This window comes from Pristiophorus japonicus, chromosome 7 (genome assembly GCF_044704955.1).
Source record: "Pristiophorus japonicus isolate sPriJap1 chromosome 7, sPriJap1.hap1, whole genome shotgun sequence".
Classification (NCBI taxonomy): domain Eukaryota; kingdom Metazoa; phylum Chordata; class Chondrichthyes; family Pristiophoridae; genus Pristiophorus; species Pristiophorus japonicus.
Genome location: NC_091983.1, coordinates 144,530,166 through 144,602,254, shown reverse-complemented (window position 1 = coordinate 144,602,254; position 72,089 = coordinate 144,530,166).

Genomic DNA, 72,089 nt, shown 5'->3' with positions numbered 1-72,089 from the left:
CTTGCTCGAATATGAACTCACGTAAATAGTTGCACTTGGATGAGCCAATAAAGAATTGTATGATAGTGGCCAGAGATGCTGTCCTTGTTCCAATATGAACTAATGTGAATAGTTGCACGTGGATGATAATGTTCCAAAGGGTCTGGTTTGAATTATTGTTTGCTGTGGATGATGGCATCCTTTAGTGCTTCTTTACAGCACACTATGGTTTTGTTGTAAATAAAAATGTATTTAATTTGTCACAATCTTGTCTTCCCATTTATATGCATGGAGCCTTGGAGTGGAGTGGCAAGGGGCGCGATGTCTTCAGCAGATGGCCAGGAGAATAGACTGGCCAGGTCTGGTGGGGCCCACAATGCCACATGCGTACAATCAATAGCCCCCTGAACCATGGGGAAGCCCGCTATCCTGCCGAAGCCGTGGAAACACTCACCTGGCTCTGCCTGGACATGTTGAATGTTGATCCAGCCAGTTATGGTAACACCGCATATTCTGATCTTTGAGAAGGCCAGTACAAAAAAAATACATTTGGACCGGGTTTTAATACTACATTCAGACTTAAAGCAATACATGTGGTGTTTATTTTAACTACTTGATTTCAAATATCATAAATTCATTGTGTGTTTAAAGTGTTATGTTGTATTATGAGGCAGTACAAAAGTACAATTAATTTTCTCCAAGTTATTGCTACTTTAATGCGTACAGCAAACCCATTTACATCACATTATATAAAAGCATTCTTCTGAATATATATGTGGAAGATTACAGACATCTTCAATCTGCAGAGACTTGTTCTGATGCCACCATTCCAAGCCTTAATTTTCTCTTTAATGTAGGCTTTTAAGCCTGATAAGGCCTACAGCAACACACAAATTGCTTCCCACTATTGAGCCTGTGCTGAATTCCAGGCAGTAATTCTGCCTGGCACATGCCCTCAACATGCAAACGAACCTCACCTAGAAATTCAATTGTCAGCAGTGATTTTCAAGCTGGATGGATTTCAAACACAAAGCTCCTGTCTTGCGCTGGGGAGAAGGAAATTTGGCCTCAGCACGTGTCTGTAGGTAGATGGAAGGGCCAACAAATGTGAACAGTGGCTGATAGAAACATAGAAAATAAGAGTAGTAGTCGGCCACTCGGCCCTTTGAGCCTGCACCACCATTCAATATCATGGCTGATTATCTCAACATCATATTCCCACATTCTCCCCATACCCCTTGATGCCTTGTGTCCAGAAATCTATCCATCTGCTTTTTAAATATAAATATATTCAGTGACTTGGCCTCCACAGTCTTCTGTGGTACAGAATTCCACAGGTTTACCACCCTCTGAGTGAAGAAATTTCTCCTCATTTCAGTCCTAAATTTCCTACCCTGTATCCTGAGACTGTGATCTCTTATCTAGACTTCCCAGCCAGGGGAAACATCCTCCCCACATCCAGTCTGTCCAGCCCCGTCAGAATTTTATACGTTTCAATGAGATCCCCTCTCATTCTATTAAACTCTAGTGAATATAGATCTAGTCGACCATACGACAGTCCTGCCATCCCAGGAATCAATCTGGTGAACCTTCGTTGCACTCCCTCAATGGCAAATATATCCTTTCTTGGGGAAGGAGACCAAAACTGCACACAATACTCCAGATATGGAGTCACCAAGGCCCTGTATAACTGTAGTAAGACATTCTTGCTCCTGTACTCAAACCCTCTTGCAATGAAGGCCAACATACCATTTGCCTTCCTAACTGCTTGCTGTACCTGCATGTTTGCTTTCAATGACTGGTGTACAAGGACACCCAGATCCCTCTGTACATCGACACTTCCCAAGCCATCACCATTTAAATAATACTTTGTCCTTATGTTTTTTCTAAAAAGTGGATAACTTCACATTTATCCACCTTATACTGCATCTGCCATGTGTTTGCCCACTCATGCAATCTAAATTGCCTTGCAGCATCTTTGCATCTTCCTCACAACAGTTTTGTGTCGTCAGGTATAGATATAGATATAGATATAGTGAATAGCTGGGGCCAAAGCACTAATCCCTGTAGTACTCTACTAGTCACTGCCCGCCACCCCGAAAAAGACCCGTTTATTCCTACTCTGTTTCCTGTCAGTTAACCTATTTTCAATCCATGTCAGTATATTACCCCCAATCCTATGTGCTTTAATTTTGCACACTAACCTCTTATGTGGGACTTTATCAAAAGCCTTCTGAAAATCCAAATACATTACATCCACTGGTTCTCCCTTATCTATTATCAGTTACATTCTCAAAAAACTCCAGTAGGTTTGTCAAACACTATTTTCCTTTCATACATCCATGTTGACTTGGTTTAATCCCATTGATATTTTCACATCCTTTATAATAGACTCTAACATTATCAGGCCCTGGGAATTTATCAGCTTTTAGTTCCATTAGTTCCTCCAGCACTATTTTCTTATTAATAATCATTTCCTTTAATTCCTCTTGCTCACTAGACCCTTGGTTCCCTAGCATTTCTGGGAGCTTATTTGTGTCCTCTTCTATGAAGACAAATAAATACTTCGGTTCTAATTGTTCTGCCATTTCCTTGTTCCCTATTATAAATTCTCCCGTTTCTGACTGTAAAGGATCTACATTTGTCTTCAATAATCTTTCTTTTTACATACTTGTAGAAACTTTTGCAGTCTGTTTTTATGTTCCTTGCAAGTTTACTCTCCTACTCTATTTTTCCCCCTCTTAAATCAATCAATCTCATGGTCCTTTTTTGCTGAATTCTAAACTGCGCCCAATCCCCAGGCTTGCTACTTTTTCTGGCAACTTTGTACAACTCCTCTTTGGATCTAATACTATCCTTAATTTATTTTGTTAGCCATGGTTGGTCCACTTTTCCTTTGGTGTTTTTGCATCAGAAAGGAATGTATAACTGTTGCAATTCATGCATTCGTTCCTTAAATATTAACCATTGCCTATCCACCGTCATGGCTTTTAATGAATCTTCCCAATTCATTCCTTATACCTTCATAGTTTCCTTTGTTTCGATTTTAGGACCTTAATTTCGGATTGGACTACTTCACTTTCCATCTTAATAAAGAATTCAAATCATATGGTCACTCTTCCCTAAAGGCCCCCGCACAACAAAACTATTAATTAACCCCTTCTCATTGCACAATATCCAATCTAGGGTAGCCTGTTCCCTAGTAGGCTCCTCAATGTACTGGTCTAAAAAACCATCTCATACACACTCCAGGAATTCATCCTCCACAGTATTATTATTAATTTGGTTTGGCCAGTCTATATGTAGATTAAAGTCACCTACAATTACTGTAGTACACTTGTTACATGCATCTCTAATTTCCTGTTTGATGCTGTCCCCTAAATTACCACTACTGTTTGGAGACCTATAGACAACTCCCACAATGTTTTTTGCCCCTTGATGCTCCTTAGCTCCACACAGACTGATTCTACATCTTTATTTTGTGAGCCAATATCCTTTCTCACTATTGCTCTGATTTCACCCCTTTACTAACAATGCCACACCACCCTCTCTTCCTTTTTGCCCGTCCTTCCTAAAATATTGAATATCCTTGGATATTCAGTTCCCAGCCCTGGTCACCCTGCAACCATGTCTCCGTAATTGCAACTATATCATATCCGTTTACATCTATTTGTGCTGTTAATTTGTCTACCTTATTACAAATGCTTCATGCTTTCAGATACAGTACTTTTAGATTTGTCTTTTTAACATTTTGACATCTTAATACTTTTTTTGCACTATAGCCCTATTTGTCTTAGCTATTTTTTCTTACTTGCACCCTATTTGTTAGTGCACACTTGTTTGTATGCTCCATCCCTTCCTGACATAATCTGGTTATCCTTACCACAATCACTTTCCTGCATGGCTTCCTATTCTTGTCTCTTTAGCATTCGAGAGTGCTCTCCACTGGGACCCTTCCCCTCCACCCCCCTTATTTAGTTTAAACCCTCTCTACCTCCTTAATTATTCAATTCGCTAGAACTTTGGTCCCAGCATAGCCCATCCCCAGTTTTGGTGCCAGTGCCCCATGAATCGAAACCCACTTCTCCCACACCAACCTCTGAGCCACGCATTCTTCTCCGATTCTATTGACCCAATGCAAATTTGCTCGTGGCTCAGGTAATAATCCAGAGATTATTACCTTTGTGGTTCTGCTTTTCAATTTAGTCGCTAGCTGCTCAAGCTCTCAGCAGAACATCTTTCTTAGTCCTACCTTGTCTGCTCTACTAGTTACATCCTCAAAAAATTCTAGAAGATTTGTTAAGCATGATTTCCCATTCTTAAATCCATGCTGACTTGAACTGATCCTGTCACTACTTTCCTAATGTGCTGCTATTTCATCTTTAATAATTGATTCCAACATTTTCCCCACTACCGATGTCAGGCTAACATCTTCACTGCATCCATCTTGTCAAGCCCCCTCATAATCTTACACATTTCGATAAGCTCACCTCTTATTCTTCTGAATTCCAATGAGTTACCCAACCTACTCAACCTTTCCTCATGAGTATACCCCCTCATTGGATTGGAAAACTGCAAGTGTAACGCCCCTATTTAAAAAAGGAGGTAAACAGAAAGCAGGAAACTATAGACCAGTTAACCTAACACCTGTCGTTGGGAAAATGTTGAAGTCCATTATTAAGGAAGCAGTAGCAGGACATTTGGAAAATCATAATGCAGTCAAGCAGAGTCAGCATGCATGGTTTTATGAAAGGGAAAAGGCTTTTGACAAGGTCCCACACAAGAGATTGGTGTGCAAAATTAAAGCACATGGTATTGGGGGTAATGTACTGATGTGGATAGAGAACTGGTTGGCAGACAGGAAGCAGAGAATCGAGATAAATGGGTCCTTTTCAGAATGGCAGTCAGTGACTAGTGGGGTGCTGCAGGGCTCAGTGCTGGGACCCCAGCTATTTACAATATACATCAATGATTTAAATGAAGAAATTGAGTGTACTATCTCAAGTTTGCAGATGACACTGAGCTGGGTGGTGGTGTGAGCTGTGAGGAGGATGCTAAGAGGCTGCAGAGTGCTTGGACAGGCTAGGTGAGTGGGCAAATGCATGGTAGTATAATGTGGATAAATGTGAGGTTATCCACTTGGGTGGCAAAAACATGAAGACAGAATATTATTTGAATGGCGGCAGATTAGGAAAAGGGGAGGTGCAATGAGACCTGGCTCTCATGGTACATCAGTCATTGAAAGTTGACATGTAGGTACAGCAGGTGGTGAAGAAGGCAAATGGCATGTTGGCCTTCATAGCTAGGGGATTTGAGTATAGGAGCAGGGAGGTCTTACTGCAGTTATACAGGGCCCTGGTGAGGCCTCACCTGAAATATTGTGTTCGGTTTTGGTCTCCAATCTGAGGAAGGACGTTCTTGCTACTGAGGGTGTGCAGCGAAGGTTCACCAGACTGATTCGCGGGATGGCAGGACTGACATATGAAGAAAGCCTGGATCGACTGGGTCTTTATTCACTGGAGTTTAGAAGAATAGAAACATATAAAATTCTGATGGGACTGGACAGGTTAGATGCAGGAAGAATGTTCCGATGTTGGGGAAGTCCAGAACCAGGGGTGACAATCTAAGCATCATGGTTAAGCTATTTCAGACCGAGGTGAGGAGAAACTCCTTCACTCAGAGAATTGTGAACTTGTGGAATTCTCTACCACAGAGAGTTGTTGATGCCAGTTCGTTACATATATTCAAGAAGGAGTTAGATATGGCCCTTATGGCTAAAGGGATCAAGGGGTATGGAGAGAAAGCAGGAAAGGGGTACTGAGGTGAATGATCAGCCATGATCTTATTGAATGGTGGTGCAAGCTCGAAGGGCCGAATGGCCTACTCCTGCACCTATTTTCTATGTTTTCTATGTTTCTATGTTTCCACTGATAGGGGAGGCAAGAACTAGGGGGCATAATCTTAGATTAAGGGTCCGCCCATTTAAAACTGAGATGAGGAGGAATTTCTTCTCTCAGAGGGTTGTAAATCTTTGAAATTCGTTGCCTCAGAGAGCTGTGGAAGTTGGGACATTGAATAAATTTAAGACAGTGATAGACAGTTTCTTAACTGATAAGGGAATAAGGGGCTATGGGGTGCGGGCGGGGAAGTGGACCTGAGTCCATGATCAGATCAGCCATGCTCTTATTGAATGGCGGAACAGGCTCGAGGAGCCGTATGGCCTACTCCTGCTCCTATTTTTATGTTCTTATGTTCTTACTATCTGTTTTTAAGTTTCTTGCTAGTTTATTCTCATAATCCTTCTCCTCTCTCTTTATTCTTTTTTTAGTCGTCCTTTGCTGGTTTCTAAAAATTTCCCAATCCTCTGTCCTCCCACTAATCTTGGCTACATTGTATGCCATTGTTTTCAATTTGATATCAATATTTATTTCCTTAGTTAGCCATGGATGGTTCTCCCTTCTCTTAAAGTCTTTCCTTCTCACTGGAATATATTTTTGTTGAGAGTTATGAAATATCCTCTTAAATGTCTGTCATTGATCATCAACCGTCTTACACTTTTATCTATTTTCCCAGTCTACTTTAGCCAACTCTGCTTTCATACCTTTGTAATCATCTTTATTTAAGATCAGAACACTGGTTTGAGACCCAACTTTCTCACCCTCCAACTGAATTTGAAATTTAACCTTGCTATTATCACTCTTTCCTAGAGGATCCTTTACTGTGAGATCATTTATTAATCCTGTCTCATTACACAGTACCTGATCTGAGATAGCCTGCTCCCTGGTTAGTTCCACAATGTACTGGTCAAGGAAACCATCCCGGATACACTCTATGAACTCTTCCTCAAGGCGAACTTGGCCAATTTGATTTGTCCAATCATTATGAAGATTAAAATTGCCCATGATTATTGCTGTGCTCTTCTTATAAGCCTCCATTATTTCTTGATTAATACTCTGTCCAACAGTGTAGCTACTATTAGGGGGCCTATAGACTATGCCCACAGTGACTTTTTCCCCTTATTATTTCTTATCGTTGTTCATTGTCACAACCATTAGATTACTCTTGGGTAAGGGAATTCCCAGGTTTTCATGGATGAGTGAGAACTAGAGATAACTAATTGCAGTGTGTGCAGCTCAACTATATGCCTGGAATATCAACCAATGTGAATTGACCTTTCTACCTAAAAGGCTGGAATCTTATGGAACAAAATACAGGTACACCAATCAGGGAGGAGTGAACTCACAGAGGAGAAGACTAAACCTGCAGAAAATCACAAAGATAAGAGACTTTCAATCAGCCGCCACCAATTCTAGTTCATGCTGGAACAATAAATTGGACAGCTCTTTCAAAGAGCTGGTACAGGCACGATGGTAGCAAAAAGTGTGAATGGATTGAACGTCAAGGTCCAGGTCGCTGATTGGAGCATGGGCAGTGTTAAGTTCAGAATAACTCCTCAAGACTGTGTTGTAAGCTCAAACCATTGTGACCTTAGTATCTTTAATGTAACTCCAAAGTGAGGAAGTAGCATGGTGGACTGCCTTTTATACCTGCTCGCCCAGGGTGCACAGGTGACCCTTAGGACTCCCACAGGTGTGCCCCCTGGTGGCAAGTTTTACACATTGGTGAGGTTTGCATACATAATATCACTCCCCCCCCAAAGTCTTATGTACAAGTTATTTACAGGTCGATCGCCTGAGTTGAAGTCCTGGCATGGATAAGTTGGTTGGATCATTGCTGCACAGCAGCACAGCTGGTCTGATTGGACTGTCGGGCATGTTGGTTTCTTCCTCGTGGTTGACAGCGAGGTCAGTTGCTGATTGGGTGTGTGTTGGTGGATCAATGATGGTAAAGTCTTCTTCAAACTGTTTTTGGTTGTCAGTGAATCACAGTTTGGTCTAATCCAAGTGCTTTCTGCACATTTGCCCATTCAATAGTTTAATAACAAACACTTTATTCCCCTCATTGGCTAAAACAGTGCCATCAATCCATTTGGGACCATGACCATAATTGAGAACAAACACGGGATCATTAACCTCAATGTCACGCAATACAGCCGTGCATCCATGGTACACATTATGCCGGTGCCGCCGGGTTTCTACGTGATCATTTAGATCCAGGTGAACTAAGGAGAGCCTGGTTTTGAGTGCTCTTTTCATTAACAATTCTGCAGGGGGGACCCCGGTGAGCGAGTGGGGGTGCATCCGATAGTTGAGAAGGAACCGAGATAACTGAGTCTGCAAGGAGCCATCCATTACGCGTTTCAAGCTCTGCTTGATGGTTTCGACTGCCCGTTCTGCTTGACCATTGGATGCGGGCTTAAATGGGGCAGACCTGACATGCTTAATGCCATTGCGGGTCATGAACTCGTTGAATTCTGAGCTGGTGAAACACGGTCCATTGCCACTAACATGGCAAATATGGCCCTGAGGCTTTCAATGGTGGCAGTGGATGTACATGATGACATTATTATACATTCAATCCATTTAGAGTAAGCATCCACTGCTACTAGAAACATCTTTCCTCGAAAAGGGCCAGCAAAATCTACGTGGACCCTGGACCACGGTTTGGAGGGCCATGACCACAGGCTTAGTGGGGCCTTCCTGGGTGCGTTGCTTAACTGTGAGCAAGTGTTGCATTGGTGTACGCATGACTCCAATTCGGAGTCAATGCCGGGCCACCAAACGTGCGACCTGGCGATAGCCTTCATCATGACTATGCCTGGATGGGTACTGTATACGTCGCATGTAAATGTTTCCCTGCCTTTTTTTGGCAAAACCACACAAATACCCCATAGGAGACAGTCCAATTGGATGGACAATTCATCCTTACCACGGTGGAATGGCTTAATATCATCTTGCATTTCCCCGGGAACCGCCAAACAACTCCCATTAAGGATGCAGCTTTTTACTAGTGATAGCACAGGGTGTTGGCTAGTCCAGATCCTGATCTGGCGAGCCATGACGGGTGACCCCCTCGCTCTTAAAAGCATCCATTACCAGAAGCAAGTCTGCGGGTTGCGCCATTTCCACCCTGGTGGTGGGCAATGGTAGCTGACTAGGGCGTCAGCGCAGTTCTCAGTGTCTGGTCTGTGGTGGATTAAATAGTCATACGCAGACAATGTGAGTGCTCATCTTTGGATGCGGGATGAAGCATTGGTGTTGATACCTTTGCTTTCTGAGAGCAGTGAAGTAAGCGGCTTGTGGTCGGTTTCGAGTTTGAACCGGAGACCAAATAGGTATTGGTGCATTTTCTTAACCCCGCATAAACATGCTAATGCTTCTTTCTCAACCATACTATAGGCTCTTTCAGCCTTGGATACATTTCTGGATGCATATGCAACCGGTTGCAGTTTGCAGGACACATTTATTTGCTGTAACACACAACCGACCCGGCATGACGACACATCACAAGCTAGTACTAAACGTTTACATGGGTCAGACAATACAAGTAACTTGTTAGAGCATAGCAGGCTACTGGCCTTATTAAAGGCTGTCTCTTGAGATTTACCCCAAACCCAGTCATCACCCTTGCGTAGCAATAAATGCAAGGGTTCCAGCAAAGTCTTCAATCCCGGTGGAAAGTTGCCAAAATAGTTGAGGAGTCCCAGGAACGAACGCAGCTCCATCACATTCTATGGTCTGGGTGAAATCTTGATGGCCACCCCACGTTAAAAAAATCCACGCACAGGCATCTTCCACCCTTCAGGATGTATTTCGGGACCTGGAATATTAGGTCCTTCATTGAAACACCTTCATCAGTCTGCCTCGATATCTGTTCCAAGTTTTGATCACTCTTTGTGTGAAGTCGAACCTTCTGAACAATTAATTTCTCCTGGTGTCCTGGCCAACATTTCTTTCTCAACCAACACCACTAAAACAATAGCTGGCAAATTGGACCCATTTGCACTGGCCATTGAGGCAGGTTTGGAAGAAAAAATGTGACCATCTCGCTTCCGCTGCTTCTGGCGCAGAAGGTGGCGGCCGCCATTTTAGGAAGGTCGACAGCGCTGCCGTTGCCTGGGCTCGCTTCTCATATTCAGATAAGCCAGATCGTGATGTTAATTGGCATGCAACGCTGAATTGATGCACCATCTGGTATTTTGGATGGCGATGCTCTTATGAATGCCCTCTCCAAAGTACACACGCCAGAATGTGCGTCCACTGTACGACGGACCTGCTGCCAGCACTTCTTTTTCTTTTTGTACTGGTTTCTTTACATTTTATTGGAGTCATCACCGTAGGCGGTCCCTCAAACAAGTATGACTTAGTTCCACATGACTTCACAGATGTTTCAATGAAGGACCCGATGTTCCAGTCCTGAACTCCAATTGAGGGAGTGGAAGATGCCTATGCGTGAATTTTCTTAACGTGTGGTGACCGTTGCACACTAGCCACCACACGGGCTTGACAAAGCTCGGCCTTTATCCAGTTGCAAGGGTTAACCAGGATGACTGGAGACCTGCTCTGCTGCACGGACCTTGTGCACATACATATTGCAGTGTGGGCAGGCCCGTGCTGCCCCTGGGACCTCGGCTCTTCTGGTCCCCATACCCTCATTCACCAAATGTCCAACACGAACTCTCGCCGCTCCTCCGCCACATTCACCGCACCTTCGCCATGATCCCTCACTGCTCCTCCACCCCAAAAACACTCGCCGCTCCTCCGCCATGATCTCATAAGAACATAAGAAATAGGAGCAGGAGTAGGCCATACGGCCCCTCGAGCCTGCTCCACCATTTAATACGATCTTGGCTGATCCATTCATGGACTCAGGTCCACTTTCCTGCTCGCTGCCCATAACCCCTTATTCCCTTATCAGTTTAGAAACTGTCTCTTTCTGTCTTAAATTTATCCAATGTCCCAGCTTCAACAGCTCTCTGAAGCAGCGAAGTCCACAGATCCATAGCCCTCTGAGAAAATAAATTTCTCCTCATCTCAGTTTTAAATGGGCGGCCCCCTTATTCTAAGATTATGCCCCCTAGTTCTAGTCTCCCCCATGAATGGAAACATCCTCTCTGCATCCACCTTGTCAAGCCCCCTCGTAATTATACGTTTTGATAAGATCACCTCTCAATCTTCTGAACTCCAATGAGTAGAGGCCCAACTTACTCAACCTTTCCTCATAAGTCAACCCCCTCATCTCCGGAATCAACCGAATGAACCTTCTCTGAACTGCCTCCAAAGCAAACTCTGTATAACTGTCGCAAGACTTCCCTGCTTTTATACTCCATCCCTGTTATATATGTAACCTTGTATATACCCTGTATATCCATCAGAGGGCTCATCCCCTGGAGTCCCAAGGGATCCCATAATCCCTTGGGAGCACAGGTACTTAAGGAGGCCTCACAGGTTGGAGAGACACTCTGGAGTCCTGCAATAAAAGACTAAGGTCACACTTTACTTTGAGCTCACAATATCCAGCCAGACACTTTCTTCATACATAACAACTTGCGACCACATACAGATAACGAACCCAACGATGCAGAGAACAGTGGGCATCCTGGAGAAATTCTCAGAGGGAGATGATTGGGAAACCTTCATGGAGCGACATGACCAACGAGCTGGAAGAAGAAGCGAACACTGCCAAACGAAGAGCGATTCTCCTCATTGACTGTGGGGCACCAACGTATGTCCTCATGAAAAATCTGCTTGCTCCAGCGAAACCCACAGAGAGATCGTACAATGATTTGTGCACACTGGTCCGGGAGCATCTGAACCCGAAGGAAAGCGTTCTGATGGCGAGATACCAGTTCTACATCTACAAAATGTCTGAAGGCCAGGAAATAGCAAGTTATGTCGCCGAGCTAAGACGCCTTGCAGGACATTGCGAATTTGAAGGATATTTGGAGAACATGCTCAGAGACTTTTTCGTAATTGGCATTGGCCATGAAACGATACTTCACAAACTTTTGACTGTAGAGACCCCAGCCTCGAGTAAGGCCATAGTGATAGCCTCGGCGTTCATTGCCACCAGTGTCAATACTAAGCAAATCTCTCAGCACACGAGTGCTGCTACTAGTACTGTGAACAAAGTGTTGTTTTCAAATCACAACTTACAGGGCAGGCCCCACTTGGCTGCAGCTGCACGTCCACAGATATCTCAGAGTCCATCATCAAGGGTGCTGAATGTAAGGCCGTTAACACCTTGTTGGCGCTGCGGGGGTGATCATCATTTCTGTTCATGGCGATTCAAAGGGTACGTTTGCAAGGGCTGTGGAACAATGGGATACCTCCAACATATGTGCAGGTGAGCTGCTAATCCTGTTAAACCTGCAAACCACCATGTTGCAGAGGAAGTCAGATCCACGGCGGATCACGACAAACCAGAGCCTCAGACCGAGGAGGCAGAGGTATATGGGGTGCATACATTTACCACTAAGTGTCCCCCGATAATGCTGAAAGTTGAACTAAATGGACTGCCGGTGTCAATGGAGTTGGACACAGGCGCGAGTCAGTCCATCATGGGCAAAAAGACTTTCGAAAAATTGTGATGCAGCAAGGCCTCAAGGCTAGACTTGACTCCAATTCACACAAAACTGAGAACTAACTCAAAGGAACTGATTCCCATAATCGGCAGTGCTACTGTAAAGATCTTCTACGATGGAGCTGTGCACAAGCTACCACTCTGGGTGGTACCGGGCGATGGTCCCACGCTGCTCGGCAGGAGCTGGCTGGGAAAGATACGCTGGAACTGGGACGATGTCTGAGCGCTATCGCCCGCTGACGACACTTTGTGTGGCCAGATCTTAAACAAGTTCCCTTCGCTGGTCGAACCAGGCATTGGGAAGTTCCAAGGAGCAAAAGTGCAGATCCACCTAATTCCGGGGGTGCAACCCATTCATCACAAGGCGAGAGCAGTGCCGTACATGATGAGAGAAAGGGTAGAGATCGAGCTAGACCGGCTGCAACGAGAAGGCATCATTTCGCTGATCGAATTCAACGAGTGGGCCAATCCGATCATTCCTGTCCTCAAGGGAGACGGCACCGTCAGAATCTGTGGTGATTACAAAGTAACTATCAATCGTTTCTCCCTGCAGAACCAATACCATCTACCAAAGGCTGACGACATTTTTGCTATGCTGGCGGGAGGAAAGACGTTCATGAAGCTGGACTTGACCTTGGCCTACATGACGCAGGAGCTGGAGGAATCATCGAAGGCGCTCACCTGCATCAACACGCACAAGGTCTCTTCATTTATAACAGATGCCCATTTGGAATTCAATCAGCGGCAGCGATATTCCAGAGAAACATGGAAAGCTTACTGAAGTCGATCCCGCACACGGTGGTCTTCCAGGACGACATCTTGGTTACAGGTTGGGACAAAAGCGAGCATCTACAGAACCTGGAGGAGGTTCTTAGTCAACTCAATCAAGCTCAAAGTGCGATTTCCTGGTGCCTGAAGTGGAGTTCCTGGGGCATTAGGCCCACCGATTCGAAGACGGAGGCAATCGAGAATGCACCGAGGCCACAGAACGTAACGGAGCTACGTTCATTTCGAGGAGTCCTGAACTATTTTGGTAACTTCTTACCGAGTCTCAGCACACTGTTAGAACCATTGCACGCCTTATTGCGTAAAGGAGATGAATGGGTATGGGGCAAAAGCCAAGGTAATACCTTTGTAAAAGCGAGAAAATTGTTATGCTCAAACAAATTGCTTGTGTTGTATGATCCATGTAAGTGTTTGGTACGAGCATATGATGCATCGTCATATGGCATCGGGTGTGCATTGTAACAAGCTAATGAATCTGGGAAATTGCAACTGGTTGTTTATGCATCCAGGAGTCTGTCTCAGGCTGAGAGAGTCTACAGCATGATTGAAAAAGAAGCGTTAGCGTGTGTCGATGGGGTAAAGAAAATGCATCAATACCTGTTTGGGATAAAATTTGAATTGGAAACTGCCCATAAGCCGCTGATATCCCTGTTTTCCGAGAGTAAGGGGATAAATACTAATGCATCGGCCCGCATCCAGAGTTGGGCGCTCACGTTATTCGCATACAACTACGCCATCCGCCACAGGCCAGGCACAGAAAACTGTGCTGATGCTCTCAGCAGGTTGCCATTGCCCACCACGGGGGTGGAAATGGCGCAGCCTGCAGATTTAGCCATGGTTATGGAAGCATTTGGGAGTGAGCAATCACCCATTACAGCCCAACAGATTAGAACCTGGATGAGCCAGGACCTCTTACTGTCCCTAGTTAAAACCTGTGTGCTTCATGGGAGCTGGTCCAGTGTTCCAGTGAAAATGCAGGAAGCGATAAAGCCGTTCCAGTGGTGCAAAGATGAAATGTCTATACAGGCAGACTGCCTTCTTTGGGAAAATTGGGTAGTGGTTCCCAAGAAGGGCAGAGACACCTTCATCAGTGACCACCACAGCACCCACCCAGGCATCGTAATGATGAAAGAGATAGCCAGATCCCACGTGTGGTGGCCCGGTATCGATGCGGACTGCGTGCACAGATGTAACACATGCTCGCAGTTAAGTAATGCACCCAGGGAGGCGGCACGAAATTTATGGTCTTGGCCCTCCAAACTGTGGTCTAGGGTCCATGTCGACTATACAGGCCCATTCTTGGGTAAAATGTTCCTTGTGGTTGTAGATGCGTACTCCAAATGGATTGAATGTGAGATAATGTTGGCAAGCACGTTCGCTGCCACCACTGAAAGCCTGCGGACCATGTTTGCCATGCACGGACTACCCGATGTCCTGGTGAGAGACATCGGGCCATATTTTACCAGTGCCGAGTTCAAAGAACTCATGACCAGCAACAGGATCAAATATGTCACATCTGCCCCATTAAAACAGCATCCAATGGTCAGGTAGACAGAGCAGTGCAAACCATCAAGCAGGGTTTGAAGAGGGTAACGGAAGGCTCACTGCAGACTCGGCTATCCCAAGTCCTGCTTAGCTACCGCACGAGACCCCACTCGCTCACTGGGATCCCACCTGCTGAACTGCTCATGAAAAGGGCACTTAAGACAAGGTTCTCGTTAGTTCACCCTGATCTACATGAACAGGTAGAGAGCAGGCGGCTTCAACAAAGTACATATCATGATGGCGCAAATGTGTCACGTGAGATTGAAATCAATGATCCTGTATTTGTATTGAGTTATGTACAAGGTCCCATGTGGCTTCCCGGCACTGTCGTGGCCAAAGAGGGAAGCGGGGTGTTTCGGGTCAAGCTTTCAAATGGACTCATTCACCGGAAACACTTGGACCAAATCAAACTCAGATTCACGGACAATCCTGAGCAATTCACTTTGAACCCTACCTTCTTTGACCCCCCAACATACACACCAGTGGCAACCGACACCGCAGTTGGCCACGAAGCAGAACCCATCATCCACAGCAGCCCAGCAGGACTCACCACACCAGGCAGCCCAGCAAGGCCAGCTGCACAGCACCCATCGAGGACCCAACAGACGACTCACCAACACCAGCATTTGCCCCGAGACGATCAACCAGGGCAAGAAGGGCCCCAGATCGACACACCTTGTAAATAGTTACACTGTTCACTTTGGGGGGTAGTGTTGTTATATATGTAAACTTGTATATACCCTGTACAGCCACCAGAGTGCTCATCCCCTGGAGTCCCAAGGGATCCCATAATCGCTTGGGAGCACAGGTACTTAAGGAGGCCTCACAGGTTGGCGAGACACTCTGGATACCAGCAATAAAAGACAAAGGTCACACTGTACTTTGAGCTCACAGTATCCAGTCAGACTCTTAATTCATACATAACAATCCCCTTTGCAATAAAGGCTAAGATTCCATTGGCCTTTCTGATCACTTGCTGTACCTGCACACTAATCTTTTGTGTTTCATGCACAAGTACCCCCAGGTCCTGCTGTACTGCAGCATTTTGCAATCTTTCTCCATTTAAATAATAACTTGCTCTTTGATTTTTTTTCTGTCAAAGTGCATGGCCTCATACTTTCCAACATTATACTCCATCTGCCAAATTTTTGCTCACTCACTTAGCCTATGTCCTTTTGCAGATTTTGTGTGTCCTCCTCACACCTTTGTATCGTCAGCAAACTTGGCTACATTACAATCGGTCCCTTCTTCCAAGTCGTTAATATAGATTGTAAATAGTTGGGGTCCCAGTACTGATCCCTGCGGCACCCCACTTATTACTGATTGCCAACCAAGAATGAGCCATTTATCCCGACTCTGTTTTCTGTTCGTTAGCCAATCCTCTATCCATGCTAATATATTACCCCCAACCCCGTGAACATAAGAACATAAGAACATAAGAACATAAGAATTAGGAACAGGAGTAGGCCATCTAGCCCCTCGAGCCTGCTCCGCCATTCAACAAGATCATGGCTGATCTGGCCGTGGACTCAGCTCCACTTACCCGCCCGCTCCCTGTAACCCTTAATTCCCTTATTGGTTAAAAATCTATCTATCTGTGATTTGAATACATTCAATGAGCTAGCCTCAACTGCTTCCTTGGGCAGAGAATTCCACAGATTCACAACCCTCTGGGAGAAGAAATTCCTTCTCAACTCGGTTTTAAATTGGCTCCCCCGTATTTTGAGGCTGTGCCCCCTAGTTCTAGTCTCCCCGACCAGTGGAAACAACCTCTCTGCCTCTATCTTGGCTATCCCTTTCATTATTTTAAATGTTTCTATAAGATCACCCCTCATCCTTCTGAACTCCAACGATTAAAGACCCAGTCTACTCAATCTATCATCTTTTATCTTGTGCAGTAACCTTTTATGTGGCACCTTGTCAAATGCCTTCTGGAAGTCCAAATACACCACATACACTGGTTCCCCTTTATCCACCCTCTTCGTTGCATCCTCAAAGAATTCCAGCAAATTTGTCAAACATGACTTCCCCTTCCCCTGACCGAATTATGCTTTTCCAAATGTGCTGCTACTGCTTGTTTAATAATGGACTCCAACATTTTCCCAACCGCAGATGTTAGGCTAACTGGTCTATAGTTTCCTGCTTTTTGTCTGCCTTCTTTTTTAAATAGGGGCATTACATTTGCAGTTTTCCAATCTGCTGGGACCTCTCCAGAATCCAGGGAATTTTGGTAAATTACAACCAATTCATCCACTATCCCTGCTGTTACTTCTCTTAAGACCCTAGGATGCAAGCCATCAAGTCCAGAGGATTTTTATGCCTTTAGTCCCATTATCTTACTGAGTACCAGCTCCTTAGTGATTGTGATTGTATTAAGTTCCTCCCCCCGCATAGCCCCTTGACTGTTGGGATATTGTTAGTGTCCTCTACTGTAAAGACTGATACAAAATATTTGTTCAGAGTTTCTGCCTTCTCCATGTTCCCCATCTCCTGCCACACCTCCGCACCAAACATTCGCCGAACCTCCTTCACGATCACCCACCAAATCTCAGCCACGATCCCTCATCACTCCTCCGCCCCCGATCACTCGTCACAAGTCCGCCACATCTTCCTGCTCCTCTGCTGTACCAGGGCCCAGCTGATGTTCCTGCCCACGCTCCAAACGGCGACCTGGGTCCTGATAACGTTACCCAATCGGCCACCTCGAAGCCATTGCACATTTGTGTCAGCTCGCGCTGGAAGCTGCAGTTGCATGCTCCTGCTCTTTTTATAGCCCTGGCCTGCGGAGATGTTCTCTCGCAGGTCGGGATGGCCCACGAAGTCCCAGGGCCTGGTGCATTTATTGGAGTAGTATCTTGGTGTGATACATTTAAAAAGGTGTTAAAGTGTGCAGGGAGTGCTGCTGGACATATGCAAGGCTTTGGCTTTTAAAGGAAGGCCTGTGAGAATACCACTTGCTCCCAGTCCTTGGGGCTATAGTTGCAGTCCCCTTGGAAATAGAGCAGTGGTCGCAAAGGGGACAAGTTTCTCGCAGAAGAAGGAGGAAGAGGAAGAAGCAGAAGATAAGGAAACAGAAGAGGAGGAAGGGGCAGGAAGAATGCAACCCACCCAGCCCCTTTCTGGCCAGGATATCCAGGACTGAATCATCCGTCTGTGGTACCAGTGATCACAACCCCAATTCCCCTATCAACATTTGTCCCACACCTTGTATTATTGACTATCACAGCAATACTGCTATCACAGTCTTGGCCACGATGCTTAAATAAAAGCCACCGCAAACCCAACTTTTCAATCCAACTTTATCCATATATGCATCTAATAGTGCATCAAAAAATCAATTAATCAGCCTTTGCATTGTCTTTGTGACCATCTTGCGTGTGCCTTTGCCTATCCTAGTGCTCTTACACAGTGCTACCCCAGTGGCGGCAGCATGGCTGATGGAAGGCTGCTGACTTTCAATGGGAGACACTGCAGGTGGCCTTGCAGGGAGGCCTCAGGGAGCTAGTATCTGGGAGTGTGAAACTGAATGACGGTGTTTCTTATTCTTCATCTTCACTCTCCTCTCCCTCTTCTTGTTGACCCAATGGCTGGGCAGGCTGTCTGAAATAAGTAAGGCACAAGTGTAGGGTTGTGCTGAGTGGAGGGGGGTGGATAAAGGAAGAGTTGCATGCTTACACCATGTGCAGCTTATACATCAGAAGATATTTTGAGATGAGGGAGAAGTGGGATGTGAGAAGGAGGATAACGTATGAGGATAATGGCATCTTGTATTCTTTCAGCCCCACCATTGGCCAAGGGCTCAGCCATGCCCCTGACAAGAGTAGCCAGCATCATCTCCTAAAAGTGGGTGAGGTGAAGCTATGAATGGGAAGTGTGCCTCGTGTATGGTAGAGCTTGGTGATGGGTGAGTGTTGGGGGTGGTTGGGGGCACATTGAGCAGTGTGTGAGGCTAGTGGTGCAGTTGGTAGGAGATGGCTTTCGAAGATGCATTCAATGACCTTGACTACTGGTCTAAGGTCATGAAACTTCTTTGGGCACTGGAGCCAGGTCCTGGGGGCAATACTGCTGGCAGTGACTACCTCAGTGATCTTGTCCCACATTTTACTTTCTGGTGAGCCTCCTGGCCCCCTGCACAAAGCTCAAGTGCTACATCCAAAACCCTGGGTGCCCTTTCCCTGGCCCGTTGAGCCATTTGTGTTAATGCTGACGCACTTTTAACATTTTTAAGGTGCAGACTGCTTTTAAGAGAAGCAAGCTAGCTTTAAGTAAAGCTAGTCTCGGTCGAGCAACACAAATTTTGGCCCCCAGCAGTGCGCTCAGCGCTAGGCTATTTGCTGCAATCATGATAATTAGCAGACAGCATGAAGTTGATGTGCTGCCTATGCTTCTTGAACAGGCACGAGCATATCTCGCATCGACCTATCCTATTCCGACAGTTTAATTTAAAGTCAAATTCCTGATTAACTTACGCGTCCTATTTACTATCTTATAAAGTTCAACACAATCATCATCTATCAGACATCTCATTTCCAAACTCTGCAGCCCAAATTTCTGCCGTTTTACTTCATATCTCAGAGGTCTGACACTAGGGATCAGCCTTGTGGTTAGTGCTTGAATATCTCCCTTGTTTCTCAGGGGGCGAAATTGCGTCCTGCCCCGGGACTTGCATTTTAATTCATTTTAAATATGTAATATGTTTTTAAAATTTATTTTCAGTGTTCGTGTGTTTTGGAGGGTATTCCCATTCATACTTATGGCAGCTCCATACATACAGAATTACTATAAGTATGAATGCGGATCCCCCTACTCGGATAGGTTGGGCCGGCCCTCGTGATCCAAGAGATACATACGAAACTTGGGATACGTGGGCCCTAACGCTGGCCTTCGTGTAGAGCCCCAGGACCTTAAGTTGCCGAACCTCCGGGACCACCAGGTACTTTTGTAGAAATTATTGCGGTCGGAAGCCTCTGCCTGCGGGAAGCCTCCGACTGCAATTTCTGGGCTGATGAGTCTAGAAGAGGTGTAAATGGGAATGGCAGAATCATCAACATCTGCCATCTGAAAAAATAGGGGCAGAGATTATGGTCTGAAATTGTTGAACTTGATGTTGAGTCCAGAAGGATGTGAAGTGCCTAAATGAAAGATGAGGTGCTGCTCCTCGAGCTTGCATTGAGCTTCGTTGGAACAGTGTAGAAGGCCGAGGACAGAGAGGTCAGAGTGGGAGTGGAGTGGAGAGTTAACATGGCAAAAGACCGGAAGCTCGAGGTCACGCTTACGGACTAATCTTAGATGTTCCACAAAGCAGTCACCCATTCTGCGCTTGGTTTCCCCAATGTAGAGGAGATAGCACCTCACTATTTCACCTGGAAGGAGTGTTTGAGGCTCTGGACAGTTGGAAGGGAGGAGGTAAAAAGGCAGGTGTTGCACCTCTTGCACTTGCACAGGAAGGTGCTGTGGGAAGGGGAGGGGGTGTTGAGGGTGATTGAGGAATAGATCAGGGTGTCGCGGAGGGAGTGTCCCTTTAGAATGCTGAGAAGGGAGGGGAGGGGAAGATGTGATTGGTAGTGGGATCACGCTGGAGGTGGTGGAAATGGTAGAGGATGATCCGTTGAATGTGGAGGCTGGTAGGGAGAAAGGTGAGGACAAGGACCATGTCAACCATGGTAGAGGGGAATCCTCAATTGAGGAAAAAGAAAGACATATCAGAAGGATACTCTACTGCAGAGGGGCTGCTGGGGCTTTGATTTACAGGGAAATCTACAGCTGAGTGATACAGGTGCTCCAAGCAGAATTACAGATAAACTCCACCGCAGGTGCAACAGTCTCAGTGGCTATAAAAGCTACAATCACACTTAACTTTTATGTGTCAAGGATTGTTTCAAGCTGCCACTGGGGACATTGTGAATACAAATCAATCTGCTGTGCATAGATATGGTGAGCTAGTCACAGCTGCATTGTTTGCTTGAGCCAGTAGTTCACATCCTTTCCCAAGGAGAATCAACATTGGCATGAAAAAGCTGTTCAATTTTAGTGTGGTAGGCTTCCTGAAGATCCATATTGCAGCCATATGGCCCTGCATGCTCCCTTACTTAATGCCACAACTTACATGAATAGGAAAAGAATCCACTCCCCGTGTTCAGCTCATTTGCAACCATCATCACTACATTCTACAAGTCACTGCTCATTTCCCAGGCAGCTGTTTTAATGCCTCCATTGTAAGTTAGTGCACTATCCCACCAATATTTGGCCCATAGTATATAGATAAAGTCTCATGGTGGCCTCATTGTACCTCTGCAGTGCACCACGGCATGAGCTTAGCACAGGTATAATGAAGTGCATATGTCTACTAGAGTAATCATTGAGCACACCACTGGCAATTTGAAGCAGCAGTTTGGGAGCCTGAATTAATCCAGAGCGTTCTGTAATATAGCCTGGCTGAAGTTTCAAGGATCGAGGTAGTGTATGCTACCTGAAACTACCTCATCATAGAGGCCAAGGAAGAGGAAGGCACCAAAACACAGCAAGGGGACCAGCTACAGGAGCAGCTTGAAGAGGCTGTTGCAGAGATTCCAGTGCCAGCTGTGAGACAAATTTGTGAAGCTGCCATATAGGAGTAACTTTCCATCAACCCTACTTTGTCCCATATAGAAGACCTGCTCTTAACCTGGACTTGTTCTTGCAACATTAACATTCCTGTCTACATCTTCCCAATGGCCTCTGCATATAGACCTTTACCTACAGTGCTTTTCCTTCATAAGTAAACATTGCGTCTACCTTGGGCTTTCGACCTTGGTGCTTCCCCTTTGGTGAAACTGGATGACATAACTGCTGTTTTTTGCCAATGAAGTAGAACCTAAAAGAAGTACTAGGCTAGTTTTAACTAGTGTACTAGGCTAGTGTGAGCTGGCTGGCTGCTATGTGTCAAACAAAGCCTCTTGAGATTTATCCTGAGATGGCCTTGCTACACGTTGCACCACTCTGTGACTGAGTGGCCAGTCTGGTGTACAACCTTTTAAAGGTTCTTGGACAAGACACCAATAGGCAGCAGTCAGTATGTTTTCAGCAAGAGATCAAGATTTATTAAGCTTCCAGCAGTCATCATCATAGGCAGTCCCTCGGAATCGAGGAAGACTTGCTTCCACAGGTGGGACAGATAGTTGTTGAGGGAAGGGGTGGGTGGGACTGGTTTGCCGTACACTCTTTCCGCTGCCTGCGCTTGTTTTCTGGTGCTCGAAGATGCACTTACAGCAGTAGTATACTTTAAAAAAGGCAATAACTGAATGAAAGCTCACAGCCCTTGGTTTCTGGAATCTTCCGCACACAGGTGACGTCGTCTTCAATCTGTTTGTTACTTTCCCAGCAGTTTCTGTGTGAAGCTATTCTTTGAGTATTGATGTTTCAACCAATTTCTTATCAAAAGATTTGTTTGTCCAGTGTCCATATATGGTCTTTAATAAAATCACCTTGTTAATTGGTTCGAATGGTCAAAATGCCGCTCCTGCCTCCAGTAATTTTCCATCAATCCTACTTTGTCCATGTTCTCCATTCTTTTACCTCACTGAAATTCGCCTTATCACTTTTACATGTAACAAGTAGTGCCTGGTCTGGTACCAAGGGTCCATTTCACACCGTCTCTCTTGTTTTGGATGGTGCCCACACTATCTCACTTTAATCTATCAGATGGGTAACTTAGCTCCAATGATCTGCCTTATTTTATGCTTCTTTATATTAACTATAGTTCAAACATCTTTGTAAATAGATTTGTTGAACATAGAAATATAGAAACATAGAAACATAGAAAAAAGGTACAGGAGCACGCAATTCAGCCCTGAGAGCCTGTACCACCATTCAATATGATCATAACTGATCATGCAACCTAAGTACCCCACCCCTGCCTTCTCTCCATGCCCCCTGATCCCTTTAGCTGTAAGGGCCACATCTAGCTCTCTTTTGAATATGTCCAACAAACTGGACTCAACATCTTTCTGTGGCAGAGAATTCCACAGGTTCACAACTCTCTGGGTGAAAAAGTTTCTCCTCATCTCGGTCCTATATGGCTTATGGAGACCAAGACCCTATACAACTGCAGTAAGACCTCCCTGCTCCTATACTCAAATCTTCTCACTATGAAGGTCAGCATGCCATTTGCTTTCTTTACTGCCTGCTGTAACTGCATGCCTACCTTCAATGACTGATGTACCATGACACCCAGGTCTCGTTGCACCTCCCTTTTACTAATCCGTCACCATTCAGAAAATAATCTGCCTTCATGTTTTTGCCACCGAAGTGGATAACCTCACATTTATCCATATTATACTGCATCTGCCATGCATTTGTCCATTCACCTAACCTGCCCAAGTACCCTGCAGCCTCTTAGCATCCTCCTCACAGCTTGCACTGCCACCTAGCTTAGTGTCATCTGCAAACTTGCAGATATTACATTCAATTCCTTCATCTAAATCATTAATGTATATTGTAAATAACTGGGTTCCCAGCACTGAACCCTGCAGCACTAGTCACTGCCTGCCATTCTGAAAAGCACCCGTTTATTCCTACTCTTTGCTTCCTGTCAGCCAACCAGTTCTCTATCCACATCAGTACATTACCCCCAATACCATGTGCCTTAATTTTGAACACTAATCTCTTGTGTGGGACATTGTCAAAAGCCTCCCTTATTCACTCTACTAGTTACATCCTCAAAAAATTCTAGAAGATTTGTCAAGCATGATTTCCCTTTCATAAATCCATGCTGACTTGGGTTGATCCTGTCACTGCTTTCCAAATGCGTTGCTATTACATCTTTAATAATTGATTCCAACATTTTCCCCACCAGGCTAACCGATCTATAATTCCCCGTTTTCTCTTTCCCTCCTTTTTTATAAAGTGGTGTTACATTAGCTACCCTCCAGTCCATAGGAACTGATCCAGAGTCAATAGACTGTTGGAAAATGACCACCAATACATCCACTACTTCTAGGGCCACTTTCTTAAGTACTCTGGGATGCAGACTATCAGGCCCTGGGGATTTATCGGCACTTAGTCCCTTCAATTTTCCTAACACCATTTCCTGATTAATAAGGATTTCCCTCAGTTCCCTCTTCTCGCTAGACTCTCGGTCCCCTAGTATTTTCGGGAGGTTATTCGTGTCTTCCTTAATGAAGACAGAACCAAAGTATTTGTTCAATTGGTCTGCCATTTCCTTGTTCCCCATTATGAATTCACCAGATTCTGACTGCAAGGGACCAACATTAGACTTCACTAATCTTTTTCTCTTCACATATCTATAGAAGCTTTTGTAGTCAGTTTTTATGTTCCCTGCAAGCTTACTCTCATACTCTATTTCCCCCCTCCTAATTAAACCCTTTGTCCTCCTCTGCTGAATTCTAAATTTCTCCCAGTCCTCAGGTTTGCTGCTTTTTCTGGCCAATTTATATGCCTCTTCCTTGGATTTAACACTTTCCCTAATTTCCCTTGTTAGCCACGGTTGAGCCACCTTCCCTTTTTTATTCTTACGCCACACAGAGATATACAATTATTGTAGTTCATCCATGTGATATTTAAATGTCTGCTATTGCCTATCCACCGTCAACCCTTTATCATTCTCCAGTCTATCCTAGCCAATTCACGTCTCATACCATCGAAGTTTCCTTTCTTTAAGTTCAGGACCCTCGTCTCTGAATTAACTGGGTCATTCTCCATCTTAATAAAGAATTCTACCACATTATGGTCACTCTTCCCCAAGGGAACAGATTGCTAATTAATCGTCTCTCGTTACACAAGACCCAGTCTAGGATGGCCTGCTCTTTAGTTGGTTCCTCGACATATTGGTCTAGAAAACCATCCCTTATACACTCCAGGAAATCCTCTTACACAGTATTGCTACCGTTTAGTTAGCCCAATCAATATGTGGATTAAAGTCACCCATGATAACTGCTGTACCCTTATTGCACTCGTCCCTAATTTCCTGTTTGATACCATCCCCAACCTCCCTACTAATATTGGTGGTCTGTACACAACTCCCACTAACGTTTTCTGCCCTTTGTTGTTTCGCAGCTCTACCCATATAGATTCTACATCATCCACGCTAATGTCCTTCCTTACTGTTGTGTTAATCTCCTCTTTAACCAGTAACGCTACCCCACCTCCTTTTCCTTCCTGTCTGTCCTTCCTGAATATTGAATACCCCTGGATGTTGAGTTCTCAGCCTTGGTTACCTTGGAGCCTTGTCTTCATAATCCCAATTACATCATATCCATTAACAGCTATCTGCGCAGTCAATTCATCCACCTTATTATGAATGCTCCTCGCATTGAGACTCAGAGCCTTCAGGCTTGTTTTTTTAACACTGTTTTTCTTTTAGAATTATGTTGTAATGTGCCTTTTTGATTTTTACCCTTGATTTTTCTGCTCTCCACTCTTGCTTTTCTCCTTCCTACTTTTTGCTTCTGTCCCCTTTTTTCTTCCCTCTGCCTCCCTGCATAGATTCCCATTCCCTGCCATTTTAGTTTAAAACCTCCCCAACAGCACGAGCAAACACTTAACCTAGGTCATCGATTCTGGTCCTGCCCAGGTGCAGACCGTCCGGTTTGTACTGGTCCCACCTCCCCCAGAATCGGTTCCAATGTCCCAGGAATTTGAATCCCTCCTCCTTGCACCATTCATCTGAGCTATCCTGCAATTCCTACTCTGACTAGCACGTGGCACTGGTAGAAATCCTGAGATTATTACCTTTGAGGTCCTATTCATTAATTTAACTCCTAGGTCCCAAATTCAGCTTGTAGGACCTCATCCTGTTTTTTACCTATATCGTTGATACCTATATGTACCACAACAGATTGCTGTTCACAATACCCCTCCAGAATGCCCTGCAGCCGCTCCAAAACATGCTTGACCCTTGTACCAGGGAGGCAACATACCATTCTGTAGTCTCGTTTGCGGCCACAGAAACATCTATCTGTTCCCCTTACAATAGAATCCCCTATCACTATAGCTTTCCACTCTTTTTCCTGCCCTCCTGTGCAGCAGAGCCACGCCTGGTGCCATGGACATGGCTGCTGCTGCCTTCCCCTGATGAGCCATCTCCCCCAACAGTACCCAAGGTGGTGTATCTGTTTTGGAGGGAGATGACCGCAGGGGGCACTTGCACTACCTTCCTTCCACTGCTCTGCCTGATGGTCACCCATTCCCTATCTGCCTGTGTAACCTTTACCTGCGGTGTGACCAACTCACTAAACATGCTATTCACAACATCCTCAGCATCGCGGATGCTCCAGAGTGAGTCCATCCGCGGCTCCAGTGCTGCAATGCGGTCTGTCAGGAGCTGCAGATGGATACACTTCCTGCACATGTAGTTATCAGGGACATTGGAAGTGCCCCTGATTTCCCACATAGCACAGGAGGAGCATGACCAGGTGGGACCAGTACAATCCGGACGGTCTGCACCTGGGCAGAATCGGAACCAATGTCCTCGGGGGAGTGTTTGCTAGTGCTGTTGGGGAGGAGTTAAACTAATATGGCAGGGGGATGGGAACCAATGCAGGGAGATAGAGGGAAACAAAAAGGAGGCAAAAACAAAAGACAGAAAGGAGATGAGGAAAAGTGGAGGGCAGAGAAACCCAAGGCAAAGAACAAAAAGGGCCATTGTACAGCAAAATTCTAAAAGGACAGAGGGTGTTAAAAAAACAAGCCTAAAGGCTTTGTGTCTTAATGCAAGGAGTATCCGCAATAAGGTGGATGAATTAACTGTGCAAATAGATGTTAACAAATATGATGTGATTGGGATTACGGAGACGTGGCTCCAGGATGAGCAGGGCTGGGAACTCAACATCCAGGGGTATTCAACATTCAGGAAGGATAGAATAAAAGGAAAAGGAGGTGGGGTAGCATTGCTGGTTAAGGAGGAGATTAAGGCAATAGTTACGAAGGACATTAGCTTGGATGATGTGGAATCTATATGGGTAGAGCTGCAGAACACCAAAGGGCAAAAAACGTTAGTGGGAGTTGTGTACAGACCTCCAAACAGTAGTAGTGATGTTGGGGAGGGCATCAAACAGGAAATTAGGGGTGCGTGCAATAAAGGTGCAGCAGTTATAATGGGTGACTTTAATATGCACATAGATTGGGCTAACCAAACTGGAAGCAATACGGTGGAGGAGGATTTTCTGGAGTGCATAAGGGATGGTTTTTTAGACCAATATGTCGAGGAACCAACTAGGGGGGAGGCCATCTTAGACTGGGTGTTATGTAATGAGAAAGGATTAATTAGCAATCTCGTTGTGCGAGGCCCCTTGGGGAAGAGTGACCATAATATGGTGGAATTCTGCATTAGGATGGAGAATGAAACAGTTAATTCAGAGACCATGGTCCAGAACTTAAAGAAGGCTAACTTTGAAGGTATGAGGCGTGAATTGGCTGAGATGGATTGGCGAATGATACTTAAGGGGTTGACTGTGGATGGGCAATGGCAGACATTTAGAGACCGCATGGATGAACTACAACAATTGTACATTCCTGTCTGGCATAGAAATAAAAAAGGGAAGGTGGCTCAACCGTGGCTATCAAGGGAAATCAGGGATAGTATTAAAGCCAAGGAAGTGGCATACAAATTGGCCAGAAATAGCAGCGAACCTGGGGACTGGGAGAAATTTAGAACTCAGCAGAGGAGGACAAAGGGTTTGATTAGGGCAGGGAAAATGGAGTATGAGAAGAAGCTTGCAGGGAACATTAAGACGGATTGCAAAAGTTTCTATAGATATGTAAAGAGAAAAAGGTTAGTAAAGACAAATGTAGGTCCCCTGCAGTCAGAATCAGGGGAAGTCATAACGGGGAACAAAGAAATGGCGGACCAATTGAACAAGTACTTTGGTTCGGTATTCACGAAGGAGGACACGAACAACCTTCCGGTTATAAAAGGGGTCGGGGGGTCTAGTAAGGAGGAGGAACTGAGGGAAATCCTTATTAGCCGGGAAATTGTGTTGGGGAAATTGATGGGATTGAAGGCCGATAAATCCCCAGGGCCTGATGGACTGCATCCCAGAGTACTTAAGGAGGTGGCCTTGGAAATAGTGGATGCGTTGACAGTCATTTTCCAACATTCCATTGACTCTGGATCAGTTCCTATGGAGTGGAGGGTAGCCAATGTAACCCCACTTTTTAAAAAAGGAGGGAGAGAGAAAACAGGGAATTATAGACCGGTCAGCCTGACATCGGTGGTGGGTAAAATGATGGAATCAATTATTAAGGATGTCATAGCAGTGCATTTGGAAAGAGGTGACATGATAGGTCCAAGTCAGCATGGATTTGTGAAAGGGAAATCATGCTTGACAAATCTTCTGGAATTTTTTTAGGATGTTTCCAGTAGAGTGGACAAGGGAGAACCAGTTGATGTGGTATATTTGGACTTTCAGAAGGCGTTCGACAAGGTCCCACACAAGAGATTGATGTGCAAAGTTAGAGCACATGGGATTGGGGGTAGTGTACTGACATGGATTGAGAACTGGTTGTCAGACAGGAAGCAAAGAGTAGGAGTAAATGGGTACTTTTCAGAATGGCAGGCAGTGACTAGTGGGGTACCGCAAGGTTCTGTGCTGGGGCCCCAGCTGTTTACACTGTACATTAATGATTTAGATGAGGGGATTAAATGTAGTATCTCCAAATTTGCGGATGACACTAAGTTGGGTGGCAGTGTGAGCTGCGAGGAGGATGCTGTGAGGCTGCAGAGCGACTTGGATAGGTTAGGTGAGTGGGCAAATGCATGGCAGATGAAGTATAATGTGGATAAATGTGAGGTTATCCACTTTGGTGGTAAAAACAGAGAGACAGACTATTATCTGAATGGTGACAGATTAGGAAAAGGGGAGGTGCAAAGAGACCTGGGTGTCATGGTACATCAGTCATTGAAGGTTGGCATGCAGGTGCAGCAGGCGGTTAAGAAAGCAAATGGCATGTTGGCCTTCATAGCAAGGGGATTTGAGTACAGGGGCAGGGAGGTGTTGCTACAGTTGTACAGGGCATTGGTGAGGCCACACCTGGAGTATTGTGTACAGTTTTGGTCTCCTAACCTGAGGAAGGACATTCTTGCTATTGAGGGAGTGCAGCGAAGGTTCACCAGACTGATTCCCGGGATGGCGGGACTGACCTATCAAGAAAGACTGGATCAACTGGGCTTGTATTCACTGGAGTTCAGAAGAATGAGAGGGGACCTCATAGAAACATATAAAATTCTGACGGGGTTAGACAGGTTAGATGCAGGAAGAATGTTCCCAATGTTGGGGAAGTCCAGAACCAGGGGTCACAGTCTAAGGATAAGGGGTAAGCCATTTAGGACCGAGATGCGGAGGAACTTCTTCACCCAGAGAGTGGTGAACCTGTGGAATTCTCTACCACAGAAAGTTGTTGAGGCCAATTCACTAAATATATTCAAAAAGGAGTTAGATGAGGTCCTTACTGCTAGGGGGATCAAGGGGTATGGCGAGAAAGCAGGAATGGGGTACTGAAGTTGAATGTTCAGCCATGAACTCATTGAATGGCGGTGCAGGCTAGAAGGGCCGAATGGCCTACTCCTGCACCTATTTTCTATGTTTCTATATTTCTATGACATGGGTCTGGGCTCTCCTGCCATGACTTAACCCTTAAATTAACCTAATTGGTAACAAGACCAAAGGTTTCTTACTGATAAGAAAAGAAAAAGATGAAGAAAAAAGAAAAACTACTCACCAATCGACCAGCCAATCACTTACCCGCTTGGCTGTGATGTCACACTCGATTTCTTTCTATTTTTTTGCCTTTTGAACCTGAACCTGCTCTCCCTCTGTTGAGCTGCTCTCCCGACTGCCGCCCTTTTATGGGCCTCGCTCTCCCTCTAAATGAAGTCTAATTGCTACTCTGCATGTTATTTAATAATTTGACCGTCACTAACAGCGTGTGGCGGCTTGTTATCTGAGCCGAGTCAAAACTGAGTTCTGCGTATATTTGAGCAGCCTCTAACATTCCCATGCTAACAGAGAATCATGGGTAAGATTAGTTTCTTCAATGAATACTAATTGAATATATATATGAATCTTTCATAACAGTCTTTCGTACATTGGTTATGCATACTTACTGCCATTTGTATAGCATCCAAAAGTATTGATGGAAGGGCTTGAATGAGCTGATGGTCTGAGAGACATCGTTGAATGCTGGTGAGCTGAACTCTGCAATTATGTTGAAGTATGTATGCACAGAATGACCAGAGAGCAATATGTGGCCATCAGTAAAATCCAACACTGTCGGCTCTGCATCAATCTGAGCTCATCTTAACCACTTCCTGCTTCTTAACCTCAGTCCCATTTGCATCCAAATTAGTGATTCAAACAAAATACAGAGGATGAAATTCATCTTGGGTGATAGTGCAAAATGAACAATAGTGCATCAGCAAACCATTTTACACGCCACCTGATTTTGTTTTCCAGTGGAGAGCAGAGTGTAAGCTGGGCTGCCAATTTCCAATCACCAGTTTTACACGACTGCCCAAGAAAAATTTTACCCCCCAAAAATTCAAAAATGTACATGTTTCACAATAACACTATTACATTTATTTCTCCCCCGAATGTACCAGCTTCTGCTACATTTCCAGTGTCTTTGGTGAGCGGGCACTGCAAACGCACCCCCACATCATTAAAGACCCAATCCTGGAGAACACTACCCCAAAAAACATCAATGGAATTGTATCCCCTGGACTTCTGATGCCTATGTGACTTTCTTTGTTGAATGTTACTTCTAAGGTATGGTAGTGCAGTGGTTTTGTTATTGGCCTTACTGTAATCCAATGGTCTGGACCAATAAAGCAGATAACTTGAGTTCAAATTGCACCACGGCAGTTTGAGAAGTTGAATTTAGTTTAAAGAAAATCTGGCAAATTAACACGACCATGAAGGTGTCAGATTGTCATAAAAACCCAACTAATTTACTCGTCCAGTAACTTTGCTACACTACACTACCATACTCTTTGGTTCTCAGAATCATTTACTATACCTCCTATTATATTATTTTCAGGAAATGTGGACACCATTCGCTCGAACTCTATATCCAAATCGATGATGTACACTGAACAGAAATGTTCCCAGCACAGTAACCTGTGGAACACCGCTACACACTTCCAACTAGTTGTGTATCTGTAAAGCATGCACTCCCATGTTCCGCCAGCAGGGAGCGCATCCCCCGAAGTCCCAAAGGATCCAAGCATCCCTTGGGAGCACGGTATATAAGCCGGCCCCAAAGTACTGTTACTCACTCTGGAGTGTCTTAATAAAAACTGAGGTCACTGTTACTTTAACCTCCCTGTGTGCAGTCTCATTTGTATTAGGAACACAACAACTGGCGACGAGTACACAAATTGACCGCAAAGATGCAGCAAACTGTGGGCATCCTGGAGAAGTTTTCAGAGGGTGAGGACTGGGAAGCCTATGTCGAACGGCTAGACCAGTACTTTGTAGCCAACGAGCTGGACAGAGAAGGAAGCGCTGCAAAAAGGAGAGCGGTCCTCCTCACAGTCTATGGGGCACTGACCTACAGCCTCATGAAGAATCTTCTGGCTCCGGTGAAACCCACAAATAAGTCGTATGAGGAGCTGTGTACACTGGTTCGGGAGTATCTTAACCCAAGGGAGAGCGTGCTGGTGGCGAGGTATCGGTTCTATATGTACCAGCGATCTGAAGGTCAGGAAGTGGCGAGCTACATCGCCGAGCTAAGGTGACCTGCAGGACAATGTGAATTTGATGATTACCTGGAGCAAATGCTCAGAGACTTTTTTGTACTGGGCATTGGTCACGAGACCATCCTACGAAAACCTTTGACTGTAGAGACACCGACCCTCAGTAAGGCCATTGAGTTTATATCCACCAGTGATAACACCAACAAATCTCTCAGCACACAAGTGCGAGCAATGTTCATAAATTAACTGGAACTGTGTTTGCGTGCAGAAATGTACAGGGCAGAAACCACGAGTCTGCAACTGCCAGCAGGCCTCAGGTGACCCAGATAACTCAGAGTCCGCAACAAAGGATGAATGCAAGGAAATTCACACCTTGTTGGCATTGTGGAGGCTTCCATTCAGCCTATTCATGTCACTTCAAAGGGGATGTTTGCAAGAGCTGTGGAACAATGGGACACCTCCAATGAGCTTGCAGACGAACTGCAAGCTCTGCAAAACCTGCTAACCACATGTGGCAGAGGAAGATCGGTCCATGGTGGACCAAAGCAATTTCGAGCCTCAGAGAGAGGAGGCAGATGCTGAAGTACACGGGGTGTACACATCTTCGATGAAATGTCCACCTATAATGCTAAACGTAAAATTGAATGGCTTACCCATAGCCATGGAACTGGACACTGGCTTTAGCCAATCCATCATGAGTAAAAAGATGTTTGAGTGACTGTGGTGCAACAAAGCATTCAGACCAGCCCTGAGCCCCATCCACACGAAACTGAGAACATACACCACAGAGCTTATCACTGTCCTGGGCAGCGCCATGGTCAAGGTAACCTATGAGGGCACGGTGCATGAACTGCCACTCTGGATTGTCCCGAGCGATGGTCTCACGCTGCTTGGAAGGAGCTGGCTGGGCAAAATCCGCTGGAACTGGGATGACATCCGAGCACTATCACATGTCGATGAGGCCTCATATTCCCAGGTTCTCAACAAATTTCCTTCCCTTTTTGAGCCAGGCATTGGAAACTTTTCTGGGGCGAAGGTGCGGATACACTTGGTCCCAGAGGCGCGACCCCTTCACCATAAGGCACGAGCGGTACCTCACATGATGAGGGAGAGAGTGGAAATGGAGCTGGACAGGCTGCAACGCGAGGGCATCATCTCCCCAGTGGAATTCAGCGAGTGGGCCAGTCCGATTGTTCCAGTACTCAAAAGTGATAGCAGGCAGGATTTGCGGCGATTATAAAGTAACTATTAATCGTTTCTCGATACAGGACCAATACCCGCTACCTAAGGCAGACAACCTATTTGCGACGCTGGCCGGAGGTAAGACATTCACCAAGCTCGACCTGACTTCGGCCTACATGACGCAGGAACTGGAGGAGTCTTCGAAAGGCCTCACCTGCATCAACACGCACAAGGGACTGTTCATCTACAACAGATGCCCGTTTGGAATTCGGTCAGCTGCAGCAATTTTCCAGAGAAACATGGAGAGCCTACTCAAGTCGGTACCACGCACGGTGGTTTATCAGGACGACATATTGGTCACGGGTCGGGACACCGTCGAGTATCTACAAAACCTGGAGGAGGTCCTCCAGCGACTGGATAATGTAGGGCTGCGGCTGAAGAGGTCGAAATGCGTCTTCATGGCAACAGAAGTGGAGCTTTTGGGAAGAAAGTTCACAGTGGACGGCAGTCGGCCCACAGACGCCAAAACAGAGGCTATCAGGAACGAACCAGGCCACAGAACATCACGGAGCTGCGGTTCATCCTGGGACTCCTCAATTATTTTGGTAGGTTCCTACCGGGGTTAAGCACCCTCTTAGAGACTCTACATATGTTATTGCGTAAAGTGAGAACTGGCTATGAGGAAAAAACCAAGTAATTAGAAACATAGAAACATAGAAACATAGAAACATAGAAAATAGGTGCAGGAGTAGGCCATTTGGCCCTTCGAGCCTGCACCGCCATTCAATGAGTTCATGGCTGAACATGCAACCTCAGTACCCCATTCCTGCTTTCTCGCCATACCCCTTGATCCCCCTAGTCGTAAGGACGACATCTAACTCCTTTTTGAATATATTTAGTGAATGGGCCTCAACAACTTTCTGTGGTAGAGAATTCCACAATCTCTGGGTGAAGAAGTTTCTCCTCATCTCGGTCCTAAATGGCTTACCCCTTATCCTTAGACTGTGACCCCTGGTTCTGGACTTCCCCAACATTGGGAACATTCTTCCTGCATCTAACCTGTCTAAACCCGTCAGAATTTTAAACGTTTCTATGAGGTCCCCTCTCATTCTTCTGAACTCCAGTGAATATAAGCCCAGTTGATCCAGTCTTTCTTGATAGGTCAGTCCCGCCATCCCGGGAATCAGTCTGGTGAACCTTCGCTGCACTCCCTCAATAGCAAGAATGTCCTTCCTCAAGTTAGGAGACCAAAACTGTACACAATACTCCAGGTGTGGCCTCACGAAGGCCCTGTACAACTGTAGCAACACCTCCCTGCCCCTGTACTCAAATCCCCTCGCTATGAAGGCCAACATGCCATTTGCTTTCTTAACCGCCTACTGTACCTGCATGCCAACCTTCAATGACTGATGTACCATGACACCCAGGTCTCGTTGCACCTCCCCTTTTCCTAATCTGTCACCATTCAGATAATAGTCTGTCTCTCTGTTTTTACCACCAAAGTGGATAACCTCACATTTATCTCCAATATACTTCATCTGCCATGCATTTGCCCACTCACCTAACCTATCCAAGTCACTCTGCAGCCTCATAGCATCCTCCTCGCAGCTCACACTGCCACCCAACTGAGTGTCATCCGCAAATTTGGAGATACTACATTTAATCCCCTCGTCCAAATCATTAATGTACAATGTAAACAGCTGGGGCCCCAGCACAGAATCTTGCGGTACCCCACTAGTCACTGCCTGCCATTCTGAAACGTCCCCATTTACTCCTACTCTTTGCTTCCTGTCTGACAACCAGTTTTCAATCCACGTCAGCACACTACCCCCAATCCCATGTGCTTTAACTTTGCACATGAAACTCTTGTGTGGGACCTTGTCGAAAGCCTTCTGAAAGTCCAAATATACCACATCAACTGGTTCTCCCTTGTCCACTCTACTGGAAACATCCTCAAAAAATTCCAGAAGATTTGTCAAGCATGATTTCCCTTTCACAAATCCATGCTGACTTGGACCTATCATGTCACCTCTTTCCAAATGCGCTGCTATGACATCCTTAATAATTGATTCCATCATTTTACCCACTACTGATGTCAGGCTGACCGGTCTATAATTCCCTGTTTTCTCTCTCCCTCCTTTTTTAAAAAGTGGGGTTACATTGGCTACCATCCACTCGATAGGAACTGATCCAGAGTCTATGGAATGTTGGAAAATGACTGTCAATGCATCTGCTATTTCCAAGGCCACCTCCTTAAGTACTCCTTATTTGCTTTTGAGAAAGCCAGAAACATTTTATGCTCCAGCAAGCTGCTTGTATTGTATAACCTGTGTAAAAGACTCATGCTAGCATGTGATGCTTCGTCGTATGGAGTCGGGTGTGTATTACAATAAGCTAACGTTGCGGGGAAGTTGCAACCTGTCGCCTATGCTTCCAGGAGCTTGTCGAAGGCCGAGAGGGCCTTCAGCATGATTGAGAAAGAGGCATTAGCGTGTATGTTTGGGGTAAAGAAAATGCATCAGTACCTGTTTGGCCTCAAATTTGAGCTGTAAACTGATCACAAGCCCCTCATATCCCTGTTCGCTGAAAACAAGGGGATAAATACTAATGCCTCAGCCCACATACAAATGTGGGCACTCACGCTATCACGGTATAACTATACCATCCGCCACAAGCCAGGCACCGAGAACTGTGCGGAGACTCTCAGTTGGCTACCATTGCCCACGACGGGGGTGGAAATGGCTCAGCTTGCAAACTTGTTGATGGTGGCACATCCCGCAGACTTGTTGATGGTCATGGAAGCATTTGAAAATGATATATCACCTATCACGGTCCGCCGGATTAGGACTTGGACCAGCCAAGATCCTCTGCTGTCCCTAGTAAAAAACTGTGCACTACATGGGAGCTGGGCCAGCATCCACGTTGAAATGCAAGAGCCAATCAAGCCGTTCCAGCGGCGAAAGATCGAGCTGTCCATTCAGGCAGACTGCCTGTTGTGCGGTAACTGCGTAGTGCTACCAAAAAGGGCAGGGAGACGTTCATCTCGGATCTCCACAGCACACACCCAGGTATAGTAATGATGAAAGCGATAGCCAGATCCCACGTGTGGTGGCTCGGTATCGACTCTGACTTAGAGTCCTGTGTATGACAATGCAGCGTGTGTGCTCAGTTGAGCAACGTGCCCAGAGAGGCACCACTAAGTTTGTGCTCCTGGCCCTCAAGACCATTGTCGAGGATCCATGTCGACTATGCGGGCCCGTTTCTCGGTAAAATGTCCCTGGTGGTGGTGGATGCTTTTTCAAAATGGATTGAATGTGAAATAATGCCGGGAAGCCCTGCCACAGCCACCATTGAAAGCCTGAGGGCCATGTTTGCCACCCACGGCCTGCCTGACATACTGGTCAGTGACAACGGGCCATGTTTCACCAGTGCCAAATTTAAAGAATTCATGACACGCAATGAGATCAAACATGTCACCTCGGCCCCATTTAAACCAGCCTCCAATGGGCAGGCAGAGCGGGCAGTACAAACAATCAAACAGAGCCTCAAACGAGTCACAGAAGGCTCACTCCAAACCCGCCTGTCCCGAGTACTGCTCAGCTACCACATGAGACCCCACTTGCTCACAGGGATGCCCCCGGCTGAGCTACTCATGAAAAGGACACTTAAAACCAGACTCTCGCTGGTTCACCCCAACCAGCATGATCAGGTAGAGAGCAGGCAGCAGCAACAAAATGTAAACGATGGTCGCGCCACTGTGTCACGGGAAATTGATCTGAATGACCCTGTGTATGTGCTAAACTATGGACATGGTCCCAAGTGGATCACAGGCACGGTGATAGCTAAAGATGAGAGTAGGGTATTTGTAGTCAAACTAGACAATAGACAAATTTGCAGAAAGCACCTGGACCAAATGAGGCTGCGGTTCACAGACTGCCCTGAACAACCCATAGCAGACACCACCTTTTTCGAGCCCACAACACACACCCAAAGGATCAACGACACCACGCCGGACCACGAAATCGAACCCATCACGCCCAACAGCCCAGCAAGGCCAGGCTCACCCAGCAGCCCTGCAGGGCCAACAACACGCCAGCCCAGCGAGGGCAGAGCCAACACACCAGAACAGACATTTGTACCGAGGCGGTCCACCAGGGAAAGAAAGGCTCCCGACCGCCTCACCTTGTAAATAGTTTTCACTTTGACTTTGGTGGGTGGAGTGATGTTCTGTGTCTGTAAAGCATGCACTCCCATGTTCCGCCACCAGGGAGCGCATCCTCTGAAGTCCCAACGGATCCCAGCATCCTTTGGGAGCACTGTATATAAGCCGGCCCCGAAGGGCTGTTCCTCACTCTGGAGTGTCTTAATAAAGACTGAGGTCACTGTTACTTTAATCTCCCTGTGTGCAGCCTCATCTGTGTTAGGAACACAACACAATATTCTGAGAAATTTCCCTCGACTCCTACGCTCAGCTTCCTCTCTTCTAACCAGTTTATAACGTAACTTGTCACTTTTCTTTCAATTATATGACCGTTAATCTTCTACAATAATCTCCTATGTGATATATTGTCAAAGGCTTTCTAAAATTGCATGTATACCTCACCCACTGCATTTTCCCCGTCGACTATAGAAACATAGAAACATAGAAAATAGGTGCAGGAGTAGGCCATTCAGCCCTTCGAGCCAGCACCACCATTCCATAAGATCATGGCTGATCATTCACCTTAGTACCCCTTTCCTGCTTTCTCTCTATACACCTTGATCCCTTTAGCCGTAAGGGCCATTTCTAACTCCCTCGTGAATATATCCAATGAACAAGCATCAACAACTCTCTGCGGTAGAGAATTCCATAGGTGAAGAAGTTTCTCCTCATCTCGGTCCTAAATGACTTACCCCTCATCCTTAGACTGACCCCTGGTTCTGGATTTCCCCAACATCGGGAACATTCTTCCTGCATCTAACCTGTCCAGTCCCGTCAGAATTTTATATGTTTCTATGAGAACCCCGCTCATTCTTCGAAACTCCAGTGAATACAGGCCCAGTCGATCCAGTCTCTCCTCATATGTCAGTCCTGCCATCCTGGGAATCAGTCTGGCGAACCTTTGCTGCACTCCCTCAATAGCAAGAACATCCTTCTTCAGATTAGGAGACCAATACTGAATACAATATTCCAGGTGAGTTCTCACAAAGGCCCTGTACAACTGCAGTAAGACCTCCCTTCTCCTATACTCAAATCCCCGAGCTATGAAGGCCAATATACCATTTGTCTTCTTCACCGCCTGCTGTACCTGCAGGCCAACATTCAATGACTGATGAACCACGACACCCAGGTCTCGTTGCACCTCCTTTTCTTAATCTGCCGCCATTCAGATAATATTCTGCCTTCACGTTTTTGCCACTAAAGTGGATTACCTCACATTTATCTACATTATACTGCATCTGCCATGCATTTGCCCACTCACCTAACCTGTCCAAATCAACCTGCAGCCTCTAAGCATGGTCCTCACAGCTCACACCGCCACCCAGCTTAGTGTCATCTGCAAACTTGGAGATATTACACTTAATTCCTTCATCTAAATCATTGATGTATATTATAAATAGCTGGGGTCCCAGCACTGAGCCCTGCGGCACCCCATGAGTCACTGCCTGCCATTCTGAAAAGGACCCGTTTGTTCCGACTCTCTGCTTCCTGTCTGCCAACCAGTTCTCTATCCACGTCAATACATTACCCCCAATACCATGTGCTTTAATTTTGCACCACAATCTCTTGTGTGGAACCTTGTCCAAAGCCTTTTGAAACTCCACACCACATCCACTGGTTCTCCCTTGTCCACTCTACTAGTTACATCCTCAAAAAATTCTAGAAGATTTGTCAAGCATGATTTCTCTTTCATAAATCCATGTTGACTTGGCGGTACCGATCCTGTTACTGCTTTCCAAATGCACTGCTATTTCATCTTTAATAATTGATTCCAACATTTTCCGCACTATCGATTTCAGGCTAACCGATCTATAATTCCCTCTTTTCTCTCTCTCCTTTTTTAAAAAGTGGTGATACATTAGCTACCCTCCAGTCCATAGGAACTGATCCAGAGTCAATAGACTGTTGGAAAATTATCACCAATGCATCCACTATTTCTGGGCCCACTTCCTTAAGTACTCTGGGATGCAGACTGTCATGCCCTAGCGATTTATCGGCCTTCAATCCCATCAATTTCTCTAACACGATTTCCTGATTAATAAAAATTTCCTCCAGTTCTTCCTTCTCACTAGATCCTCTGTCCCCTAGTATTTCTGGAAGGTTATTTGTGTCTTCCTTCGTGAAAACAGAACCAAAGTATTTGTTCAATTGGTCTGCCATTTCTTTGTTCCTCATTATAAATTCACCTGAATCCGACTGCAAGGGACCTACGTTTGTCTTCACTAATCTCTTTCTCTTCACATATCTATAGAAGCTTTTATAGTCAGTTTTAATGTTCCCAATAAGCTTCCTCTCATACTCTATTTTCCCTCTCCTAATTAAACATTTTGTCCTCCTCTTCTGGATTCTACATTTCTCCCAGTACTCATGTTTGCCGCTTTTTCTGGCCAATTTATATGCCTCTTCCTTGGGTTTAACACTATCCCTAATTTCCCGTATTAGCCACGGTTGAGCCACCTTCTCCGTTTTATTTTTACTCCAGACAGGGATGTATAATTGTTGAAGTTCATCCATGTGATATTTAATATCTGCCATTGCCTATCCACCGTCAACCCTTTAAGTATCATTCACCAGTCTATTCTAGCCAATTCATGCCTCATACCATCGAAGTTACCTTTCTTTAAGTTCAGGACCCTCGTCTCTGAATTAACTGTGTCACTCTCCATCTTAATAAAGAATTCTACCATATTATAGTCATTCTTCCCCAAGAGGCTTCGCACAACAAGATTGCTAATTAATTCTTTCTCATTACACATCACCCAATCTCGGATGGCCAGCCCTCTAGTTGGTTCTTCGACATGTTAGTCTAGAAAACCATCCCTAATATACTCCAGGAAATCCTCCTCCACTGTATTGCTATCAGTTTGGTTTGCCCAATCTATATGTAGATTAAAGTCGCCCATGATAACTGCTGTACCTTTATTGCACGCATCCCTAATTTCTTGTTTGATGCTGTCCCCAACCTCACTGCTACTGTTTGGTGGTCTCTACACAACTCCCACTATTGTTTTCTGCCCTTTGGTATTCCACAGCTCTACCCATACAAATTCCACATCATCCAAGCTAATGTCCTTCCTCTTTAACCAGCAACGCTACTCCACCTCCTTTTCCTTTCTGTCTATCCTTCTTGAATGTTGAATACCCCTGGATGTTGGGTTCTCAGCCTTGGTCACCCTGGAGCCATGTCTCCGTAATCCCAATTATATCATATTCGTTAATAGCTGCCTGCGCAGTTAATTCGTCCACCTTATTACGAATACTCCTCGCATTGAGGCACAGAGCCTTCAGGCTTGTCTTTTTAACACACTTTGTCCCTTTAGAATTTGGCTGTAATCTGGCCCTTTTTGATTTTTGTCTTGGGTTTCTTTGGAACAGAGGAGGCTGAGGGGAGAACTGATTGAGGTGTATAACATTATGAGGGGCCTGGATAGAATGGATAGAAAGGAACTGTTTTTCTTGGCAGAGGGGTCAATAACCAGGAGGCATAGATTTAAAGTAATTGTGGGGAGGTATAGAGGAGATATGAGGGGAAATTTCTTTACCCAATGGTGGTGGGGGTTTAGACCTCTGCCTGACAGGATGGTAGAGGCAGAAACCCTATCTCTATTTTAAAAATACTTGGATGCGCACTTAAAGTGCCATAATCTACAGGGCTACGCACCAAGAGCTGGAAAGTGGGATTACGCTGAATAGCTCTTGATTGGCCTACGTGGACACGATGGGCTGAAATGGCCTCCTTCCGTGCTGTAAATTTCTATCTATGATTCTATGAAAGTTAACTTTATTAAGTGCGGAGTCTCATTCCTTCAGATTTTAATTGTTGTTGGAGATTTAAAAAAAATAAAATTAACTTTTTTTTTCTGTCTCTTTTTTTTCCCTCTCTCAATTCAATTTTTCTTTCTCTCTTTATTTTGTGTTCTGAACTTGATTTAATATTGAATTCACTATTCTACATTTCCTGGTTCAGATTCTGTGTTCGCCAATCTGCTTGCTTAAGGATATACACATTTTGCTTGTCCTGTTCACACAGATCCCAGATGCCCTGTCGAGAGCACAACGCCGTTTGGATCTGTAACTTCCAGTAACTTCCAGTGCAAAAGGTTATAGAAATTAAATGGTCACAGGCAAGTCCACCAAACGGTGGGGGCCATTCATTCGCTGGCTGCAGTAAATTCTGACCAAATATATTTTCTCAGCTGTGCCGGTAAAAAAGCGTTCTGCAGCTGCCCTTTGGCAGTTTCAGGAAGGGAAACATTTTTCTTCTCACCTTTCTTCCATGGAATCCTTGTTATAATGTTCATTTCGAGTATTCCCATACATGATAGAGTTCTTTGAGGAGGTGATGGATGTGCATGGTGCCACTAACGACTCCTGCTAAATTTGCCGGAAGTTTAACAGCGTGGGTGACTCATAGCGCCCCGTTCCACTGCGTTGGCGATGACAACATCATCACCATGCGCAATACATCCTTATTGCCCCGGACCCTCAATTGGGCCAGCAACAGCTTTAGGTGGAAGGCCGCTCTCGCTGCATAGTTTGCAGCTTGGGCCCTCCCCTTTAATTAACGGAATAGCCCCTCCTACGCGGCAGCGCTACTCGGCCCAGTGCATAGCGCTGCGCCTGCTCCCTACGCGTCTGCCCTGCTAGCGCCCCAGAAAGGAAGTAGAGCATGTTATTTTGCACTCCACTTCCCTTTGGGGGTGGTAACCCGAAGTTAGTGAGCTGGCCAGAACTTCCGCACCTGGCACAAAATGCCCCGTCTCTTGGATGTCACTGCCTCTAAATGGGGCGCAACAGAATTTCCTCCCCAAGTCACTTAGTTCCAGTAATTAGGGTGATCAATTTCAAATTACTTCAACTAACTTCCCACTTGGTGGCTTAATTTATCCCAGTCAATAAATTAAGCAGCATGGACTGAAAACCGTATATAGTATATACCCTAGTAACTACACAATATACCTTTTTACCTATCAATTCAGCAATGGGACTCCAACCCATGGAATGGAATGGCTGTTCAGATTTGTAAGTATAGCCTTGTATTAAGCTTCGCTGGGGGTGGAATTGGTCTTTGCCAGCAGCACGCAATATGCTCATAGCAAGTCAATAGCTCGTTCTAAACTGTCCTTGGAGAAGAATATCGGCGTGGTGCAAAATGGGCTGCCGTGTTTCGTGCTACTGGCAAAGATCAAATTCACTCCCTCTATCTTTAAAGGGATAACAATAATTTGTAGATCCAAATACTGGCTATTGTATCTTTACTTGTGTCTGCAATTATATGTCATTACATATTCTGTTGTTGTTGTTACTATATTTCAGTGCGAATAATTATAATTTGATTTGTCACAATACTGGTACAATTAAGGGAAACAAATTTGTTGCCATGGGGATCAGATTTTAATCAAATGGCTGCGTGAAGCACTGCCTATGATTCAAATTCTAGGCAAATCATGGTCTTGACAAATCATATCCTGCGTTACTTACCAATCAATGAAGCAAATGCAGGGAATATAAAAGCCATTTCTTACTGTTTGACCTCTCACAGTGACGTGAATAGAGAAATGGAAAAGATACAGGAGAAGGTCTTAATCATAATACATGGTGAATGCAAAGGTATATTTACTGAAAGCTAGTGCTGATTCCTTAACTATCTAAAGTGCATATGTATCTATCAATAGGTATTCTGAAAAAATGCAAATTGAGCCCAGTTTTGCCATTTCTGTACATGTTTGCCTCTTTCAAAACTAAAGATGACTATGAGCTGAATGTCTCTCAGAAGGGGCAAGATGTTATTCATGTCACCAAATGTTTGTGCCAGGGTGTGTTTTGGCATGAGAAGAGGATAATTTGGGGATAACAAAAGGGGCAGCTAAAACCCAACTAGTCAGGGAAATGGTGGACAGAATTAAATAAAGACACATGGACTAAGAAGAGTTAAAGGAAGTAACACAATCTCAGGGGCCGACATTGCCCATCTCCATAAGCTCCATTACCGCCTCTAGGAGCGGGGAATGGAGTAGTGAGGCCTTATCGATCGGGGGTGGACAGACGGGCCGACATGACCGAAATTGCCCCCGGCGGGAACGGGTTTCCATTCCGTTCGTGTTCCCGCTGTGTCGGGCACACGCTGACCCTTTACTGACCGGCGGTGACCCCGTTCCGATCCCCGCGTGGAATTGCCCCGTGGGAGTGACGCTACTGCTGGTCAGTGCCACTGACAGCTTTCCCTTCTTGGGTGCCAGGCCATTTGCCTGGCCGAAACCCTCCCTGGCGGCACAGTGTTTGCCACTAATGTGGCTGCAGAGCTCGCAGTGGCTCTCCCCTTTAACTGAAGGGGAGAGACGTTGTGACGTGTCGGCAGGATGCGGCATGTCCACGTCGTGCTGACATCATCAGCGCAGTGCTGATGACTTGGAGCCACGGGCATTCTACCCCGCCCGCAATTCTGCCCCTCTTCCAACACCAACACTGACCGGAAATAAGAAACAAAGTACTGAAAATTCCGGATTGTCAGCCCCATGCACTGGGGCAGACAGAACACCTAAAAATCTGCAGGTGCATCCCGTTTTGAGCGGAGGGCAATTTCTGCCCCTGTTTAGCTGATGGTCGCAATATGGTTTTTTAATGTATTACTGCCTGGAGCAGCACAATGGTGCAGCTCATTGGAATTCCAATAAGGTGTGCAATCCTCCCTACACTGAGTCTATTATTTATGCAGAATCCAGATACTTTCCCGCAATGAGAAAAAATCAATGGGAGTTACCTCTACGCACTCTTGCACATCTCCTGATAGATGATTTCAGAGTGACATTGGCACAGGCCTGGGAGCAGTTCAGTTATCTATTTCTGGGCTGAATTTGGTGTAAAAGGTGAAATTACCTTTAAAATGATGTTTCCCTGCAATGGAAATTGAATTTAATTTGGTATTACATTATCACACAAAGTCAAGATTTATCCCCTAGTGTTTTCCTTAGAGCTGCCTGAGTCTTTACCTGGTGTTGCAAATAATTATGTAAATAAGTTTCCACTGGAGAAGCTTGAGCTTTCAGGTAGGATTTGTACCCATAGACATAAATCTGCCCCAGTAACTATATCTCCTCTCTTGCTTACTTTTCATATGTATATTTTGGGGTGATGCAGTGCTTTAGTATCGTATCGTTTCACCTCTAAAGTCTGGAGTTTAATTCAGTCTAAAGTGATAGGATGTAATCCCCTCTCTCTACTGGTTGCAAAACCCGACATGAAGCGTGTTTGGGCAGCTTCAACGCAGCTTATGGGTGTAAAACATAAAATTGCTCACATGACAATATAATTTGGTACTTTTATGCGGTGGCCCGTGTTCTTTAAATGTGGTGGAATTTAAAAGCTCCACGTTCAGGTCAGTAAATTTCAAAAACTTACCTTTTGGGTAGCAGGCAGTCCCAAAGTCAGGATTTACTGAGTGTATCAGGGCAAATCAATCTTTCAATAGGGACCTCAAATAGACATTAGGCATGGGCAGTGCATGCTCACATTTTATCCTTTCTCAACATGGCGGGTGGCACACTTCCAGATGGAAATGTGTGCACGCTTCATGCCCGCCATATTGGAGGTGCAGTCGGCCCAAGAGCAGCCGAAAAATGGGCACTGCGCAGCTGAATTTATAGACCATAGACTGAGAAATTCTATGAAGTTCTCCTAATTTCCTGTCGTAACTTTGGCGGGAGACTGGCGGAATCACCAAAGAAGTAAAATAGACAATATTTTCTCTGGTGGGTCCCCTGGTCTCCCACTGAAGTTACAGCGATACAGCCACACCCCTTGATCCCCCGAGTAGTAAGGACTTCATCTAACTCCTTTTTGAATATATTTAGTGAATTGGCCTCAACAACTTTCTGTGGTAGAGAATTCCATAGGTTCACCACTCTCTGGGTGAAGAAGTTTCTCCTCATCTCGGTCCTAAATGGCTTACCCCTTATCCTTAGACTGTGACCCCTGGTTCTGGGCTTCCCCAACATTGGGAACATTCTTCCTGCATCTAACCTGTCTAAACCCATCAGAATTTTAAACGTTTCTATGAGATCCCCCATCATTCTTCTACACTCCAGTGAATACAAGCCCAGTTGATCCAATCTTTCTTGCTGTGTCAGTCCCGCCATCCCGGGAATCAGCCTGGTGAACTTTCGCTGCACTCCCTCAATAGCAAGAATGTCCTTCCTCAAGTTAGGAGACCAAAACTGTACACAATACTCCAGGTGTGGCCTCAGCAAGGCCCTGTACAACTGTAGCAACACCTCCCTGCCCCTGTACTCAAATCCCCTCGCTATGAAGGCCAACATGCCATCTGCCTTCTTAACCGCCTGCTGTACCTGCATGCCAACCTTCAATGACTGATGTACCATGACACCCAGGTCTCGTTGCACCTCCCCTTTTCCTAATCTGTCACTATTCAGATAATAGTCTGTCTCTCTGTTTTTAACCACCAAAGTGGATAACCTCACATTTATCCACATTATACTTCATCTGCCATGCATTGGCCCACTCACCTAACCTATCCAAGTCACTCTAGAGCCTCATAACATCCTCCTCGCAGCTCACACTGCCACCCAACTTAGTGTCATCCGCAAATTTGGAGATACTACATTTAATCCCCTCGTCTAAATCATTAATGTACAATGTAAACAGCTGGGGCCCCAGCACAGAACCTTGCGGTGCCCCACTAGTCACTGCCTGCCATTCTGAAAAGTACTCAATTACTCCTACTCTTTGCTTCCTGTTTGCCAACCAGTTCTCAATCCACGTCAGCACACTACCCCCAATCTCATGTGCTTTAACTTTGCACATTAATCTCTTGTGTGGGACCTTGTCGAAAGCCTTCTGAAAGTCCAAATATACCACATCAACTGGTTCTCCCTTGTCCACTCTACTGGAAACATCCTCAAAAAATTCCAGAAGATTTGTCAAGCATGATTTCCCTTTCACAAATCCATGCTGACTTGGACCTATCATGTCACCTCTTTCCAAATGCGCTGCTATGACATCCTTAATAATTGATTCCATCATTTTACCCACTACCGATGTCAGGCTGACCGGTCTGTAATTCCCTGTTTTCTCTCTCCCTCCTTTTTTAAAAAGTGGGGTTACATTGGCTACACTCCACTCGATAGGAACTGATCCAGAGTCTATGGAATGTTGGAAAATGACTGTCAATGCATCCGCTATTTCCAAGGCCTGGATAGGGGTGGGAAGGTAAGCGGAAAGGACCTGCATCTAAAGCACCAAGACTTACAAAACACTAAACCAAAGCACAAAAAGTGATAAGCATTCAAGAAGAAATAAAAAATAGAACCATGTCCTACCTTCATCTGAAAACTCAGCCTGGAATGCACACACAGGATGCAGGAAGCAAACTCACCGGACAGGCTGCAACAGGCTGCAGCAAGGGCAAAACACAAGCAGTTACTTCAATAGCCGGCCAGCCGGTGCGTGAGGCCACTCGGCCAGGGATAGAGGCGGGACGACCGGGAGATCACTTGGCCAGGGATAGAGGCGGGAAATGCCGACATCAGAGCACAAACAGGCTGCAGGAAGCAAACTCACCAGACAGCAAAACTCAAGCAGCTACGATTCCTTTAAAAAATGGCCAAATTTCGGCGCTACTGCGCATGCACGGACATCGCGACCCGACTCCAGTGCAGGACGCTGGCTCCACCCCCAACTCGACTGGCCATAGCTGCATGCCGACCGAGGAGAGGCCGGACAGCGGCCAAAGTGGGGAGCGATTTTTTCGGCGCACTTATCAAAGAAAAGCGCCGCATCTCCGGTAAGTGCGTCGAAAAAAGGGGTGGGCCAAAATTGAGCCCATAGTGTGGCAAAGTGGTGGCAGATTTACTCTGCATCTTACTGTGCCATCCTTTGCCTTATTGAACACAGAGAAAAAAAAATTGCCTTTAGAGAACTCAAGAATACAAATGATCATTCCAAATTTGTTGTACTTTCTGGCAAAATGATTAAAAAAAATACCTGTGACCTAGAGAGTGTTGTACATGAGAACGTTGTTGAAGGGCTGAATTCCATTAAATGGAAAATAGATGATTTTAATTAGGAGAGCATTAAAGGCAGTAACACAGCTCAGGTTAAGGTTAAGGTTTATGATATTATTTTGCCCCCATAATGACAGTATTGCCTTGTAACTCCCACCTACCCTATCCATTATTCCAGGTCCTACGACTTACACGTGGAGACATAATTACAAATTAACAGCATGATAAATGAATGCTTCAAGTTGTTGTGAAGACTTTTTTTTTCATGTCAGCACATAAACTGCTTCATCCAGATTAGATCCTGTGTAATATTATTGATCACTTTCAAAGCTAATATTATCAGAGGGAGATGTAAGGTTAATGTATTTTGTACTGATTTGTTGACTCCACTGCAATTCAATTAATTTCTGTGGGAAAGTGCTGGAAGGTAGATCTATACTGTAGTTGTGCTTCTGCCTAATGTATAAATATGAATTGAACTAAAAATAACAAAAACATATCTTTTTGTTCCTCGACAACAGAATGGTAACCGTAAGTAAAGGGGGAGGACAAGAGCCTCTCTTTATAATTCAAATTTGTGACGATAGCTCAGGGAGATACAGTGTCCTTTCAAAACCATCATTGCCGTTTATGCAGACAGTCCTTCAAAACAACTCCTGTTGTGTTTGAGTAAAGATGCGTTTCGGATATCCAAGAAGCGATCAATAACATAAAATGTGAAAACCGAGACTAGATTATCTCTGAGTGTGGACTCATTGAGGTTCTTTCAGCAATTAAGATGCCTCTCTGTGACAGCAAATCCTTCAGTTAGAACTTCTGGTGTCTGTGTAGTTCAGGTTTCAGAATTCCTTTTTAGCAAAAGAAACATTACCTGAGGTTGTTATGCTGAGGATAATTCACAATGTACTGTCATCTGAGATTTTCATAGCACACCCATTTTAGAGCTATCCCATTCTGGTCAATGGGCAAATTGCTTGCTCAATAAATTTCTTGATTGAACTGCAGATCCAACTCGATTGCTATCGGTCAAGAGCTGGCACACGCACACTTTTATAAATGGCGAGATTATTGACAAGCTCCAATCAAATTACACTCAGTAAAAAAATACATATTTAACCTTGACACACTGTGAAATACATTAGGAGTAAAAGGTGTCAAAACTTTGTCAGACTGTATTATTAACCTGTGGACTGCTGCTACATATTATGGCATGTTTGATTTATGGTAACAACATAAGGTTCATGGGAGCCTTCTTCTCAGCGAACAAGCGCTTGCAGAAATTCACTCGTCTCTCTGGCTGGACAGACTGACTCACTAAAATATTTTAAATCACTTTTCAGATATCAGCGGTTTCTTGCCCCAAACCCTGCTCCCAGTTGGTGGAAAAGATAAATGCAAATATTCTCTTCAGGGCAATATGTTTGAACAAATATTTGTTTATGAAGATAAAAATGGGTAGATCTCAACTTTTTGTGATTGTGTAAATTGAGTGATGGCAAATCAGCAGTCTGTTTTACATTTCTACTGACTATTATTTGAATTGGAAATAAAAATCAGAAGAGATATAATACAGGCTGCCAACTCACAATCATCCATTTTCATCATCATCATCATCATCATCATAGGCAATCCCTCGGAATCGAGGAAGACTTGATTCCACTCTTAGAATGAGTACTTAGGTGGCTAAACAGTCCAATACGAGAGTCGCAGTCCCTGCCAAGGTGGGACAGACAGTCATTGAGGGTAAGGGAAGGTGGGACAGGTTTGCCGCACGTTCTTTCCACTGCCTGCACTTGTTTTCTGCATGCACTCGGCAATGAGTCTCGAGGCATTCAGCGCCCTCCAGGATGCACTTCCTCCACTTAGGGCAGTCTTTGGCCAGGGACTCCCAGGTGTCGGTGGGGATGTTGTACTTTATCAGGGAGGCTTTGAGGGTGTCCCTGTAACATTTCCTCTGTCCACCTTTGGCTCGCTTGTCGTGAAAGAGTTCTGAGTAGAGCGCTTGCTTTGGGAGTCTTGTGTCTGGCATGCAGACAGTGTGGCCTGCCCACCGGAGCTGATCAAGTGTGGTCAGTGCTTCAATGTTGGGATGTTAGCCTGGAAGAGGACACTAATGTTGGTGCGTCTGTCCTCCCAGGGGTTTTATAGGATCTTGCAGAAGCATCGTTGGTGGTATTTCTCCAGAAACTTGAAGTGTCTATTGTATATGGTCCATGTCTTTAAGCCATACAGGAGGGCCGGTATTACTATAGCCCTGTAGACCATGAGCTTGGTGGTAGAGTTGAGGGCCTGATCTTCGAACACTCTTTTATCAACAAGGCGGCTGAAGGCTGCACTGGCGCACTTGAGGCGATGTTGAATCTCCTCATCAATGTCTACTTTTGTTGATAAAAGGCTCCCAATGTATGGGAAATGGTTCACGTTGTCCAGGGCCGCGCTGTGGATCTTGATGAACTGGGGTGCAGTGCTGTGTGGCGAGGGCAGGCTGGTGGAGGACCTTTGTCTTACGGATGTTTAGTATAAGGCCCATGCTTTCATACGCCTCGTAGCATTTTATACTATCACACAAAGTCAAGCTCGACCCCAATGTCACCAAAAGTGGGGAAATTGGAGGCTAGAAAAGACTCCTGGTGGAGCTGTTTAAGGTTTGGTGTTCATTGAACCTAACAATGTCCCAAATCTAAATACAGGAAATCAGGAATGGTGGCATTTGCCACAAACCTCCTGATTTTCATAAAATTATACAGCATCATTATGTCTTTGGGTGTAAGGAAGAAATAAATGTCTGGGTATTGGCCACTTAATGCCTGAGAATAAGAGGGCAGTAAATGCACTTTAATCCTAAAGATAGACTCCATGATGTTTTCACCATAAGTTTTCTTCTTGTCCCAAACAATTCTCCCCTCTCCTGCCTATCCCATGCTAATGAGGTACCCTCCTGCTTGACCCCAAAACTTTGGCGGGGTCAGTGCTGGAGTGCACTGGCAGGCATGATCCCATTGGTTACGCCTGGATTATAACCCTCAGATTTTCGGCCCCGCAGTGTCGAATAGTCTTACAACTAATAATATTTGAAATGCACTGTATTCTTGTAATAATAGAAGCCCGAGCAACCAAATATTTTGTGCATTTTAAAAGTGTGTGTTATTATGAGGCGTGCTTTAGAGTGCTTGACATCATTGCAACATGAAAAACTGGGAGTCATAGCCATTTTGATTTATAACAATGATTGCATTCAAAGGGAGGTGGAAGTTGTGCTAGCTGTTCCTTAACATATCCCTCATTGAAAAAGACTAGCTAAAATGGATGAGCAGCCCTTTACTGTTTCTACCTACTCATGTAACAACTGAGTTGGGCAGGATCTAAGACCTAGAAATTGGCCTCCTTAGCGCCTCCTGTTATCGTTTCCGGAGGACTCCAGCTAACTTGGCCGAGAGGTTTGCGGCGACAGTAACACCTTGCGGAGATCGTGAAGTCATTGCCATGTGCATGGCCCCGGTAGCGCCCTGAACCTAAATGTCGGTTCCGCCCCCTACAGTATCACCAGGCAAAAACAATGACAGCTGCAGGAGGCCCAATGCTTTGGAGGTGCAAGTTAAAGAGGATGATGGCGCGATGAGTATAAAAATTGTTGCAATGTGTTATTTCAATTTTTCCCATTGCTCTTAGGCTACGATCAATCAGCCCGGCACTCTGCTGGAGTGCCTGGGGCTGAATGGGCCAGGTCTTGGCTGCCACTGGGTCCTAATGCAGAACCTGCAGTGATGGCCCTTCCCTTGAAGGGAGGGTAGGAGCCTCGGATCTCGCTAGCGCTGCACGAGACATTGCATGGGATGCCTGCGTCCTTTGGCGCTTCAGGAAGGAAGTGGAGTGCTTGATTTTGCGCTTCACTTCCTTCCTGGAGAGCTAACACTGAATTTATAGAAAGCTGAAAATCATTAGCGTCTGGCACTAATTTTTCCAGCTTTCATAAACGCTCCCAAATACTTTTGGACCGAAATTGTCCCTCCCAATAAGGCCGCCAAGGGGCAGCGCGGAATGGCTGCCGACTCATGGTGGACTGGCCGACATTCGCGGCATTGCCCTCCGGGGCTTTTTCTGCGATCTGAAGATCTGCCCCGCTCTCCCCACTTCCGCCCCACTCCTGCAGATGCGTCCTTCACGACATCATCATAGCGTGCACCACAGCGGCTCCGACCCGGTAATTTCACGTAAAAAAATCTTCCGGACGTCTGACGGTGCCAACGACAGTTTTTTGGATCGGTACACAGTGCTGGCTAAAGACCACCCGTGGCCTTTAAAGGCGTGTTGCCTGCAGCAGCATTCATTTTGCGGAGAATTTTTCAGATTTTAACAGGTTTGCCAGTTGCCGTGTTCAGAGCGGGATTGGGTGCTAGAGGGCTCGGGTCTTCAATCACCACAACAGAGAGCCCTCATTGTGGAGGTTCTGCTTGCGGAGGCCAAGTAAATGGGGTCAACGTTGGCAGTGGAACGCCTCCTGCACATCTGGCATCGCAGGGAGGCAAGCAGGAGAAGGCGGTATCTTCTCCAATGGCTCCAGAGGCAGCGGGCAAGGGACGCAGTACACATGACTGCCTAACATGCAGAAAGCCATGGAGATGGCGACAGAGCTGACCCCAGAGAGGTGGACCAGGAAGGACCTGCCGTCAGAAGAAGGGTCGCTGAACTCCCCCCGCACCAGATAGTGGGCAAAATCAAGAGAGAGCAGGATGCATAGGAGGCAGATGCTTGCCAGCAGCAGGCTGCAGAGGGTGAGGAGCAGCAAGAGCATGAGGGAGAAGGCAATGAGGCAGCTGTCATAGGAAGGTGCAAGCATAGATGTGAGGAGAGAAGGCCCTATAGAAACATAGAAACATAGAAAACAGGTGCAGGAGTAGGTTATTCGGCCCTTCGAGCTTGTACCACCATTCAATAAGATCATGGCTGATCATTCACCTCAGTACCCCTTTCCTGCTTTCTCTCCATTCCCCTTGATCCCTTTAGCCATAAGGGCCATATCTAACTCCCTCTTGAATATATCCAATGAACTGGCATCAACAACTCTCTGCGATAGTGAATTCCACAGGTTAACAACTCTCTGAGTGAAGAAGTTTCTCCTCAATTCAGGCCTAAATGGCTTACCCCTTATCCTTAGATTGCGTCCTCTGGACTTCCCCAACATCGGGAACATTCTTCCTGCATCTAACCCATCCAGTCCTGTCAGAATTTTATATGTTTCTGTGAGATCCCCTCTTATCCCTCTAAACTCCAGTGTATAAAGGCCCAGTAGATCCAGTCTCTCCTCATATGTCAGTCCTGCCATCCCAGGAGTCAATCTGGTGAACCTTCACTGCACTCCCTCAATAGCAAGAACGTCCTTCCTCAGATTAGGAGACCAAAACTGAACACAATATTCCAGGTGAGGCCTCACCAAGGCCCTGTAGTAACATCTCCCTGCTCCTATACTCAAATCCCCTAGCTATAAAGGCCAACATACCATTTGCCTTCTTCACCGCCTACTGTACCTGCATGCCAACTTTCAATGACTGATGTACCATGACACCCAAGTCTCGTTGCACCTCCCCTTTTCCTAATCTCCCATCATTCAGAAAATATTCTGCCTTTTTTTGCCACCAAAATGGATAACCTCATACTTATCCACATTATACTGCATCTGCCATGCATTTGCCCACTCACGTAACCTGTCCAAGTCACCCTGCAGCCTCTTAACGTCCTCCTCACACCTCACACCGTCACCCAGCTTAGTGTCATCAGCAAATTTGGAGATATTACACTCAATCCTTCATCTAAATCATTAATTATTTATATTGTAAATAGCTAGGGTCCCAGCACTGAGCCCTGCGGCACCCCACTAGTCACTGCATGCCATTCTGAAAAGGACCCGTTTATCCCGACTGTCTGCTTCCTGTTGGCCAATCAGTTCTCTATCCACGTCAGTACATTACCCCCAATACCATGTGCTTTAATTTTGCACACCGATCTCTTGTGTGGGACCCTGTCAAAAGCCTTTTGAAAGTCCAAATACACCACATCCACTGGTTCTCCCTTGTCCACTCTACTAGTTACATCCTGAAAAAATTCTAGAAGATTTGTCAAGCATGATTTCCCTTTCATAAGTCCATGCTGACTTGGACCGATTCTGTCACTGCTTTCCAAATGCGGTACTATTTCATCTTTAATAATTGATTCCAACATTTTCCACACTACTGATGTCAGGCTAACCAGTCTATAATTACCCGTTTTCTTTCTCCCTCCTTTTTTATCGTGCAAAGGTCTACAGACAGCAGTTCTCATACATGGACCTGACAGATGACCGGTATCTCCGGAGACTTCAATTCCGGAAGGACATCATGAGGGAGCTGTGCAATCTCCTGCAGCCAGAACTCCAGCTTCAAACAAGGTTGAGGACAGCTCTGACCATCGTATCCATGGTGACCATCGCACTCAATTTCTATGCCACTGGATCTTTTCAAGCTGCTACAGCAGACATATTCAACATTTCGTAGTTCGCTGCACATAGGTCCATCCATCAAGTGACAGATGCTCTCTATAAGAGGAGGAGGGATTACATATAGTTCCTGATGATCAGGAGAAGCAATTGGAGCAGCAGACCAGATTTATATGAATTGCAGGCTTCCCCAGGTTTCAGGGCGCCATAGACTACACCCATGTCGCCTTGAGGGCGCCATAGAAGAAACCCGAGCTGTTCAGAAACCGGAAGGGATTCCACTCCCTCAATGTGCAGTTGGTGTGCGACCACCACTGCAAAATCATGGCAGTTGATGCCCGGTATCTGGCAGCAGCCATGATGCTTTCATCCTGCACCAGAAAGATGTGCCTTGCCTGTTCGCTGGCCCAAACCAAGATTGCGGCTGGCTCCTTGGAGACAAGGGCTACCCACTGTGCACTTGGCTGCTGACTCCCCTTCACAACCCCAGGACTGCTGCATAGCAAGCCTACATTGACTCTCATTCATCCACCAGGTCCTTAATTGAGCAGACCATTGGAATCCTTAAAAAGAGGTTACATTGCCAGGATCGCTCTGGTGGAGTGTTGCAGTACTCGCCTGAGTGAGTGTCCCTATTCATGGATGTCTGCTGCATGCTTCACAACCTAGCAATCATGAGAGCACAACCATTGGAGGACGAGCCAGCAATACACCTGAGGAGGAAGACCAGCGTGAAGGAGGAAGCGCAGGAGCACGACGCGCAGGAGGAGGAGGACCAGAATGTGGGTCGCCGGTCACCCAGGAGGAGGCATCGCCATCTAAACCCTGCAGGGGAAGTGCAAAACCATCTCATTGCTGCTCGTTTCCGATGAGTTCATCCACACTTCAACCTTCATCTTTGCATTTCCATGGCCAACCCTAAAAGTCCTTTCACACATCATTGGCCACAGTGAAATGAGAGACAGACCTGCACAGATATTGCAACAAAAAATAAAGATTTATTACACAAGAAAGAAAGGTGCAAAAAATTGGACACAATCATTTATCAGCCTTGTGCATTTCCTTATAACACCTCTTATGCAAATCTATTCTCAAACTGCACCGCAGCATCTCCCTCGTGGCTGCATCATGGGTGTGGGAAGGCTGAGGTGTTTCTGGTGTAGAAGTTAACAGATGTCCTTCTATGACGCCCTCGACCAGCTCTGGCCCTGGAAGGGCCGGCTGCAGACTGGGCAGTACCCTCCTCAGTGCGTTCAGTCGGGATTGGCTGGGGAAATTCCATGCTTAGAGGCTTTGGTGGAGTGACAAGTCTGGGCTCAGGACTGGTGTGATGCTGAGAGACCACATAGAATCATAGATAGAATCATAGAAATTTACAGCACGGAAGGAGGCCATCTCAGCCCATCGTGTTTGCGCCGGCCGACCAAGAGCTGTCCAACCTAATCCCACTTTCCAACTCTTGGTCTGTAGCCCTGTAGGTTATGGCACTTTAAGTGCACATCCAAGTATCTTTTAAATGTTGTGAGGGTTTATGCCTCTACCACTATTTCAGGAAGTGAGTTCCAGACCCCCACCACCCTCTGGGTGAAGACATTTCCCATCATAGCTCCTCTAAACCTCCCCTCAACTACGTTAAAGCTATGCCCCCTGGTTGTTGACCCCTCTGCCAAGGGAAACAGGTCCTTTCTATCCACTCTATCCAGGCCCCTCATAATTTTATACACCTTAATCAGGTCTCCCCTCAGCCTCCTCTGTTCCAAAGAAAACAGACCCAGCATCTCCAATCCTTTTTCATAGCCAATATTCTCCAGCCGAGGAAACATTCTAGTAAATCTCCTCTGCACTCTTTCCAGTGCAATCACATCTTTCCTGTAATGTGGTGACCAGAACAGCACACAGTACTCCAGCTTTGGCCTAACCAGTGCTTTATATAGTTGAAATATAACCTCCTTGCTCTTGTATTCCATGCCTCGACTTATAAAGGTAAGTATTCCATATGCCTTCTAAACCACCTTATCTACCTGGCCTGCTATCTTCAGAAATCTGTGGACCTGCACTCCAAGGTCCCTTTGTTCCATTACACTTTTCAGTACCATTTAATGTATATTCCCTTGCCTTGTTAGACCTCCCCAAATGCATTACCTCACAATTATCCGGATTGAGTTCCATTTGCTACTGTTCCGCCCACTGGACTGGTACATTGATATTTTCCTGCAATCCGCAGCTTTCTTCTTCATTATCAATCACACCGCCTAGTTTAGTGTCATCTGCAAACTTCTTAATCATACTTCCAACATTCAAGTCGAAGTCATTGATATATACCACGAAAAGCAAGGGACCCAGCATTGAGCCCTGCAAAACGCTACTGGATATACCATTGCAGTCACAAAAACATCCATCAACAAATACCCTTTGCTTCCTGCCTCCGAGCCAATTTTGGATCCAACTTGCCTCTTTGCCCTGGGTAGAAACATAGAAACGTAGAAAATAGGTGCAAGAGTAGGCCATTTGGCCCTTCGAGCCTGCACCTCCATTCAATAAGATCATGGCTGATCATTCACCTCAGTACAACCTTCCTGCCTTCTCTCCATAACCCTTCATCCCTTTAGCCATAAGGGCCACATCTAACTCCCTCTTGAATATATCCAATGAAATGGCATCAACAACTCTCTGCGGTAGGGAATTCCACAGGTTAACAACTCTCTGAGTGAAGAAGTTTCTCCTCATCTCAGTCCTAAATAGCTTACCCCTTATCCTTAGACTATGTCCCCTGGTTCTGGACTTCCCAACATCGGGAACATTCTTCCTGCATCGAACCTATCCAGTCCCGTCAGAATTTTATATGTTTCTATGAGATCCCCTCTCATCCTTCTAAACTGCAGTGAATACAGGCCCAATCGATCCAGTCTCTCCTCATATGTCAGTCCTGCCAACCCAGGAATCAGTCTGGCGAACCTTTGCTGCACTCCCTCAATAGCAAGAACATCCTTCCTCAGATTAAGAGACCAAAACTGTACATAATATTCCAGGTGAGGCCTCACCAAGGCCCTGTACAAATGCATTAAGACCTCCCTGCTCCTATACTCAAATCGCCTAGCTATAAAGGCCAACATACCATTTGCCTTCTACACCGCCTGCTGTACCTGCATGCCAACTTTCAATGACTGTACCATGACACCCAGGTCTCGTTGCACCTTCCCCTTTCCTAATCTGCCGCCATTCAGATAATATTCTACCTTCGTATTTTTGCCACCAAAGTGGATAACCTCACATTTATCCACATTATACTGCATCTGCCATGCATTTGCCTACTCACCTAACCTGTCCAAGTCACCCTGCAGCCTCTTAGCATCCTTCTCAAAGCTCACACCGCCACCCAGCTTACTGTCATCTGCAAACTTGGAGATATTACAATCAATTCCTTCATCTCAAGCATTAATGCATATTGTAAAGAGCTGGGATCCCAGCACTGAGCCCTGCGGCACCCCACTAGTCACTGCCTGCCATTCTGAAAATGATTCGTTTATCCCGACTCTCTGCTTCCTGTCTGCCAACCAGTTCTCTATCCACGTCAGTACATTACCCCCAATACCATGTGCTTTAATTTTGCACACCAATCTCTTGTGTGGGACTTTGCCAAAAGCCTTTTGAAAGTCAAAATACACCACATCCACTGGTTCTCCCTTGTCCACTCTACCAGTTAAATCCTCAAAAAATTCTAGAAGATTTGTCAAGCATGATTTTCCTTTCATAAATCCATGCTGACTTGGACCGATCCTGTCACTGCTTTCCAAATGCGCTGCTATTTCATCTTTAATAATTGATTCCAACATTTTCCTCACTACTGGTTACAGGCTAATCGGTCTATAATTACCTGTTGTCTCTCTCCCTCTTTTCTTAAAAAGTGGTGTTACATTAGCTACCCTCTAATTCATAGGAACTGATCCACAGTCGATAGACTGTTGGAAAATGATCACCAATGCATCCACTATTTCTGGAGCCACTTCCTTAAGTACTCTGGGATGCAGACTATCAGGCCCCTGGGATTTATCCGCCTTCAATCCCATCAATTTCCCTAACACAATTTCCCGCCTAATAAGGATTTCCTTCAGTTCCTCCTTCTCACTAGACCCTCGATCCTCTATTATTTCCGGAAGGTTATTTATGTCTTCCTTCATGAAGACAGAACCAAAGTGTTTGTTCAACTGGTCCGCCATTTCTTTGTTACCCATTATAAATTCACCTGAATCTGACTGCAAGGGACCTATGTTTGTCTTCACTAATCTTTTTCTCTTCACATATCTATGGAAGCTTTTGCAGTCAGTTTTTATGTTCCCGGCAAGCTTCCTCTCATACTCTATTTTCCCCGTCCTAATTAAACCCTTTGTCCTCCTCTGCTGAATTATAAAATTCTCTCAGTCCTCAGGTTTTCTGCTTTTTCTGGTCATTTATATGCCTCTTCCTTGGATTTAACACTATCCTTAATTTCCCTTGTTAGCCACGGTTGAGCCACTTTCCCCATTTTATTTTTACTCCAGACAGTGATGTATAATTGTTGAAGTTCATCCATGTGATTTTTAAATTTTTGCCATTGCCTATCCACCGTCAACCCTTTAAGTATTATTCGCCAGTGTATTCTTGCCAATTTACATCTCATATCATCGAAGTTACGTTTCCTTAAGTTCAAGACCCTTATCTCTGAATTAACTTAGTCACTCTCCATCTTAATAAAGAATTTTACCATATTATGCTCACTCTTTCCCAAGGGGCCTCGCACAACAAGATTGCTAATTAGTCCTTTCTCATTACACATCATCCAGTTTAGGATGGCCAGCCCTCTAGTTGGTTCCTCGACATATTGGTCTAGAAAACCATGGGCTAGTACTTTCATGACTAGTCTGCCATGTGGGACCTTATCAAAAGCTTTGCTAAAATCCATATACACTGCATCATTCGCACTGCCCTCATCGACCCTCCTTGTTACCTTATCAAAAAATTCAATCAAGTTAGTCAGATATGACCTTCCCTTGAAAAATTCATGCTGACTGTCCTCGATGAATCCATGTCTTTCCAAATGAAGATTTATCCTGTCCCTCAGGATTTTTTGCAATAATTTTCCCACCACCGAATTTAGGCTCGCTGGCCTGTAATTACTCAGTCTATCCCTTTCTCCCTTTTTAAACAAAGGTACAACATTAGCAGTCCTCCAGTCCTCTGGCATCGCACCTGTAGCCAAAGAGGATTGGAAAATGATAGTCAGAGCCTCCGCTATTTCCTCTTTGGCTTCTCTTAACAGCTTGGGATACATTTCATCCGGGTCTGAAGATTTATCCACTTTCAAAGCTGCTAAGCTCGTTAATACTTCCTCTCTCACTATATTTATCTCGTCTAATATTTAACACTCATTCTCTCTCATTGCAAAGTCTACAGCGCCCCTCTCTTTTGTGAAAACGGATGCAAAGTATTCATTAAGAATCATACCCACATCTTCTGCCTCCATACACAGATGTCCTTTACGGTCTCTAATAGGCCCCACTCTTTCTCTATTTATCCTCTTGCTCTCAGGATCCTGGTCTGACGAACCCGGGGCAGCATCGAACCATCCCCACCAATCTGCAGCAGCACAGGTCGGTGGTGTGGTGCAACACCGGAAGGCCACCTGTGGACCGTGGTGTACCCAGCTACGATGGCAACACTCAGATCTCATGTGACATCCAGCTGAGACTGCATGAGAGCAGACATAGTCTCGATGCCACCAGAGATGACAGCAGTAAGATGCTCCATGGCCTGTTACCCAGAGTGCATGAGAGCATTCTGAGCTTCCAGGGCAGTGGCCATCCTCTCCAGAGCAGCACTCAGATGGTCATCCCTTGTGCCTGTGCTGTAATGTCAGCTGCCACATTGCCCACAACATGCGGCATAACAGCTGGATCTGCACGGTTACTCTGTAAGTCCACCAACGACGGCACACTGGCAATGATGGGCTCCATGGTGTGCGCAGAGCTGACAATAATGCGGGAGGCGGACTTCTCCACACTCCTCACCACTTGTGATAGGCTCTCAGGCACTCTTGCCATTGCCCCCAACATCTGGGAATGCATGGCCTCCACCCTTCGTTCATAAGCCCCAACATTGATGGGCTCATCTGAGTCCTCTGGAGCAGAACTCGTGTGCGAACTTGCCCCCCAGAGAGATGGCACCTGAGGTTGCCTTTGCCCTTGACCATGCTGCAGCCCGCTAGGCCCTGGTGCATCACTCAGTGCTGACCGCTCTGCTAAATCTAACATTGCAGACCTAATACTCCCAGTATCTGAGCTGGTGTGTGCGAGTGTAGGAAGCAGTGACTCGATGCAGCCAGCAGTGCCCCGCTCTCCCTTGGCCTCAGCGGACATGTTGCCAGTCGATGGAATGGCCTCTAGGGTGTCATCCTGGCTTTGGCTCCGAGTGGTCTTGTTATGTATGTAAACCTGTAAATACCATGTCTAAGCACCAGAGGGCTTATTCCCTGGAGTCCCAAGGGATCCCACAATCCTTTGGGAGCACCTATATATTAGGAGGCCTCACAGGCTGGAGAGGCACTCTGAGATCTGTAATAAAGGACTACGGTCACACCTTACTTTGAGCTTGCAGTATCTAGTCTGACCCTTTAGTCAAGACATAACAACTGGCGACGAGATACAGATGACGAACCCCACCGCAACAATGCAGAGAACCATGGGCATCCTGGAGACATTTTCGGAGGAAGATGATTGGGAAACCTTCATGGAGTGACTCGAACAATACTTCGTGGCCATCGAGCTGGAAGGAGAAGCGAACGCTGCCAAATGAAGGGCGATCCTCCTCACCGTTTGCGGGGCACCAACGTATGGCCTTGTGAAAAACCTGCTCGCTCCAGCAAAACCCACAGACAAGTCATACGATGAGTTGTACACACTGGTCCGGGAGCATCTAAAACCGAAGGAAAGCGTTCTGATGGTGATGTATCGGCTCTACACGTACAAGAGGTCTGAAGGCCAGGAAGTGGCGAGCTACGTCGCCGAGCTAAGGTGCCTTGCAGGACAATGCGAATTTGAAGGACACTTGGAGTACATGATCAGAGACTTCTTTGTACTTGACATTAGCCAAGAAGTAATACTTTGCAAACTTTTGATTGTAAAGATCCCAAACTTGAGTAAAGCCATAGCGACAGCCCAGGCATTGATCGCCACCAAAATTTCTCAGCATACTTACATAAGAACATAAGAATTAGGAACAGGAGTAGGCCATCTAGCCCCTCGAGCCTGCTCCGCCATTTAATAAGATTATGGCTGATCTGGCCGTGGACTCAGCTCCACTTACCCGCCCGCTCCCCGTAACACTTAACTCCCTTATTGGTTAAAAATCTATCGATCTGTGATTTGAATACATTCAATGAGCTAGCCTCAACTGCTTCCTTGGGCAGAGAATTCCACAGATTCACAACCCTCTGGGAGAAGAAATTCCTTCTCAACTCGGTTTTAAATTGGCTCCCCCGTATTTTGAGGCTGTGCCCCCTAGTTCTAGTCTCCCCGACCAGTGGAAACAACCTCTCCGCCTCTATCTTGTCTATCCCTTTCATTATTTTGAATGCTTCTATAAGATCACCCCTCATCCTTCTGAACTCCAACGAGTAAAGACCCAGTCTACTCAATCTATCATCATAAGGTAACTCCCTCATCTCCGGAATCAGCCTAGTGAATCGTCTCTGTACCCCCTCCAAAGCCAGTATATCCTTTGTGTCTTCCTTTGTGAAGACAGAACCAAAGTACTTGTTCAATTGGTCTGCCATTTCTTTGGTCACCATTATAAATTCACCCGAATCCGACTGCAAGGGACCTACATTTGTCTTCACTAATCTTTTTCTCTTCACATATCTATAGAAGCTTTTGCAATCATTTTTTATGTTTCCGGCAAGCTTCCTCTCGTATTCTATTTTCCCCCTCTTAATTAATCCCTTTGTCCTCCTCTGCTGTATTCTAAATTTCTCCCAGTTCTCTGGCTTGCTACTTTTTCTGGCTAATTTGTATGCCTCTTCCTTGGATTTAACACTTAGCTTAATTTCCCTTGTTAGCCACGGTTGAGCCACCTTCCCCATTTTATTTTTACTCCAGATAGGGATGTATAATTGTTGAAGTTCATCCATATGATCTCTAAAGGTTTGCCATTGCCTATCCACCGTCAACCCTTTAAGTATCATTTGTCAGCCTAATCTAGCGAATTCGTGCCTCATACCATCAAAGTTACCTTTCCTTAAGTTCAGGACTCTAGTTTCTGAATTAACTTTGTCACTCTCCATCTTAATAAAGAATTCTACCATATTATGGTCACTCTTCCCCAAGGGGCCTCGCACAACAAGATTGCTAATTAGTCCCTTCTCATTACACATCACCCAGTCTGGGATGGCCAGCTCTCTGGTTGGTTCCTCGACCCATTGGTCTAGAAAACCATCCCTAATACACTCAAGGAGATCCTCCTCTACCGCATTGCTACCAGTTAGGTTAGCCCAATCAATATGTAGATTAAAGTCGCCCATGATTACTGCTGTACCTTTATTGCACACTTCCCTTATTTCTTGTTTGATGCTGTCCCCAACCTCACTACTACTATTTGGTGGCCTGTACACAACTCCCATTAGCGGTTTCTGCCCTTTGGTATTCCGTAGCTCCACCCATACCGATTCCGTATCATCCAAGCTAATGTCCTTCCTTACAATTGCATTAATTTCCTCTTTTACCAGCAACGCCACCCCGCCTCCTTTTCCTTTCTGTCTATCCTTCCTAAATGCTGAATACCCCTGGATGTTGAGTTCCCAACCTTGGTCACCCTGGAGCCATGTCTCCGTGATGCCAATCACATCATACTCGTTAACTGCTATCTGCGCAGTTAATTTGTCCACCTTATTCCGAATACTCCTCACATTGAGGCACAGAGCCTTCAGGCTTGTCTTTTTAACACACTTTGACCCTTTAGAATTCTGCTATAAGTGGCCCTTTTTCTTTTTTGCCTCGGGTTTCTCTGCCCTCCACTTTTACTCTTCTCCTTTCTATTTTTTGCTTCTGTCTCCATTTTATTCCCCTCTGTTTCCCTGCATAGGTTCCCATCCCCCTGCCATTTTAGTTTAACTCCTCCCAAACAGCACAAGCAAACACACCCCCTAGGACATTGGTTCCGGCCCTACCCAGGTGCAGACCATCCGGTTTGTACTGGTCCCACCTCCCCCAGAACCAGTTCCAATGTCCCAGGAATTTGAATCCCTCCCTTCTGCACCACTCCTCAAGCCACGTATTCAACTGAGCTATCCTGTGATTCCTACTCTGACTAGCACATAGCACAGGTAGCAATCCTGAGATTACTACTTTTGAGGTCCTACTTTTTAATTTAACTCCTAGCTTCTTAAATTCATCTCGTAGGACCTCATCCTGTTTTTTACCTATAGCATTGGTACCTATATGTACCACGACAACTGGCTGTTCACCCTCCCTTTTCAGAATGTCCTGCACCCACTCTGAGACATCCTTGACCCTTGCACCAGGGAGGCAACATACCATCCTGGAGTCTCGGTTGCGGCCACAGAAACGCCTATCTATTCCCCTTACAATTGAATCCCTATCACTATCGCTCTCCCACTCTTTTTCCTGCCCTCCTGTGCAGCAGAGCCAGCCACGGTGCCATGGACTTGGCTGCTGCTGCCTTCCCCTGATGAGTCATCCCCCTCAATAGTACCCAAAGCGGTGTATCTGTTTTGCAGGGGGATGACCGCAAAGGACCCCTGCACAACCTTCCTTGCACTGCTCTTCCTGTTGGTCTTCCATTCCCTATCTGGTTGTGGACCCTTTACCTGTGGTAAGACCAACTCACTAAATGTGTTATTTACATCATTCTCAGCATCGTGGATGCTGCAGAGTGAATCCATCTGCAGCTCCAGTTCCGCAACACGGTCCGTCAGGAGCTGGAGGCGGATACACTTCCCGCACACATAGTCATCAGGGACACTGGAGGCGTCCCTGATTTCCCACATGGTACAGGAGAAGGATAACACGTGTCCGAGCTCTCCTGCCATGACTTAACCCCTAGATTAACTTAATTTGGCAACAACAATGCTCAATGTTACTTCCTGATAAAGAAGGACAAGGAGAAGCTACTCACCAATCACCAACTAATCACTTACCCGCTTGGCTGTGACGTCACCTTTTGATTTCTTTCTACTTCTTTTTTGCCTCCCTGCTACAGCTGTACCAGCCAAGCCTCAGCAACAGACTCCCGACTGCCGTTCCGCCTCCCACGACGCTGGTCCCCGGACTCCCTGCTGTGCCTTTAGTAGGCCTCAGCAACAGACTCCCGACTGCCGCTCCGCCTCCCACGACGCTGGTCCCCGGACTCCCTGCTGTGCCTTTTGTAGGCCTCAGCAACAGACTCCCGACTGCCGTTCCGCCTCTGTCGACGCTGGTCCCCGGACTCCCTGCTGTGCCTTTAGTAGGCCTCAGCAACAGACTCCCGACTGCCGCTCCGCCTCCCACGACGCTGGTCCCCGGACTCCCTGCTGTGCCTTTTGTAGGCCTCAGCAACAGACTCCCGACTGCCGTTCCGCCTCCGACGACGCTGCTCCCCGGACTCCCTGCTGTGCCTTTTGTAGGCCTCAGCAACAGACTCCTGACTGCCGCTCCGCCTCTGTCGACGCTGGTCCCCGGACTCCCTGCTGTGCCTTTTGTAGGCCTCAGCAACGGACTCCTGACTGCCGTTCCGCCTCCGACGACGCTGCTCCCCGGACTCCCTGCTGTGCAATCGAAATGTACAGGGCAGGAATTACACGCCTGCAGCTGCACGTCCACAAATGACTCAGAGTCCACCATCAAGGGTGGTGAACACAAAGCCTTTAATACTTTGTTGGAGCTGCGGGGGTGATCATCGTTTCCATTCATGCCACTTCAAAGGATACATTTGCAAGGGCTGTGGAACAATGGGACACCTCCAACATATGTGCAGGCAAGCTGCAAACCCTACCAATCCTGCAAACCACCATGTTGCAGAGGAGGACAGATCCACGGTGGATCACGTCGAATTAGAGCCTCAGACCGAGGAGGCAGAGATATATGGGGTGCACACATTTACCACAAAGTTTCCCCCGATAATCCTGAAGGTTGAATTAAATGGACTCCCAGTGTCCATGGAGCTGGACACGGGCGCAAGCCAGTCCATAATGAGCAAAAAGACTTTTGATAAATTGTGGTTTAGCAAGGCTTCAAGGACAGTCCTGACTCCCATTCGTACCAAACTTAGAACGTACACAAAGGAACTGATTCCCGTAATCAGCAGTGCTACTGTAAAGGTCTCCTACGATGGAGCGGTGCACGAGTTACCTCTCTGGGTGGTACCGGGCGATGGCCCCACACTATTCAGCGGGAGCTGGCTGGGAAAGATACGGTGGAACTGGGATGACGTCCGAGCGCTTTCGTCCGTTGACGACACCTGGTGCCCAGGTCCTAAGCAAGTTCCCCTCGCTATTCGAACCAGGCATCGGAAAGTTCCAAGGAGCAAAAGTGCAGATCCATTTGATTCCAGGGGCGAGACCCATCCATCACAAGGCGAGAGCGATAACTCACATAATGAGAGAGAGGATTGAGATCGAGCTGGACAGGCTGCAACGAGAGGGCATCATTTCGCTGATCGAATTCAATGAGTGGGCCAGTCCGATTATTCCAGTCCTCAAGGGAGACAGCACCATCAGAATTTGTGGGGATTACAAAGTAACTATCAATCGTTTCTCACTGCAGGATCAGTACCCGCTACCAAAAGCAAACGACCTATTTGCGATGCTGGCGGAGGGGAAAACGTTCACGAAGCTGGACTTGACATCGGCCTACATGAAGCAGGCACTGGAGGAATCATCGAAAGGCCTCACCTGCATCAACACACACAAAGATCTCTTCATTTACAACAGATGCCCGTTTGGGATTCGATCGGCCGCGGCGATATTCCAGAGGAACATGGAAAGCTTACTGAAGTCGGTCCCGCGCACTGTGCCCTTCCAGGACGACATCTGGGTTATAGGTCGGGACACCTGCAGAACCTGGAGGAGGCCCTTAGTTGGCTTAATCGTGTCGGGCTCAGGCTAAAATGCTCAAAGTGCGTTTTCCTGATGCCTTAAATAGAATTCCTGGAGAGAAGAATTGTGGCGGACAGCATCAGGCCCACCGATTCAAAGATGGAGTCAATCAAGAACGTGCCGAGACCACAGAATGTGACGGAGCTGCAGTCGTTTCTAGAACTCCTGAACTATTTTGATAACTTCTTACCAAGTCTTAGCACATTGTTAGAACCCCTACACTCTTTACTGCGTAAAGGAGATGAATGGGTATGGGGTAAAAGCCAAGAAAATGCCTTTGAGAAAGCTAGGAAGCTGTTATGTTCAAACAAATTGCTTTTGTTGTTCGATCTATGTAAGCGTATGGTACTAGCATGTGATGCGTCGCCGTACGGGGTCAGGTGTGTATTGCAACAAGCTAATGAATTTGGGAAATTGCAACCGGTTGCTTATGCGTCCAGAAGTCTGTCTAAGGCTGAGAGGGCCTACAGTATGATCGAAAAAGAAGCGTTAGCGTATGTTGATGGGGTAAAGAAAATGCATCAATATCTGGTCAGGCTCAAATTTGAATTGGAAACCGACCATTAGACGTTTATATCCCTCTTTTCTGAAAGTAAGGGGATAAATACGAATGCATCGGCCAGCATCCAGAGATGGGCGCTCACTTTGTCCGCATACAACTACACCATCCGCCACAGGCCAAGCACAGAAAACTGTGCCGATGCTCTCAGTAGGCTGCCATTGCCCACCACAGGGGTGGAGATGGCACAGCCCGCAGATTTAGTCATGGTAATTCGAGAGTGAGTAATCACCTGTTACCGCCCGACAGATTAGAACCTGGACGAGCCAGGACCCCTTACTGTCCTTAGTAAAAAACTGTGTGCTCCACGGGAGTTGGTCTAGTGTCCCATTAGAGATGCAGGAAGAAATAAAGCCATACCAGTGGCTCAAAGATGAAATGTCTGTACAGGCAGGCTGCCTCCTATGGGGTAATAAGGTAGTGGTGCCAAAAAAGGGCAGAGACATTTTCATTGGTGATCTCCACAGCACCCACCCAGGCATCGTAATGATGAAAGTGATAGCCAGATCCCACATGTGGTGGCCCGGTATCGATGCAGACTTAAAAGTCCTGCATGCACAAATGTAATACATGTTCCTAGTTAAGCAATGCATCCAGGGAGGAGCCACTAAATTTATGGTCCTGGCCCTCCAAACAGTCGTCTAGGATCCATGTCGACTATGCAGGCCCATTCTTAGGAAAAATGTTCTTAGTGGTTGTAGACGCGTACTCCAAATGGATTGAATGTGTGATAATGTCGGCAAGCACGTCCGCTGCCACCATTGAAAGCCTACGGGCCATGTTTGCCATGCACGGCCTGCCTGATGTCCTTGTAACTGACAATGGGCCGTGCTTTACCAGTGCCAAGTTCCAGGAGTTCATGACCCGCAATGGGATCACGTCTACCCCATTTAAACCAGCATCCAACGGATAGGCAGAACAAGCAGTTCAAACAATCAAGCAGAGCTTGAAAATGGTAACTGAAGGCTCACTGCAGACTTACTTATCCCGAGTCCTGCTTAGTTACCGCACAAAACCCCACTCGCTCACTGGGATCCCTCCCGCTGAACTGCTCATGAAAAGGGCACTTAAGACAAGGCATTCGTTAGTCCACCTTGATCTACACAAATAGGGAGAGAGCAGGCGGCTTCAACAGAATATATATCATGATCGCGCAAATGTGACACGCGAAATCGAGAATAATGATCCTGTATTTGTGTTGAACTATGGACAAGGTCCCAAGTGGCTTCCTGGCACTGTTTTGGCAAAAGAGGGGAGTAGGGTGTTTGTGGTCAAACTCTCAAATGGACGCACCTGCAGGAAACACTTGGACCAAACCAAACTCAGATTTACGGACTATTCAGAATAACCCACAATTGACTCTACCTTTTTCGACCCTCCAACACACACATAAGTGGCAACCAACCCAGCGGTTGACCCACGAAGCAGAACCCATCACCCACAGCAGCCCAGCAGGACTCACCACACCCAGCAGCCCTGCAAGGTCAGCTGCGCAACAGCCCAGCGAGGGCCCAACAAACGACTCACCAAAACCAGCATTTGCACTGACACGATCAACCAGGGAAAGGAAGGCCCCAGATCAACTCACATTGTAAATAGTTATACTTTTGACTTTGAGGGGGGAGTGTTGTTATGTATGTAAACCTGTAAATACCATGTCTAACCATGTCTTATCCCCTGGAGTCCCAAGGAACCCCACAATCCCTTGGGAGCACCTGTATATAAGGAGGCATCACAGGCTGGAGAGGCACTCTGAGATCTGTAATATTGGACTACGGTCTCACATTACTTTAAGCTTATAGTATCTGGTCAGATTCTTTATTCAAGACATAACAGGTCTCAATGCTGTTGTCGTGGCTTTGGCTCACACTCAGGGTCTCATCTGCAATCATAAATGGCACAAGGGCTCCTGTGAGGATGAGGTAGTGCATCGCACCATGCAACCTGCAACTTACACACAATCATAAGCAAATGCGTGGTAGGCGATGGCACTTTCAGGGAGGGATGGCATTAAAGGAAGGCCTTCACTTACCGATGCTGTCCCCAGTGGGATCCACACAACCGGCAGCCACAGGGAAGGAACATGTGGGCCCACTAGCCTCTGCACCTTTTCTTCCAGATCAGTGAGCTGCTGCATATCTGGTCGCCATCACCAGTCCTTTGTTGCTCTATACGGTTGTGTGATACCATGGTCTGCAAAGCAGAGAAGGCTTGCTAAGTAGCAGTGTCATGAGGCCTTGGCAATTAGTGCAAGTGTGCATCCATTACATGCAGCTGTAACTCTGACATGAAAGGGAGCTTCCGTTGCAAGTATGCACATATCGATATACAGGCCTTAGCAATCAAATGTTGCTTCAGTGACTATATAGTGAAGGTTGGAAATAAGAGAAAGTGAAGGAGAGGCTCGCAGATGGAAGGTGAGGAATTGGGGGAACATGTACTCCCTTTCATCAGTCGAATGATGTCATTCAGCCTTTTGTGGCAGTGGGTGGCGATGCAATCATGAATGGAGGTCCCCGAGAACTCCACAGCGATCTCTCTCCAGGCATTAACTCACACAGCTCGAGTCGGTCTGCTGTGTCGGGATAAAGAACGCGCCTCCTTCCCTCCACACCTTTGATCAGGGTCTCGAGTTCGACATCAGAAAATCTGGGGGCTCTCCTTGCTCCTCCTGGATTCGCTATTGTAAGGGGGTGGTCTCTATGAGGGGGTCAGGTTCCCTTCTGACCAACTTGAGTGGTTCAAATCACTCCGACTCCCTTGGGTTCTATACTCTGGATTTATTTGGGGGGTGTGACAAAAGTGCAAAGGACACTGGTTTGATGTAAATAACTTTGTTTTTATTACAGTCAAGGTAATACAAGCTTATTACTCTAGTAAGAAAACCACAAGGCCAAACTTACAATCACTCTAATAAAGAACAATACAAGGAAAGGTAAAGGTCAAACTTATAATTACTCTAATAACGAACAATACAATACACATTCAAAGGGGGTTACAGTAAAAGTATACCTCCCACCTCCCAATACCTAATTCTAGCTAGGTTAGCTCCAGGGCAGGTAGGGACTATGCTTACTAATCCTTTTGACAGTTAACGGTAGATCACGGTTTTGGAGTTCGCTGGATGTGATAGGTTCTGCTTGCCGTATCCCGAACGTCGAAGAAGACTTCTAGCTGCACAATCTTCAGTTGGGTTGAGTCTGCTGATGCGGTAAGGTGCGTTTTGGATCTATGGGGTAAGTACCTGGTTTTCTTCGTTAGAAATAGGTTTCTACAGTCTTTTAGGTAATGTTTTACCCGTTGGTAGGTCAGGATTAGATTGTAGAGTGGAAACTTTTCGAATCTTCGTTTTTCTTTCGTTAGAGTTTTGTTCGAGTTTGGTCAAACGCAGTGGTTTTTCCGTTGATAGTGGTCGGTCGCCACCGCGATGGTGATGTTCTTCCTTCCTTCAGGACTTCAAGACTTCGAGGCTGGAGAAGTTAGTTTACAACTGTCGCGTTGGTTTCTCTCCTTGTCGTGATGACACAGCTTAGTGTGGTACTAGTCTGTCAGTCAAAGTGTCATCTGAGGTAGTAGCAGCCTTGTAGCTACCTAGCAATCACCTAACCTCTGTTGAAAACAGGGGCCAGTTATACGATTTCAGTGTTTCTAATCTTGGCGCCAAATCTGTTCAAAATCCTTTGTATAATTTTGGCGGGCTTGGTTCTTCTTTTAAATATTTTGGTGGGCTCGTTAAAAGTTGATATGTGTAGATTTTACCAATATTTCGCAAAGATTCCTTGTACCTTTCCCCTGCAGAGGAGAAGAATCCTTTGCTGGACTTTTAAAATGGAAGGAAAACCTTCGGGACACAAATGAGTTTTAAAAGGGGAGACGAGCCTGCAGGGGATAAAAGGGGATGCATTCATGGAGAGCCCCCCCCCCCCCCCCAGTGTTTGGACTCATAGGAAAGGGAATTTAATTTGGAACTATCTACCAGAAAGTTTGAAATCCTAAAGTGCACATGGAACAAACTACGAACTTTAATCGAATTTGGGATTTTTAAAAGATGAATGTTGGGTCGGCAAGAAAAGGGGTGGGGTCAATCTCTAAAGGGTCAGTTTGGACATTGGAGCTAATCAAATTGTCTGGGAACTGTTTATCCACCCCACCCAGAGGACCCAAATGTCACATACATATTCCAACACCTTTTCAACAGGCATTGAAATATCTGGCTCAGGCCAGACTAGCACAATGGATGAGAGCTCACCAACTTCGAAAAGCCTATTAACACCAGATTAAAACCACTTAATCAAATTTCAGTTAGCTGGGCTGCACAATCAAAACAAAGAGCTGGGCAGATTCGGGGGGGGGAGATAAGAAAGCCTTTTTGGGGTATATCTATCCCCCAGTTTTACAAGGAAAAACTTACAGAACACAGACTCGAACAGGACACAGACTCAGACACAGACCAGGACACAGACTCACACACAGGACAGGACACAGACTCGAACACAGACAGAGAAACAAGCAGCCGGAGTGAAGAAATGGAGTCGTGAAGGAAACTACAAGAAATCATCAAGGACCGACAGAGCACGAGGCCCATGAAATGGAAGGTTGTCAGCAGCTGACAAACCCGGGCTACCACAACCAGCGAAACGACCAACTGAAACCAACTCGGCAAAAACCGAAGAATCGACATTTATTTCCACTCTACAATCTACTTCTGAATGACCCAACGGGTGAGAAATTACCAAAAAGGACTAACTAAAACTATTCCTAACCATAGAAAGTGGGTACTTACCCCATACATCCAAAAGGCAACTTACCGCATCAACGGACGCACCCCAACTGAAGACTACGCAGTCCGAAGTCCTCTCCTCCGTCCGGTGTACGGCTTGCCTAGAAGGCCAAGTGCAGCAAACCCCGAAACCGCGATTCACCGGCAACTGTCTAAGGGGATTGGTGGGCATAGCCCCTGAACCCCCAAAGCTATAACTTAGTTAGTTAGGGGAATTGGGAGGGCGGTGAGGCTGGGATAACTTGTGTAAATGTATCTGCATTCCCCTCTTTACCCCATTTAGAGTTTAAGCTGTATTCTTTTCCCCACAGGCTGTAATTTGACATTTTATTCAATGTGTTATACCCCTCATTGTGTATTAGTATTAATATTCTCTGTGTGTTATTAAAGGTGCGCCTTTTTACTTTTTTTTTAAACACAATAAAGCCATACCTGCTTCCTACCTTGAAACCGATTGTCTGTCCAAGTCTGTCACAGTCCCTTCATAATTCCAGTGTCTAGAACCAAGGGTGTGGGAGCGATTCGGAACCACTCATATAAGGTCAGAAGATAAAGCTGACCCGCTGAAAAGCACCCCTTACGTATGTTTTGGGTGAGTTGATGTTTGAAAACTGTTTCCTGATGGAAATATTAGTTTGGTAATTGCAATGTCCTTTTGTGCTTAGTCTTTCGCATACAGACTGGATTGGGCCTCTTTGTTGCTGAAATGGTTGTCCAGACCCACGTTGATGGGTTGCTACCTCTGGGTGATTATGTGATGTAAATGTTTCTTGTGGGAGAAGGATTTTCGAATACTCGTCCCTCCAGACAGGTTAACTTAGTCCTCACACCCAGGTAGCTTCACTTAATTAGACTCTCTCCTGCTAGTTCCTTAGGTCCGCCCACAGCCTTGAGCCCATCTTTTAAAATCCAAAATTCTATTAAAGTTCGTAGTTTCTTTCATAAGCACTTTAGAGTTCCAAACTTTCGGTAGATAGTCCCAAGTTAAATTTCCTTTCGAATGAGTCCAAACACTGGGGGGGTTTCTTCACTATGTCTTCCCACAAAAATGATTCCCTGCTCAGGGCCGAGCTACAAAACCTGCTCTTTCAGAAGGCCAGGGACAAGTTGGCTCGTTAACAGTAAATCGGCACCAGCTGAATTTCGCGGCCAAAGCAGCCACTCCGCACCTACACTGCTACAAACAGCCCATTTCCTCCACCAATATCGCCCCGCTCCTTTTTTCAAGCAAAATTGCTGAATTTCTCTCATTACGGCAGTAATGAACCGCAAAAA